The sequence below is a fragment of the Epinephelus lanceolatus genome, chromosome 7 (assembly GCF_041903045.1).
Source record: "Epinephelus lanceolatus isolate andai-2023 chromosome 7, ASM4190304v1, whole genome shotgun sequence".
In the NCBI taxonomy this organism is placed as follows: domain Eukaryota; kingdom Metazoa; phylum Chordata; class Actinopteri; order Perciformes; family Serranidae; genus Epinephelus; species Epinephelus lanceolatus.
Genome location: NC_135740.1, coordinates 14,149,945 through 14,208,790, shown reverse-complemented (window position 1 = coordinate 14,208,790; position 58,846 = coordinate 14,149,945). Strand labels below are relative to the sequence as shown.

General features: G+C 40.5%; 7 protein-coding genes and 1 non-coding gene across 11 annotated transcripts; 3 read left to right on the top strand and 5 right to left on the bottom strand.

Annotated features, from left to right (window-relative positions):
- Positions 1-339: 339 nt before the first annotated feature.
- her5 (hairy-related 5) lies at positions 340-1,647 on the top strand. Its single transcript, XM_033633842.1, has 3 exons — positions 340-476; positions 583-678; positions 768-1,647. Exons 1-3 carry the CDS (start codon positions 426-428, stop codon positions 1,245-1,247), a joined length of 627 nt encoding a protein of 208 aa, XP_033489733.1. The 5' UTR covers positions 340-425; the 3' UTR covers positions 1,248-1,647.
- Positions 1,648-8,867: 7,220 nt separating this feature from the next.
- On the bottom strand, positions 8,868-11,380 carry pfdn6 (prefoldin subunit 6). Its single transcript, XM_033632819.2, has 4 exons — positions 11,181-11,380; positions 10,904-10,974; positions 10,651-10,775; positions 8,868-9,168 (listed from the first exon to the last, which is right to left on the bottom strand). The coding sequence occupies exons 1-4, from the start codon at positions 11,242-11,244 to the stop codon at positions 9,048-9,050; spliced, it is 381 nt and encodes a 126-aa protein (XP_033488710.1). The 5' UTR covers positions 11,245-11,380; the 3' UTR covers positions 8,868-9,047.
- Positions 11,381-12,460: 1,080 nt separating this feature from the next.
- Positions 12,461-15,650, top strand: mmgt1 (membrane magnesium transporter 1). The gene is made up of 4 exons (XM_033632662.2): positions 12,461-12,593; positions 12,930-12,982; positions 13,098-13,201; positions 14,774-15,650. The coding sequence occupies exons 1-4, from the start codon at positions 12,515-12,517 to the stop codon at positions 14,928-14,930; spliced, it is 393 nt and encodes a 130-aa protein (XP_033488553.1). The 5' UTR covers positions 12,461-12,514; the 3' UTR covers positions 14,931-15,650.
- A 1,224-nt stretch (positions 15,651-16,874) lies between these two features.
- On the bottom strand, positions 16,875-32,663 carry ints6l (integrator complex subunit 6 like). The gene is made up of 18 exons (XM_033632465.2): positions 32,363-32,663; positions 32,163-32,240; positions 28,813-28,962; positions 27,199-27,288; positions 26,865-27,048; positions 26,143-26,271; positions 25,368-25,531; positions 24,919-25,071; positions 24,512-24,644; positions 24,029-24,123; positions 23,816-23,926; positions 22,649-22,864; positions 22,405-22,531; positions 20,787-20,929; positions 20,422-20,653; positions 19,915-20,295; positions 19,707-19,800; positions 16,875-18,642 (listed from the first exon to the last, which is right to left on the bottom strand). Exons 1-18 carry the CDS (start codon positions 32,471-32,473, stop codon positions 18,540-18,542), a joined length of 2,694 nt encoding a protein of 897 aa, XP_033488356.1. The 5' UTR covers positions 32,474-32,663; the 3' UTR covers positions 16,875-18,539.
- Positions 32,664-34,715: 2,052 nt separating this feature from the next.
- On the top strand, positions 34,716-40,385 carry mospd1 (motile sperm domain containing 1). Its single transcript, XM_033633928.2, has 6 exons — positions 34,716-34,857; positions 37,246-37,545; positions 37,665-37,740; positions 37,974-38,206; positions 39,394-39,555; positions 39,668-40,385. Exons 2-6 carry the CDS (start codon positions 37,392-37,394, stop codon positions 39,697-39,699), a joined length of 657 nt encoding a protein of 218 aa, XP_033489819.1. The 5' UTR covers positions 34,716-34,857; positions 37,246-37,391; the 3' UTR covers positions 39,700-40,385.
- Positions 40,386-42,322: 1,937 nt separating this feature from the next.
- pabir2 (PABIR family member 2) lies at positions 42,323-49,245 on the bottom strand. 4 transcript variants are annotated; one of them, XM_033633025.2, is made up of 10 exons: positions 49,114-49,245; positions 47,617-47,695; positions 47,468-47,521; positions 46,985-47,028; positions 46,811-46,865; positions 46,358-46,459; positions 45,762-45,850; positions 45,367-45,431; positions 44,863-44,959; positions 42,323-43,706 (listed from the first exon to the last, which is right to left on the bottom strand). In XM_033633025.2, exons 2-10 carry the CDS (start codon positions 47,617-47,619, stop codon positions 43,568-43,570), a joined length of 648 nt encoding a protein of 215 aa, XP_033488916.1. In that variant the 5' UTR covers positions 47,620-47,695; positions 49,114-49,245; the 3' UTR covers positions 42,323-43,567. The 4 variants fall into 4 exon arrangements, with proteins under 4 accessions (XP_033488916.1, XP_033488914.1, XP_033488913.1 ...); XM_033633023.2 differs by lacking the exon at positions 49,114-49,245 and adding an exon at positions 47,840-48,933 and having other exon boundaries at positions 45,762-45,847; XM_033633022.2 differs by lacking the exon at positions 49,114-49,245 and adding an exon at positions 47,840-48,908.
- Positions 46,557-46,707, bottom strand: LOC117261519 (small nucleolar RNA U109). Its single transcript, XR_004502052.2, has one exon. It is a non-coding gene; the product is annotated as a small nucleolar RNA U109 (small nucleolar RNA).
- Positions 49,246-50,076: 831 nt separating the features above from the next.
- On the bottom strand, positions 50,077-58,353 carry hprt1 (hypoxanthine phosphoribosyltransferase 1). The gene is made up of 9 exons (XM_033633026.2): positions 58,184-58,353; positions 55,649-55,755; positions 55,159-55,342; positions 52,942-53,007; positions 52,603-52,620; positions 52,433-52,515; positions 52,198-52,244; positions 51,949-52,025; positions 50,077-50,668 (listed from the first exon to the last, which is right to left on the bottom strand). The coding sequence occupies exons 1-9, from the start codon at positions 58,208-58,210 to the stop codon at positions 50,621-50,623; spliced, it is 657 nt and encodes a 218-aa protein (XP_033488917.1). The 5' UTR covers positions 58,211-58,353; the 3' UTR covers positions 50,077-50,620.
- Between the last annotated feature and the right edge of the window lie 493 nt (positions 58,354-58,846).

The window sequence follows — 58,846 nt, the reverse complement described above, 5'->3', positions numbered from 1 at the left end:
TGCAGTATAAAGTAGTTCCAGTGAGACTGAGATCTTCACCTGTCAGACTGAAGCTATACTTCTTCAAACCACTAACTTTAAGTCAGGCAGGCTGTGCTTTATGATTTGGGTGAATTTGCCCTTTAACAGACTTAGAAACCACATTATATCCGCTGACAGACCACATGGCACACCCCCTTTATTTTATACTACACTTTAATTTTGTGTGAATGTGAAAAGAAGTGAAAAGAGGAGGATCAGTTTAAATACATCCAAATGTTCTCCATTGTCAAGGCCGCGTGCTGCTCGCTGAATGAAAGGCGTGTGACGCAGCAGGGGCGTGGCTATCTGCAGGGGTATCAACAAAGTTGGAAGGAGGCCACGAGCGTGCCATTTTCAGTTTTGGATTCACGGCAAGGACAGACTGACACGAGTCCACTTTCAGCATGAAGTCTTTTTCTTCCCCCGAGTCTCCCAGACAGAGGACCGTGAGAAGGGTAAACTGCTGTTTTATGACTCCTGTAACCAATCTCTAAAGTAAAAGTTGTCTTAAATGCGGTTCATGGTATTAACTATGAGAATATTGTACCCTTTAACCCCAAGGTCTCCAAGCCTGTGATGGAGAAACGCAGACGGGAGCGGATCAACCACAGTCTGGAGACAATACGACTCCTGATGCTGGATAACACTCACTATGAGGTATGATCATGCGCCATGCTTTTATTTGAGTTTGATTGTTGTAATATATCAGGCTGGTTTAGTGAGTGACTCTCCATTTCTCAATTTAGAATCTGAAGAATCCAAAGGTGGAGAAGGCAGAGATCCTAGAGAGTGTGGTCCATTTCCTTAAGACAGAGAAGGAGGTGGAGAAGGGTCACCGGGCCGTGAGGAGAGTCCTGTCCAGGGAGCAGAGACCAGCCTCCGCCCGCCAGCACAACTACCATGACGGCATGAGGTCCTGTCTGCTGAGGGTCAGCCACTTCATAGCCAGCAAGAGCCAGGGGTCAGAGGAGGCCGGTGGGGACACAGTTCAGGCTTCTCTTGCGCTTCCTGGGCCCCAGACACACCCTTCATCTCCCGGACACATCCACAGGGCACAGGTTGCTCTGTCTCCCCAGCATCTGTCCCACCGTCATCGCCAGCACGGGATCTCTCACCCATACCTCACCCAGAGGACTGGCCTTCACTGTGACACCAGGGAGCTGCTCTCCTCTACGGCAGCCTGCACGCACATCACTGATCCAGTGTGGAGGCCCTGGCCGCAGTGACTGACTCTTGGACACAGATGTTTATTTTAGATTTTAGCTGTGTAAATATGTATTTTGTTGTACAGCTTGGATTCATGTGTACAGTGAAGATATTTTCATGCCCCATGAGGCGTTTTTCCTTTAAGATTTGCTGTTTTGCACGCTTTTTTTATTTTTTGATCTTAGTTATACTTATGAAAGATTTTTTTAGCTGTAACTTAAAAAAATAAAATGCATTTTACGCGTGCGTAAAATTCGCGTCATCTGTTTTGGCTGGTGACCACTCCAGCAGATGTGCTTTTCATTTTTGCTTTGCTCTGAGTACATATTGTACATAATAGAGATATGATGAATTGTTTTCCTGATTGTGCTTGATGAATTCTCTTGTTTCCATTTCCAATAAAGCACAACTTCCTGATCATTCCAGATCATTGGAGTGGCCCATTCACTGTGTGAATAGCTTAATAGCTTGTACTTGGCTAGAGAAGAGGAACATCCACAGGACAGTTAGCACATACTTTATCCGGGTTGGACAACAGTTATGAAACAGCGGTCTATTGACATGTTGATGGTGGAGAGCATGTTGCTGCTATGATCTTAAGTACAGTTTTTCAAATGTAGAGAAGTACAGTAGAGTGGCCATTCACACACTGTCCAGCAGCAGACTGCTTCAAGTGTGGGAGCATGCAATTTGCACACGTTCAAGCCCTGCTGGAAATGTGTCCAGACCCAACTCAGTCCAGAGTTTCTATTTCTATTAAATTAATATGAATTATTTAATCAATAAGGTGTGCAATCAAAACAATTTTGACTGTTAGACTGTTAGAAGTTTTTTGTTAATTATAAAGGGTTTAAATGTATTACACAGTAGGCATATTCAGAACACATATTTTAAGTTCCCTTCTGACTGACCGGTGTTAACTTGTTTTTCGCCACGTACACAAAATCTCCAGATACAGATCACACTGCTGGAAGAGTCGCTAAAAGTGCAAAGACTACATGCAGCAGTTTCTCTGGTGATGGAGGAGGCTGGACCAATGCGTGATAAACACAGGATCATAACAAAACACACACACAGATCCTGGTGGTGTTATAGTTCGCGAGAATATGTTGTAACTGATCTGATTAGTCTGATAAATAAATATGTGAAAAGACCCGAATCTAGATTTCAGTGGGAGGTTTAAACAGGTTATTTCAATGAGCTGGGTCGGGTCTGATAACAACATAATTCGAGGCTCTGAAGTGATTTTGTGGATTGGATCAAAGTGTCTGACGGCTGCAGAGTGTGGACAGTGTTAATGGCCACTGTCGTGTGTTTTTCTACATATGAAAGACCACAGTAAAAGCTACAGGCTCCCGCACATAAACACATGAATGGACACTTGGAGGACTCATAATTGTTCACCATCGTGGGTTAAGTAGCCTGTGTGCCAGAGATCCCACGGACCAGAGTGCAAGCAGGCAGTTCATGTTATACGCCTACTTATTTTAAGTTTATTATTATTGATTGTTGATAAGGTCTATAGTCTTAGGAATTATAGTGCACTTATACCCAAACAAATTTTTGCTCCACAGTGCATATAAACAGATAAGATTAGATAAGAAAATATGTGGAATATTCATTTGTTGCAGCAGCTCAAGAGCCCAGAGCAAAGGAAAAATGAGACTGAGTGATAAATAGAAATAAATTTACAGATAGGCTACACGATAGTTAATTGCACAGGATAATATTACACACATGGTGTGTATCATTGCGGATGATTTAACATTATTGCGAAAGATATGGGTCGGAAATTAGGAAACAAAGTACCTTTAATTATTGCACATCTGTAAATATTTCAATGGAATATTTTCTTGACTATGTGGGACTATATTTATTTAATTAATTAAATTAATTTTAATCCCATTCGCTTATCATCCTTTAACTCTTTAGTGGTGGATACACACATTCACTCAGAGCCTGCGAGAAAACATCCTTTAGCCTATCAAAGCAGGTGTTAGTCCCGCAGGGCTGATCTCTGGACAGGATGCTCTTTTGTGCGCCTTTAAGCTTAAACCCCCCTGAAGAGAAAAGACCACGGGACTAAGTAAATCAATTAAAGTTGGAATCAGATTAGTTTCATCTGCAGGCATCTGTCTAAATGATTAAATGACTAAAGGATTAGTCCAATGCGGATGTATCTGTGCTGGATTAGTGTCATGGCACACTGATTAATGTGGGACATCTATAAGCTCCACTGCATATATGTCTCCCTCTGCAACATTAAAGTGAACATGATTGCTGTTGCATCCAAGCAAGGGTGTCATGTCATTAAATCACATGATTTTGCGGATGTAATGTCACAAATGGGGGCGTCAAGTCCACTCAAAGGTCAATGACAGAATTTGGGCAACATCAGTGTTAAGGATATACATCTGTCATAAGTAAAACAACGTTCCTAACTGTGATTAAATAATGTTTGTGATGTTTTGTGTATCAAATTTTGCATTGGGGTTCTGAAATTGTATTTGTTATTATTATTTCAAGCAATCATTAGTCGCCCCACTTTAGGAAAGGTTTTAAGTGGGACAGCAGGTTTTGACGAATGTGGGACAGTCATAAAAATACATCATTTAATTTGAGAAAATACGCATTCGGGAAATTAAAGGAGCAGTGTGCAGGATTTAGTGGCATCTACCAGTTTAGGATGGTAGATTTCAGCCAGCTGAAACTTAACTTTTCCAGGTTAGGTTAGGAGGTTTTTACTGTATAAACAGACCAGGTGATTGAAATCGGTAAAAACACAGGGAAAAAATGTAGTTTTAAATATAACATGCAATAAACAAAGCTCAAAGTTAAGTAAAAGTATGGCCTTCATTTATTTATTTATTTTCTATTTATCCTGTAAAGTTGGTCAAATGTTACTTACGCCCTTCTGGTTCTCCTCGTTCAGTATAAGTTGTATATGTCATTTTCCCTTTGAGTACAATATCCCAAATATATCCTTTATAATTTAAGAAGAAAATACCTCAGGGATTTCATAATGATATAAGGTGATGATCTAATGTATTGGCTTCATGTGGAAATACAGTACATGAGTAGGACTTGCCCTAATCCACCCTATACGTAAAGGTCACCACCTTGTTTACTTAATGTATGACTTGCACTGGCAAGGAAGTGAGGAAGTGTGGCCTCAGAAACCACCACACTGCTGAACATTTCAATCAGCAGCTGCTCTGTAACTGTTGGTTTTTACCACATCAGCACAAACACAATAAAGGCAAAGTGATGAATCACCTTTTGGCCTCGACAACATACCAATGATGACTGCGGTTAACGTAACGACACCTCAGTTAAGTTCACTCTGACATTTTTTTAAAACTTTATTTCCACATTTTTTAACAAATGACAGAACATAAAACACAAAAGGCAGAGCCCCCACCACTACAATATAAGCCCAACTGAAAAAGGAAAAGGAAACAAAGAGTGAAACACAGAGAGAAAGTACACGACACCAACACTGTGATATCCTTCAAAGAGGTCTCTTGCTGAATGATGACATCCCTATGGCAGTGTCAGTGATGCAGCTATGTATTTTAGATAAGGCTGCCAAAGTTTGAGAAAGGTGTTAGACTATATGTGATCTTTTCCAGTGGGAGTACAATTGTTCATTTCCAAAGAGGAGGAGAGGTGAATCAGATTTCCATGTCACTGCTTTGCATTTCCTGACCACACAGAAAGCTATTTCCATAAATTTAATTTGGGTCTTGGTTAAAGATCTGCTGACACTTGTGAAGGTCCCCAGAAAGCAGTGCTCATGGGAAGGCAACTTCTCACAAAAGTTGTTCCAAAAGGGCCTCAGCTTTATCCAAAGCCAGGCGCAGTGCCTCTATACCACACCTGAAGCACAGTTCTGACAGATTAAGTTTAAATTAATGGAATTTCTGTGGGGTGAGGTTCAGCTGATGAAGGAGATTATCGTGAACCAGTGTGTACCAGGCATTAATAGTAGCTAACAAACTGTTTTGTATCTGACCAGGGCTGTTCATCAGTTCTTATGTTCAGATCTGATCCCCATCTCACTCTAGATTTGTGCAAACTTGGCTTTGGGCCCTCAAGTAGCAGCAAAGAGTACATTGAAGAAATACGTTTGTATACATTTCCCTCAAGAAACAGTATTTTCCACATCAGTAAATATGTGTAAAGTCACTCCAGGGTCCAGGCTGGTTCTAAGAGAAGATCTTAACTGAAGATAGCAGAAGAAGGTCCTGCTGGGCAACACATATTTCCTCTTCAGTTGCTCAAAAGACAGGGCAAGTACTTTGTCACAACAGTCTCCCAAGTGCTGGATCCATGTATGATGCCAAATCTTATCATTTAGGGTCATGTATGAGTTCATTTTGTCTCAGAGGTGTTTTTAGTGACAGTCCCATTTTCAGTCAGACTTCTATGAGTGCCACACCATATTTTAATCAAATGCTGCAAATAATTTTGGAGTTGCATTATAAATAAAATCACTTAATATTTTTTCTGTCAGGGAGTGCAATCCAATTTGTGTCCAGGAGGTGGCGCTATCATAACCCCCATAACCCCATTTATACCATTTGTAAGCCACTTAAATGTTTGTTGATGCTTGGTCAAAACGTGTTAGTGGGATAATTTCACTTTTTCCCCTATTGACCTTATGACCTGAAATAACACCATGAGCACCTAGCAGATTCTATTTGAAATTATTGTTGTAGGCTACACTCATAAACCCTCTGGAGTCATTTAAAGTTGAGTTAATGATAAACCAAACAATTTGACTTTGACTTTATAGATTGTAATAGCCTATATTTTTGAAAATGTGCAGTTAAAGTTCAAGTTAACGACGTAGGTTTCGTTTTATTGTGTCAACATAAGGTTGGGACACATATGACATGGTAGCTTGGGGGTCCCCTCCAAAACATTTTGGTGAATTACAATGCACCAATTTCTACATCCATTATATCAAACGTATTATTTTTCAAAATAAAAGTCCTGTGCTACCCTCGTGTTTTTATTGGGAGGGGACAATGCATGTGCGCTATATTCTGAAGGGGACGTGTCCCCTGTGTTCCCCCCTACATCTACCAGTGGCCAGGTGTTACAGCCGAGGACTGGGTATTATAAAAGCGCCACACCTAAAGGTGTTAATGGGTCTGCTGCCACCCACGTGCCAAATGTTACAGGCTCGTGCACGAAAACAGCCATTTGTGACGCAGTGTTATTACTGCCCATGTGTCCGGAATTTAAAGCCCAAATTCAACCCAGGCTATAAAATATGATATAATCTTGTATGATGTAAAGGTAAGCAAAGATGCCTAGAGATACAGTACAGGCCAAAAGTTTGGACACACCTTCTCATTCAATGCGTTTTCTTTATTTTCATGACTATTTACATTGTAGATTCTCACTGAAGGCATCAAAACTATGAATGAACACATGTGGAGTTATGTACTTAACAAAAAAAGGTGAAATAACTGAAAACATGTTTTATATTCTAGTTTCTTCAAAATAGCCACCCTTTGCTCTGATTACTGCTTTGCACACTCTTGGCATTCTCTCGATGAGCTTCAAGAGGTAGTCACCTGAAATGGTTTCCACTTCACAGGTGTGTCTTATCAGGGTTAATTAGTGGAATTTCTTGCTTTATCAATAGGGTTGGGACCATCAGTTGTGTTGTGCAGAAGTCAGGTTAATACACAGCCGACAGCCCTATTGGACAACTGTTAAAATTCATATTATGGCAAGAACCAATCAGCTAACTAAAGAAAAACGAGTGGCCATCATTACTTTAAGAAATGAAGGTCAGTCAGTCCGGAAAATTGCAAAAACTTTAAATGTGTCCCCAAGTGGAGTCGCAAAAACCATCAAGCGCTACAACGAAACTGGCACACATGAGGACCGACCCAGGAAAGGAAGACCAAGAGTCACCTCTGCTTCTGAGGATAAGTTCATCCGAGTCACCAGCCTCAGAAATCGCAAGTTAACAGCAGCTCAGATCAGAGACCAGATGAATGCCACACAGAGTTCTAGCAGCAGACCCATCTCTAGAACAACTGTTAAGAGGAGACTGCGCCAATCAGGCCTTCATGGTCAAATAGCTGCTAGGAAACCACTGCTAAGGAGAGGCAACAAGCAGAAGAGATTTGTTTGGGCCAAGAAACACAAGGAATGGACATTAGACCAGTGGAAATCTGTGCTTTGGTCTGATGAGTCCAAATTTGAGATCTTTGGTTCCAACCGCCGTGTCTTTGTGAGACGCAGAAAAGGTGAACGGATGGATTCCACATGCCTGGTTCCCACTGTGAAGCATGGAGGAGGAGGTGTGATGGTGTGGGGGTGTTTTGCTGGTGACACTGTTGGGGATTTACTCAAAATTGAAGGCACACTGAACCAGCATGGCTACCACAGCATCCTGCAGCGACATGCCATCCCATCCGGTTTGCGTTTAGTTGGACGATCATTTATTTTTCAACAGGACAATGACCCCAAACACCTCCAGGCTGTGTAAGGGCTATTTGACCAAGAAGGAGAGTGATGGAGTGCTGCGGCAGATGACCTGGCCTCCACAGTCACCGGACCTGAACCCAAACGAGATGGTTTGGGGTGAGCTGGACCGCAGAGTGAAGGCAAAGGGGCCAACAAGTGCTTAACACCTCTGGGAACTCCTTCAAGACTGTTGGAAAACCATTTCAGGTGACTACCTCTTGAAGCTCATGGAGAGAATGCCAAGAGTGTGCAAAGCAGTAATCAGAGCAAAGGGTGGCTATTTTGAAGAAACTAGAATATAAAACATGTTTTCAGTTATTTCACCTTTTTTTGTTAAGTACATAACTCCACATGTGTTCATTCATAGTTTTGATGCCTTCAGTGAGAATCTACAATGTAAATAGTCATGAAAATAAAGAAAACGCATTGAATGAGAAGGTGTGTCCAAACTTTTGGCCTGTACTATATATTACCGTTATACAAAAAAATAGTTTTAAATTTTGAATAGCCATATATTAGTTTTAAGCAGGTTAACACTGGATCAGAACAACAGCTTCTTTTAAGCAGGTTAAATGAAGCTGTTGTTCTGATCCAGTGTTGTCTTGTAGGCTTGCATGCTGCTGTGTAGGCTAATCTCCATAATTAGGCCAAAATGTCACCCAAATGTCACACTGTCATTTTCTTTTTTAAATATATTAATATATTTGCCTACTGGTGTATTAAAACCTGTAATGGCTTTGTCAGTCAGCAAAGGTTTATTAAAAAACAGGCTACCTCCGACCATAAATGTAAAGCCAGACTAGGTATCTCAGCTGGAATTTACTTTTACTTTAAAATTTAGTCTCCTGAGACCAAAGACGACTTTGTATTTTATTATTCATGTTGCTTAAATCCTCTGCTGGTGGTGGTGGGAGGGACAAAGCACATTCATTAATGTGAACAATGCTGCACCGCTGTGCTTTCTCCACCGGTGCAGCTGTGGGCGGGTCAGTGACTGCACAACATCTGCTCTGGTGGCCACCGGCCTGCCCCAGTAATTACAGCAAGTGTTCAACAGACACAAGCACACAGTGAGCCTGCTCGGTGGGATCTATCAGTCACAGAGAGGCTCTGCTCACACAATTAAAACTCAAAGACAAAATGAGGCCTTTCATGGAAAAACATGTTTATTATTAACAAGGGAAACGTCAGTGTAATAACAAATTAATGGCAAGATACAAGCAGAATTTACTCAGCCTATGTTGACGGTTTACATTATATCATGACTAACCCATTCTACTTATGTCTATGTGTGTCTGTGTGTGTCAGCATGCAGCTGAGTCACTTGGTCAGACTTTCCCAACAGCCAGGCCCTGAGCTCTCTGAAACTCCTGCTGTAGACTGGACAAGACTTCTCGATGCTGTTCAGATTTCTTTTCCATGTCTTTCAGGAGTGTCTCGTACCTTTGACTGTGAACAGGACAAAACAAACGAAGGGAAAAATGGAAGATTAATTTTACAAAATTAAAGAAATACCAGAATTAATACAAATAACCAAATTGTGTGTACACATTTTTACATACAATCATTGATATTATTCAATAAATTTAACTGAGTTTTATTTATAAAGCCCAAAGGAGGGATCACTCTTCCAGGACGGACAGATGTGCAATAGATGTCATGAGTACATAACAGATCAACGTCATAAATGTGCACTGATCCATGACAAAATGATACATATAGACAGATGTTTTTCAGTAACAGCAGTGATATTTAACCATGATAATAATTACTCTCACAGTTTTAAAGTCACAGCCAATAAAGTGTGAATACCACTGGGTGCATCACACCATGATAGTCAAGTTTGGTGTCCAATTTGTGAGTTTTTGCTTAAAAACATGATGGATGACTTGCAAAAAGTCTATTACGTTATTGGTAAACATAAACAAATTAAATTTCCATTAAATGCTCAGTAACAGGGAAACTGGATGACTGTCCTCAACATTTAGGCAAAAGTTAGCTGCATTCGTCAGCCACATCTGGAGGAGCGTCTGAAATGGGACAGGCCTGACTGGGCTATAATACAGAAACGTGAACTCTGGAAGACAGAGCCCTGGATTTAGGACATAATACCTGAAGCTGTATGAAGCAGGTTTGCATTAATCGTAGGATAAGTGCATACAGCATGTGGGCATTTTTCACGACTGGGAGACTCTTTTCTGCTTACCTGGTGGCATGGGAAGAAGCCTAATGATGACTCATAGCAGCTGAATATTTGCATGATAGGTTGTGTTGAAGGCTGTTTCCCTGTCTAATGAGTTTTCCCCTACCTACACCTAAACCTAACCCTAACCACTGAGGGGGGGTGCTATGCATTAACAGGCGGGGAAACAGTATTTGACAGGGGAGCACATTATGCTACAACACTAGCATCTCCTTCGGGAATTATAAAGTAACTTATTTAATAGTCCAATTGTCATGGGTCAGTTAGGACAACTGCTGCAGTGCCAGATTAAATGTCACAGTCAGGGAATAATATGCTGCTACTACAGCTCAATGCAGTTTAATTTAACCATTTACTTGTCACATGGAATTATACAAAGTACAACTCCAGTGAAATGTGATCCCATCAGCTCCTTTAACTTGTGCACTGTAATTTGGTCTTTTTTGCATCTTCTCACACATCAACATTCAATCAGTGACTACTATCAGCTGTGATGAGCCCTGACTACACTGAATTACAGAGAAAAATCTTTTCTCTTCTCCTCCATCATTATCAAAGCATGTGCACTCTGTCAACACGCAAACTGAGGGTGTCTGATCATAAGTGACCCGCATCAACTGAAACCACACTGACTTATAGATTAATTACACTTGTCTAGTCAAACCTATGTAGGAGGTAGCACTACTGGCATTGCCACTATAAGGTATTCCTCAGTGTTAGTGACTTACATCTCTCCGTTGATGTACTCCAGCCTTTTTGTGACCGTGGCTTTGGCCTCATCAAGGTCTTGCTTCACTAATACTGGGCCAATAAGCTTATAAACTGTGTTTGTGCTGTCCAGCAGATCAAGCTCCTGGAGAGACAGAGAGAGAGAGAAATCATATATTTAATACTGCAAACTCCTATATAGAAAATTAAAGTGTTGACACTAGCAGAGAAAATAGGTTTTATAAAGGAGAATGTGATGTTAGTTAACGTTACCTCCTTGACAATGTTGTTCTCTGTCAGCTGCGTCTCCAGCTTCTGTCTGGCTGACATGCTCTTGCTAACATCTAAACACAAGACAGGTATTAGTGAGTGGAGGCATTAATCTGTGTATTAAATAATTTGACAGCAGTATTGTTGCAACCACAGTCTAAACATACAGGAAATATCTAACGAGTTAATTTAACACACAGCTAGCTGTCCTAATATGGTCAGTTAGCTCGCCACAACATGGCACCATATGAGAAAGCATGCTATGCTAGCTAACACTCACCTTTCTGCATCTGTGAATATTTTTCTAATTCCGCTTTCAATTTCTTTTGAATGGCCTCTGCCATGTTAGCAGTCGACAAAGTGCTGTAGACTGAGAAAATATATCAAAGAGATAACGTTAGGTAGCTGAACGTGGTGTGAGATGAGAGCTGTGTGTTAGCTAACAGGAAAGGGCTGCGGCTCGAGCGGATGTTAGCTGACCCCTTCAAAGTAAGAGCACGTCAGAGTTGTATTCATGATAAATGAATTAGCACATATACATTACTCATAAATAAACATTAAAACCACCCCGTAGTGTGTATATTCATATGCAATATAATTTCTATATGTTTCATATAGCTTTTTAATGTATTTTTAACACAATGAAATATACAGAAAAAGTCGAGGAATAGATGTAAAAAAAAAAACAAAAGATGAAATTTAGCAGAAATGGTGTATATGATGCTACAACATAAATACAAAAAAAAGAAACGGAAAAACAATACGTGTGACATAATGAAAACAAACAAACGAAAACCAGGTAAACAAATAAGGAGCACATATAAGCAAAGTAGGAGACATTGACAGAGCAAGGACCTATATGTTTTCCATTTATTTTAGTCTTAAATTAGTTGGCAAAGCTATATGTAAACACAGTGAAAGATGGAGTACATCTTTTCCACCCACAATTATGAATGTAATATTTATCCAGAATAATCACAAGATGATCAGTATCTGAAATGTTTGTGGTTTGTCTATAAAATAAATGATATCAGTGGAACTAAATGATGGTTATGATGGATATAATCCATTTTTAATGACAGCCAATTGGGAATATCAGACCAAAACAAATCTGTATATGGACATTTAAAAAATAGATGGTCAATTGTTTCATCTTCTGAGGAACAAAAGGTGCAAGGGTCTACTTCAAATTGCATTTTTTAAAGGGTATATTGCTAACAGTATTTTAAAGTGGTTTTCTTTTGCTTTAGGAGCAACTGGACATGCTGGAAAATACATTTAAACGATTGTTTCCTTCAAGGGACCTCTTTATTATCCTGTACAGAGCACTAGTTAAATCGTTTTGTTTAAAAAAAACATACCAATAATTCTTTATCACGTTTTTATCCATCGAGTTATCATCACTAACTTTTAGAGAGGGCAAGCAATGTGTAAGCAGAGACAGTATGGGAATTGCTCTGCAGGTTTGGTCATACCCTTTTGTTGAAACAGTAGAAATCATACATCTTGGTTGGGGATTTATTTTGACCCCGCCATGGTTGCGGCTGTTTACGACACCGTTTTACAACACTGCTTTACGACACTGCTCACAGTTCCTCATCGCTCTGGATCAAGATGGCTTCGTCGTTTTGGAAAGGTGTTGTCGGCGTCGGACTGTTTGCCTTAGCTCATGCAGCTTTTTCAGCAGCACAGCGTAAGTTTCAGTACAGAGGAATAAAACATGTGTCTCGGTATATTTATATATTACCGGAGGGCTCCGGTGTCACCGGGCAGAGAGGTAAAACAGCGGGTTGGGCCTTTCGGTCCAGCAGCGGGCTAACTAGAAGCTAGCGCAGCTCAGCTCCGCTCACAGTCACTGACAGGGGTGGAAGACTGAAATCTGCATCTGTAGATAATTTGTAATCATATATTTTATCGCGACTTGTATATTAAATATAAGCTCTTGTTTATCAGTCGGTCTTAGCTGCTTGTCGCCACAGTGTCGTGGTGTTCGTGTGAATTGCAGCCTAACATATATTTCTCACCACAGATCGATCATACCTGAGACTCACAGAGAAGGAAAACGAGACACTACCAATTGATGTGAGTGCCTTTCATCCTATTGCAGTCCATTTTAAACTCCGCCGGCCTTTCACATCTAACCCCCAACTATGTGTCAAAGCCATTTTTATCAGTATGTTTATTTTTATGTCCGCAGATTGTATTACAGACCTTGTTATCGTTCGTGATGACCTGTTATGGTATTGTCCACATCGCCGGGGAGTTCAAAGACATGGACGCCTCCTCAGAGCTCAAAAACAAGTACGTTGAGTTGCAGCACCTTTGTCCCTTGGTAATGTGGTTGTTAGTCTCCTCTGCCACAGGGGAGACATGCTCACCACCTCACCTGCATTTATAGTAACTGCACTTGGAATCAATTCCCACAGACACACACTGAACCTCCCTGAGTTCATGTGTTGTTGTTTGTGACCTATATGTTGTAAAGGCCAGAGGTATCTTTATATTGAACACCATTAAGAGTGTTTGTGAAGATCTTCAACCACAATCTCAATAGCAGACACTAATATGTAATAATATAATATAATGGGGACACTGAAAAAACAGTCCAACACATGGCAGTAAAACATTTAGGTATTTAGAAAGTATGTGCATAATCTTTTCTCTAGGTAAGACCAAATGGTTAAACAACAGATTTTCAGATTTCATCATCTTTTCTGTCTGTCAAAATCATGTACATTTCCAGTTTGTTTTTTATATGTGTCCCGTGCCAAATCGTTCAGAGGAAGGCCTACGGTAGATGTAAGGGAAAGGATTGCTGAGCTAACTATTTATCTGTGTAATAACTGCATCAATACATTACGTGATGGTAGTTGAGGCACTTTGGTCTGCCTATCATGAGTCCAGTTGTAAAAAAAAAAAAAAAAAAATTGAATGGAAATAAAAGAAAATTTCTGTCTTTCTTTTCAAGAAGTGTTTATCCTGCAAAATATCAGGAAATAGCGATAAATGTCAAACACAGTTTTCCAGAGTTTTAGGTAGCAAAGTCACAAAGAAAGGAAAGCAGACATATTTTTTTTATTGTTAAAATTGTTATCCAATAAATTAGCTAAGCACTGGGTCTTATGCAACATTGTGCTAATGTTTGGTCTAGAACAGTGCTTTATTGTTTATATTTATCTATCGGAGCTGCAACAATTAATCAGTTAATCAGTTTGAGTGAATCATTAAGAAAAGTCAAAAATTCTCTGATTCCAGCTTCTTAAATGTGAATATTTTCTCGTGTCTGTACTCATCTCTGACGGTCACTGAATATCTTTGGGTTGTTGACAAAACAAGACATTTGAGGATGTTATCTTGGCCTTTAGTAATCACTCATTGTCATTTTTCACCATTTTCTGACATTTTATGGATCTAAACAACCAGTGGTAAAGTGGTAGTCAATGAAGTGGGTGTACTACAAGGTAGATGGGTAACCGAGGAGGAAGTGGGTGTATTTTCCTATATATTCCTGTCTTTTTGGCAGATAGATGGGTATACTGTAAATGGCCAGAAAAAGAGGTGGGTTTACCCTGTATACCTGCGTATACCCTCCACTACACTGCAAACAACCAGTTAACAGAGATCCACAGATGAATCGACAATGAAAAAACTGCTCTGAATTAGACTTTTATAGAGAGGAGATAAAATGTATTACAGTGTGCAGAGATGTGATCTGCCATTGTAAGAGCTGTCCCACATGACATATGCACCACAGTGCAGGCAGCTGCTGCAGTAGGAGTCCAATATGTGCATAACTTCCTGTTTGTCTCTTTGAAAGCAGAACAATATTTGTACAGTGCCAGTCTTTTCATAACATTATCATTTTTTCCCCAGAACATTTGATACACTGAGGAACCACCCATCCTTTTACCTTTTCAATCACCGGGGTCGGGTGCTATTCCGCACGCCAGAGGAGGAGCCCTCCTCCGTACGCAACCAGCAAGCTCTTCCCAACCCCATACGGCTACGCAAGCTGGAGCATTTGCACTGAGACTGGCCTTTCCTGCCTGTAACATTATCAACATCAGATAAGATTTGTTTTTGTTAGACAGAGGAGGCAGAGTGAGCATACACCTTCCTCTACTTTAATTTGTATTTGTACATAAACTAATATGCTGTTCAAACTTGCATCTCTGTCCATAACAGTGGTCACCACCATATTCAACACTGACTGTGCCAACCCTTCGATTTTTCAAGCAGACTTGTTTGTATATACAGTATGTGATTGCTTTGGAGTCTTAAGATACAGAGACATCTGCACTTTGTGTCCCTTCTGAACTGAACTGGGATAATGCTGTCCTTTGTATATCCTTCATACAAGGGGCATTTAAACGCCTGTTTCATTTCTGTTCCATTTCGACCACACATCAGTCTTCAGAAATTGTCTGGGCAGAATTTTGTGAACTGAGATGAGTTTTGTTTGTATGAACTGAGGACCTTTTATTTACTTGATTTCCTGGAAGCATAAAGCCTCATCTGTACTTCCTGTATGTATTAAAGAGGTTTGCTTTATGCAACAGGAAATCAAGTCGAGGTGAGATGTGAAAGCAGAAAACGTTAGGCAGCCGTTCCACTGATACTGTGAACACTAAGGCGAACTAGAAAGCAATGGTACATTCATTTGGGTGGAGTTTGTTTTTCCTTCATTTTCCATTTTGTTAAGATTCAACAGATGTTTTTAATTTAATAAAAGGCATACTGATTTTACAAAGTGTCTGAATCCATTCTTTTGTCTTTTATCCCTTATTCAGACTAGACAAGAAGGCTCAAATCTCTCTACTTCAATCTGTAGGGGCTGTTAAAAGACAAACAACCAGAAGGAATCTGTTTGCTACCCTGCTTAATCGGTGTGGAAAAAAATTGGTAACAAGTGCTGATGGTGTCACAGATTAACCTCCTTTATCAATAGGAGGGGAAGTTCTTAAAGTAATAATGACAATGCAGAAATGTGCCTGTGACCTTGTTGTTGGCTGCTGCATCACAGAAAATTTCCACCTAATCAGTTGTTCATGTCGCCTCTGGGTGGCAGTAGAAGAGCTTTTAGTCTTAAGTTGTCAAGGAGGCTGCACCAAATCAAGAAATTACTACTGTTGCAGCACCAAGTGTCTTATGTCTACTTCTCATGTTTGAGATGAGATTAGCTCCAAATAAAATTATTTAGGCTGTTTCTGTTGGGATTTATTGACTCATCTGATGTAATACATGCAAGATCACAGCTGAAGATTTGCTTTCATTTAAGGGAATTTTTTTTAGTGTGTTCTGTATTTGATGCAGAATACTGTGGAAAACCAAGGTTGAAAATTAGCACCACTCACCAGCCAAATACTGGTGAACTATGCAAGTGGCTGCTAGTTTTGCTTTGCTCACCTGCCAAAAAAAAACCAAAAACAATGGTAATGTATTGAGTGGCTGGTAGATTTTGGAAACCACCAGCCACAGTGACAGTTGGACAAAAATTTCATTTCCATCCCTGTGGAAAACCCCTTTTTTTCTTTTTGTTGCTTAAAATATGCCCCAACCAGGGCGTCAGCTCCCCTCTCAGGGTCTCAAGATGATTTAAAAAAACCCATTTCTACTGCACAAAATGTTTATTACACTTAAATCTGTACCTTTCCCCCCCTCTCAGTTACTGAATGATCTATTCAGAAAATATTCAGATAAAAGGACAACAGCCATTCTTTAGTTGGACTGGTCACCACCAGTGAGGACTGGTCCCATGGAGACACTGCTTTGCTCAGAAAAGGTTGGAGACAGCTGGAGTTAAAGGGGAACACCACCCAAATTAAGAAATGCAATATGGTACAAGCTGTACCAGACATTTGCATCTCTGAAACAGACACTTTTCATAATGCAAAAATATAAAATTGTTTTGGCATTGCGGGATAATAAACATCACTGAAAGGTAGAAAGACACACACTGACACACAGCAGGAGATACCATTCTAACTGTGGTTTATTTTTTGTTTTGTATAAAAAAGGAGTAGGTTCATAAAACTTTCCGTTTTATATATGTATTTAACCTGTTTTACAAAATTGGCTTTAAACATTTTGTTCAAAATATTTCTTATACTCTGAAATAAACAAATTCACAAAAATAATCTATATTCCTTATGAACATTAAAAAGTAGTGTACATCATCATAGAAACAAGGGAAACAAAAGGAGGAGCGCTAACATGGGTTTATGGAAAAAAGCAGCAGAGGGCAGATAACCAGCTGTTAAAATCCACAACAGGTGACTGTCGACCGAGCCCAGACAGATGCAGAAAGTCCTCCCAATAAAGTTGTGATTCTGGGAATCAATGGAGTGTTTGTGGGGGGAGATTTATTGGACTGTGTATGTTTGCAATGTGTGTGTGTGTGTGTGTGTGTGTGTGTGTGTGTGTGTGTGTTACAGCATCGGAGGAGTAAACTCTAAATGGATCCAAGCAGCTGCATTCACTGAACTTATGTTGTATTGCTGTCATGGCAGGTAGGAGGATAATAACGCTCTATTGATAAACCAAAGAACACAACTGTCTCGTTGTTTATCATGGACATAGTCCACATCCATCTCAAAACACTGATACGTCTATATACTGTCCTTTTCCTTCAGCTTTAAAAAGCACTGGTGTGTGATTTGTTTTCAAGAGCACATTAATTCAAACTGTCAAAATAGTAACAAAATGGACCCAATTTTAAAAGTCAGTTAGGTTAAGATGTGTGCAGGCTAACCTTATTTGGACTGCTTTTGGCTGAAAAATGCCAATTAGGGTTGGACGATATGACAAAATATAGCATCAGGTATTTTAGTGACTATATTCGCAAAAAAAATCCATCTGGGTTTTTTATTTTTCTCAATTAAACCTCCAGAAATTGATGATATGTCAGAATATACAGTGCAGTGCAACTGCAACATTAAACTACATCTGTGCTCATACATTTTGTCCATATCGCCCACACCTAATGCAAATGCATATCAGTATTAGCTGATATGGTGAGTAAAATATTAGAAAACAACAGAATCAGTTTGGTTATAAAACAAATAAAAACATCAGTGCATCCTTTCTGCAGAACATGAGGTGGACCTGGGTGCTAGACATAAATCTACGTGGATGCACAACATATTATTACTCGTAGAAAAAACGTGGTTCAGTCTTACAAACACTTTTCAGACCAGCTGAAGAAAGGTCTGTCAAAGAATAACAACAACAGGAATGTACCTGTCCATCCCTTGCTTTGCCACTGAGGCTCTGATGGCGTTTTGTGTGTGTCTGTCTGACGGAGTGCGTATGTGTGTCTGCTGAACAATGTGCGAACACAGACAAAAGCCATATGGATGTTTAAGGCATCTGTCAATATGAAGAGGATTATACTTTAAACCTCGTTCCTCATCTGTCCTTCAGTTAAACCCCTTACCCTCTGCCTCTAACAGGATGTGATGTAACAGCACAGGAACAATGGGAGCATCAGCTATCAGTGCATTTCTCCTTCACCCCCCCCCACAGTTCGTCAATTTGTCTCTTTGAGGCTAACCAACAAGCACGTCTCTTTGATGGTGGTGAAACTGTTGACAAAACAGGAGCTTTATTCCCTTTTCTAGTAACAGATGTGGCTTCATCACTAACTGCCGTGATCATTGGAGAGCTGTGAGGTTGTCGCTTCCCTCGCCTCCAACTCAGCGAGGGACGCCTCCAGCTGCTGGATCAGTACCCGCTTCTTGAACCTGCCAGGAGAGGTAAAGGGAAGTCAGAAGGATGAGCGGACATAAAGGAAGCAAGCTTACAGAAAACAAGCAGAGGGGATTCATGTAGGTAAACCTGCTTTAATATAATGTCAGTGCAGTGACACAGGTCTTAAGACTGAACAGGCATGTTCTGTGTCAGAGACAGGGTTATTGTGAGGCTTTAATCCCTTCACTTAAAGGAATACGTCACCCACAATATGATCACTTGTATATCGGTTACTCACCCTGTTACATTTAATTCATGAAGAAAATCTTGTTTATCTCGCATGCCTTCACAGTGAGCCAAGAATCCAGAGAAAATTCATGATGAATTCAAGTAAGAGGAGGCTGTGTTTAACATCAGCAAAACTATATCAAACAAACACATTAACACGCATATGAGCAGCACGCCTTCGCAAGTGCAGAGTTTAAACACTACTCGTCCATGTGTGAGACTGTTAATGCTGAAGTGTTTTAAATAGAAAGGTTCTCGCATTTGTTTGGGAAGAACTGAACATACGACCGGATCAGTGAGACCTGGATTATACTGCAAGAGTTGTGTGAGAGTTTCTACACTAATGTTCTGATATAGTTTTGCTGTTGTTAACACAACACAGCCACATTTTACTCCGATTCATCAAGAATTTTTTCCCTTTTCGTCTGCCCGGTGAGCATGAGCTAACACAGCAGCAGCTTATATGATGATATTTGATGCGGAGCTCATACTCCTGTAGCAGCAACAACTACAGCCCATACAGTCTGTGTGGTGTGGTGAGGTCGAGTGTGGTGTATAAATAGAGTTGGCAGTTCGGTATAACAAGATGTCACCAAAATGTTTGAAAGTATGGCTACACTACACACCACTTCATTCATGTTATGGGTATTGAATAAAGTACTTTTTTAGTATTGGTATCACTATATGGGTGCCGTTATTGGTGCTGGTATCATAATTTTTTAAATGTTACCCAGCCCTACTGTGGAGGCATGCGAGAAAAACATTTTGAGGGTGAAGTACTCCTTCAACACTGTATGTAAAAACATTAAAATGAGTCGCTGTTTCTTACCTGACGGCCTCTCTGATGGCATGTTGGATGAAGTACCTTTGCACATTAACTGATCCCTTCACCTGCTGCAGTAGACCAAGTATTGCCTCATAGTCTGACGAAGAACACACACACAGCAATGATTCAAATGTTTACAATATGACACCAGCTTTATCTGATTAGAATAACAATGAGCGTAATGTGATATGCTGCACTGGCTCATACTCACTTCGCCCAGGCTTGCGGACCTCCTTGATGACCTGACTTCTCAACTCTGCTTGGCTGCCATCTAGTGGGGCTATGAATATGGTCTCAAGCACTGCAGGGTCAGACTCAGTGTCCTCTAGCTGGCTCTGTGGACTCAGTCGGTCACAGTTGTGTTTGTCCTCCAGCTGCTGCTCATCTAGACGATCTTCCACAAGTCTCTCCTCCGTCACGTCGATGTCCTCTCCCCGATCTGTTGCTCCCAGTCCGGCCTTCTCCTCTAGGCTCAGTGTAGACGGGTTCTCTGCTACAGTGTCCATCTCAGCTGTCCAGATCTCCCCTGACTCAGGCTCAAGAATCCCGTCTCCGTTACTCTCAGTGACCACCGCGTTGTTGCCATCCACTCCTGTGGGTGCAACAAATAACAATTTAAAACTACTAAACAGTGCCAATTGTGCAACATTTTACAATCAATTCCTCATAGATACACACACAATATATGTTTCATGTTCTATAGGCATCTGAATCTTACCTTTGTGCTGTGGGATGGGTTTGAGGAGGTTCTGCTGCCCCTGAACCCCTCCAAGACTCTTTCCCGCCACCACATGGTTGGTGCTCGCTGGTGGAGTCTGTGGCCGCCGCAGTAACGGGGACATGCTCCGCCTTCTCTTCATAGTAGTACTCGAATTGGAATCCCCAGAGTTTCCTCGTTTCTTATTTTGAGGCCCTGCTACAAACTCATCTGCCTCATCGATCATCATCCCCTGAGATGAACATACAGCAAAACAAATCATTAAAGAATGGAGAGACTAAATATTGAATGAAGACATCTCTTAAAAGCCACATTGTGAATAGATAAAGTGCATTGACCAGTATTATGTGTTAATGTATATTTACCTTCTTATCCTGCTTGAAAGGATTTCCAAACGTGTGCAGGCGTTTGGGTTGGTCAGGGTCAATTTCTCTCAAAGGAGACGGCATCATTTTGAGGTACTCCTGATAGTTTCCCATCTGGGCCACCGGGATGCTGTGCAGATAGTCTAACAACCACAGGAAAGATTATTAGTATTAAATAAATACTTTAATAATAACAAAGGAATTCCATAGATGTTTCATACTGGTTTTGTGGGGATATTTGGTGATTTAGGTTCATATCATTGAAGTTCCTGCACACTGGTCCTTGCCAATGTGTAGGATTAAGTATCTATTAGTGAGGTTGCAGATGAGAATACCCCTTTGCTCACCACTCTCTTTCCAAGTGTGTAGAGAATCTATGATGGCCTTTGGGTAACTTAAAAACGCAAAGGGCCTTATCTAGAGCCAGTGGGGGATTTTTGTCTTTTCTGGGCTGTTCTGGGCTCCTGTAGAAACATGGTGGGCTCCATGGACAAGGACCCACTCCTCATTCTAAGCTAATAAAAACACAACAATTCTTAGTTTCAGGTGATTGTACGCAAACGAAAACACAGTTATGAGTATTGTATTCCATTTCTGCCAATATATCAACCTAAATCCTACACACTGGACCTTTCAATGGGCAGTGCAACCTTTGGAAAAAACATTAAAGGCAGCTCCATTATTTTTATTTTATTTTATTTTTTCTATCATTCTGTAGCTTCTCATCAGTGTCCTCAAATCCAAACATTTAAATTTTGGTCAGCGTATGTATGTCTTGCATCAAAATGCCATTTTCCCAAGCCCTTCCAAAAACGTTTTCCCACGTGACCTGACGTAAGTTTCTGCATCATGTTGTTGCTACATATAAAGCCATGTACTTCTGTGGATGCCACACGAGTTGGCTCCGGAAGCCACAGAATAACACAAACAAACCAACCAGTCGAGGCAGCAGTAGACCAGCAACTCCTGTGTGCTGCAAGATAAGGTTAATGTTTCTGTCAATGGAGTTTGGTGGCTTTGAAGAGAGTATAGATAACTGATTTAGTTCCCCATTAGTAAGGGCTCTCTGATGGTAAGATAGAGCAGCAAACATATTCTAAATCTCATGTACACTGATGCTGATTTTGATTGAGGATTATTTTAGGTGAGTCTTTTTTTGCAGGTGGCTGGACTCCTTTTGCTGCCGCCCCTGTCGACAGTCACCAGACTCCTTTGACAGAAACAGTAATATTACCTCGCTGAACAAGGGAGTTGCCGGTCTACTGCGGCCTCCATCGGTTAATTTGTGTTATTGTGTGACTCTCAGATCCACACTAAGGTGGCCTCCACAGCAGCACACTGCTTAGCATCTATGCCCAAATACTCCTGTCTGCCTCTCCAAACATGAAATGTGCCAACCGCCATCTACTGTGGGTAATACACTGACTGTGGTTCTATTAACGTGTTTATACAGTACAAATGCAGTATTATATTATGCTGAATCTCAGCGTGTCTTCACCTGGTTAAATAAAGATTTAACAATTTCATCGGGATAGGGGGCAGGACAAAATGATTCAATTAAAACTAATTTCAACATTTCATTTTTTTTAGATTTCCATCTAACAGTGGGATTTTATACCTTCATCTTGCCCTCGAATGTGTTTTTGTGAAGTCCGCAGCAAATTGGAGCGCATCCGGGTGAGCTGATCCAGGAGGTTGCGTCTTGGGATGTCGTATGCGTTTCGATAAGCTTGAGGTTTCACATCCTGCAAACACATCAGCATCTCCAGTCAGAGAAAACCCACCAAACGCTGCACTTGTCCTGTTTTTTTCCCTGTAACTTCTCGCCCACACAAAGTTTTTTATGCTTCTCAGAAATCTACCTTGTTGAGCAGGGCGATCTGGAAGCCAGCAAACTCTTTGAAGTTGACTTCCCCCAGGCGAAGGGGCCCCTCCCCGGTGATTCCCTGTAGCAACTGCTTGAAGTCCCGCCGGTGGGCCAGGGAGAGGGAGCTGGAGTGGTTCTTCACCTTTATGCCAGTTTCTTGGGGAGCCTTCTTCCCCACCGACACGATTAGACGATCTGATTCCATCTTTGCCTTTATACCAACAGAACAGGAAACAAGGAACACTTTATTTAACAACTTCATGGTCAGACGTTCAGTCGGAAATTAGATTTTGGTTTTCTCATGTTTGAGTAACAATATCTAAGATAAATTGCCTACTTTCATTTCATGAACATTCCTCACAGTACCAGTGCTGATTATCTATTGAGCAAACACAGAGCAGACATGATTTTTGTTTCAGTCTAAATTTAAGGTTCAACTTATAATTTGACCTGTTGAGTTTAAGATGAGAATACAATATAATACACAAATACAGTAGTTTAACAACTATATTCCAAATTACCAGTGTCAGGCGTACCTTTGACAGCATTAGAAATATTCAGTAATTTTCATTTAGTTATCACCTTAATCAATTCGGAGTTTCCATCTCATGTTTTGATTGCTGGAAGAAGACACACATCTATTTTTTTGCTCTGAAACTAACTGGCGCTCTGTCTCATGCTCAAAGACCCTTTAAAGGTGTAGTGTATAAGATTAAGTGGCATCTAGCAGCCAAGGTTTTAGATTGCAACCAACTGAAACGTCTCCCATGTGCCAGGCGTGTAGGGGAAATACGGCGGCCAACATAAATACACGAATGGCCTGATCTAGAGCCAGTGTTTGGTTTGTCTGCTCTGTGCTACTGTAGAAACATGGCAGTGCAACATGGTGAACTCCGTGGAAGAGGACCCGCACCATATATAGACAAATTCAGATCATTATAAGGCAATAATTACACAACAAATCTTATTTTCAGATGATTCTAAACTAAGGAAACCTCACCTTCTTCTTATATTCAATTTCTGCCAATATATCCTCCTAGATCTTACACACTGGACCTTCAACTACCGATGCAGTGTCTCAGCACCAGGCCATCATGCCTACTACACCTATCACATTGCTTGGAAATGATGTTAAGGGAACCTGTGTGCAGTGAGTCCATACCTGCTGGCTGAGCTTCTTCAGGTAAGAGATAACACTGTAACTGAGGCCACAGTCCATTGTGTCCGCAATAAGATTGGGTGCACCCATCATCCTCAATGCCTTTTTTAAGGGCTGCCAGAAGAAATTGTGGATGTTAGTTACATGCAGAACAAATACATAGCCATGTCTTAAACTTTTACGACAGGCAGCATAAGTGACACAGCGTTAGTTTACCAAGAGGTAGTATGGAGGCATTGTCTTCAGGTACATCTCAAAAGCCTGTCGCCACTTGAGGTTTGGTTTTAGTTTGTGCACTTTAAACAAATCATCTGTAAGGAGACAAAGAAAGGAGGAGAATAACATTTTAGCATTCTGGATCAGTGACCGCTCAGCCATCAACCTTCACCTCCTGCTGCTGAGGGCCGACTGCCGACACTACTCAGGACTACATACTACTTATCCTTTTAAATACCCCACACAACCCAAAATATTTTTTTTGAATAGTGTTATTATATATTAACTGTTAAGAAGTTGCTCTGTCATGAGCATGTTATTTGTGATTATGATTATAGCTGAAGATGTTTGTGGGTAAAAAGATTGCAGATGATGAAATGACCCAGAAAAGGACAGCTTTTTAAATTTAATATCAGCTGAGACCTACTGACCCAGAAGTTTTGAGGCCACTTCAAAGGAAATATTTGGTGCCATATGTCTTACCGAGGAGTGGGAGAAGGACAGGGTAGTTGTAAGGCATGACAAACAGGTTGACACAGGTGAGAGTGGTGCTGGCTTTAAGGTAGCCAAACGGCTGTCCCAGGTCACTTTGTTTCCCGCTGCTGTTAACAAACGCCTGAGGACAACAAGGAAAATTAGAGAGTTAAATATCATTTTGGTTATTAAGTTAAAAAAAAAACATAACTGAAAACATCTGCAGATCTGTGCCTAGCAACCAAGCTTCTCAAGCGAGGCTCATTGCTAATTCTCAACTATGAAAAGGTGAAAAGATTTTTTGACTTCAGCTAGCAACCTCATTATTTCTGGTTTTCAGAAAAGTCCCAGAGGCAACACCAGACACAGTGGAAACAAGCCAACAGAGATGATGGGTGTGTGAATATCGACCATACCTGCCAGCACATGTGTGGAGACTTCCTTTCCAAAACGAACTGGGTGAGTGGAGATGGCTCCAGTTCGTACTTGTCAAAGGGAAGCTTGTCAATCACCATGGGCTCACAGTCCACGCAAGAGAAACGCACCATGGGGTGTGCAGAGCGAGGTGGCTGGGTGCAGGACAGGGAGATAATTGAGGAAGCCGTTAGACAATTTTATCTGTGGTACAGACCCATGTGGTGTGTTTGCAAATGAAACTGATAATGGAGATCACAGGATGAGTTTGCAGAGTTGGACACTTGTTTATATTGGCTGTAAGTCAAAGTTAGACTCATGTTAGACCGAGAAAAAGAGGACTGCCAATAAAAGAGAGAAACATGAGAGAAAGTTTGTGTAAAACATAGCTCCACAACCTGCAGAATGACACACTAAAGGTGCTGCTGTGATATTTCAAGCCTCTGCTCACCAGGGTGGGAGAATTCTGGTCCGGCCAGAAGGACTCTGGTATAGGCCAATGCCCAACTGGGACCCCCGTCTTTGGGTTCGGTCGCACGTAGATGAGTTTGTGGCAACTGTGCCACGGCTGTGGGCCGAAGGATGACACAGAACGAACTGACTCCACTGAGTTGTCTGCAAAACAAACAAAGATAAGATGTAAGGGAGAACACATTTCTCAACCACTATCAAAGCCTGAGTCATGGATATGACTAAGCTTTCATCATCTTCTGAAATAGTGTTACACTCTCTCAAGTGCCTGAAATTGTCTGTTTAAAACCTTTGATGTTTCTAAACACATACATATAACTTTGAATCTCTTTGTGTGAGTGTGAGTCAAATTATCTTTACACAGCAACAATTTTTATATTCCTCCATGTTTGGCTGATCTAGTCAATGCACTCACTTCTCCTTTTAGTGCACTGTGGTGATCCAAGATAAGAAGATTCTCTTCTGCTTTCACCTGTTTCACTGCCCACAGTATCTTTGCTCTAACTTGCTTTATGAAATGTGATGAGATTATGTGCTCAGAAACTCAATAAAATATACTTCTTTCAGAGGGCGTCGGCCATTTGATTCATGTTTTATGAACTGGACCGGGCTCTTGAGTAGTGAAACATTTTGCGCATACCAAAATGTAATGACGGCAGTGTTGTTACTGGTGTTCATACATGATCCATTACAAAAGTTTGAAGGCAGAAGAAAGGTTAAGTTGTAGCCTTGTGTCCACTCAGTGTGCTGCTCACCTTCCCCGATGAGAGGCGGATCTGGCCCCGTCTTCTCGAAATTAATGACGACACCACTTTGAACCTTTTGGACCAGAGACTCCAGACACTGGTTCAACATCCTCTGTGTCCGCACACAGTACGATCGCCCTGAGAGAAAAACAGGAAGCACAGTTATTAGGGATGGAAGAAAATATTGATACACTTGAGTATGGCAACATTAGACCTTTGAATGTGTCCACTCCACCAAGTTCAAGTTGACTGATTTATCTGGCATTGTGACATGAAACAATGTTTTCTTCATTAAAATAAAAAATGACCACTGAGTGCCACAGGGGGACTTGATTAGCAAATCAGTACTACAGGCAGGACTAACACTGTTATCAAGATGTTGTCAAGTGGTGCACCTGAACCAGTGAGGGGTTATAACATTTATGGCGAGTGTTACAGACAAGGTAGAAGCTGCTATCAAGGGTGTTCTACATTGGCGTGTCTTCTCAATATCGTCCAACGTCGTATATTGTTTTACTTCACTATGCTCCATTCTTTGTTGGAGTGACTTCACATCACTGTGGACTTTATATGACATTAGATTCAAGCAGTTACGTTGGTTTCCAGTGATTAGTTAGAAAAAAAATCACACGGGAAATCATTCAGAGTGGACTCAATGTCAGAGTAAAGATGGAAACAGAGTGTGACAAGTTGACAATTCTGTCTGATATCAAGCAAGGAAAATGCCAAACCTCCAGTGACTTCACACATCTGGGTGATGGCAGACTCATCTGTGGGGACGCTACCGAGTTGCTCGGTGTCTGGTGTGGCTGCTCCTGGCAGCCTCAGCACCAGCGCGAATAGACGCTGGTCCCAGCGGAAGGGCTCCTTGGTCAGCTCGCTGCCTGCCAATGGAGAGTTCAGAGGCAGGTGGAGCTACACAACAAGACAAAGAAAGAAAAGGATAATGTGAAAACTGCCGCAGGCCACCATTTGCACAGTTTTACAAACATTAGCATTCGTGTTATTATACAGTCCAAACAAATCAGTACATAGCAGCACTACTGCGTTTGTTTGTGCTCTCACCTCATCTGGCACGCCAGAGCTGTGTGTAAGCTTGTTCCCATCAGTGATAGTGATGATCACAGATGGCTCCAAGAAGAAGGGGTTACGGCCCTGAGATGGAAAGTGTAACATTCAGCAATTAAATCCAAGTTCAAGCAAACACTGACCCCATTTATTCTCTGCTACACTGTTCACAGCTCTGCGTATCAAAAAGATTCCCATCTCCATAAACATCAAATGGAGCTGGTTTCCCATGCTTACGGTAATGGCAAAATGCAGGAACACTATTAAAACAGAGGTCCACTTAAACACAGTATTTAATAAGATATTAGCTTCAGACCTCTGTTATTAACCTCCTGAATACTAACATGAACTGTGTGTTGCAGCTTGTAATCTTTGCCTTGTGTCAGAATGCATCTGTAAGCTGCACAGTGTCCTTGTGTTACTCATTAAGGACAGAGGCCTCCACCACTGTGCTGTAGGGGTCAGCCTTGTCTAATTCAAACACACACACAGACTGCCTAAGTAGATTCACACACACATGCCAATGCACAGAACTTGTGTCACTACTTGAGCGTAGTAATCTCTCTCTGTGCCGTCCAGCTGAGGTTTGCAGAAACAATGTGTGTGAGGAACTGATGCTAACTGAGGAAGACTGAGTGGATTAAGCTGCAATTGAAAGTCAATATTCAACTCTTTGTTCCCGGGTAAAGGAGGGAAGAAGTGCCAGCTGAAAGCTTTGCGACAATCATTATCAAACCTTCATTTATCCAGGGAAAACACACACATATATAGTAGGGACTGGCTCTATCAGAAACGCTTGTTACACACGGTTACTAGCTTGCATGTCAGAATTAATTTTATCTTGTGAAATCAGCTTTAAGATGTTTCGCTCACGGACAGTTATCTTCCTCCACTTGTATTATTTTCAGCTTTTCTTTCTTGGACTAAAATCAGCATCTCTCTGTTTCTACATCCCATTATCTGTTCTACTAATTTTTACTGCTATGTTATGCTGATTATTTGAAATGTTAGTCTGAATTTTCAACATATCTTCACCCACATTTTCCTCAGATAAAAAGGCTGTCACAGGGTCTAAGTCTGCAGTTCACCTGACTCTCATTGGCCTGTTTATGCTTATAAGCCCCAGTTTGAAAAATCACACAAGGCAAAAGAAATGCCAATACATATCACAATAAAAACTCTTGATGATTACTGCGCTGTAATTACCGATATTATAATATAGATTACCAATCCACAACTAAATATGGCACGCCACTTTCTCATAATAATTTCAATTAGGGCTGCAACTAACATTTTTTCATTATTGATAAATCTGCCAAGTATTTTCTTAATTGTCCACCTGCCCAGGGACAACAGATGCAACTGTGCAGCTATCTAACTCCGGGGCAATTACTTTTAACTGTGTGCTGTCCCTGCAAAAATAAACATTAAATTAATTAGTCTATTAATTCTTGGTCTATAAAATGCCAGGGAATTGTAAAAAAAGCGAAACATTTGGTATCTTTGCTCGAAAAAGCAACAAAAAAACAAGCGCAGTTTTGGCTCTAGTTAAAATGAAACAGATGAAACTGCTGCCAATAAATGCATGATAGGACGTTGGTGCCAAAATACCTGTCCGTAGTTGTCGATGCCCGAGACGAGGCGGTTGAGGTTAAGCAGGTCGAAGGCTGTGCGGAGAGCGTTGCCTAATGTAGTCAGCCCAGATGCCTGCAGGTTCTTCAGCTCGCACATGAAGGTGGCATGGTTCTCCTTCCAGCCTGCCTGAAATACACACACGTTGACAGCGTGTTGAATGAACTGCACGGCAAACAGCTGTACAACTGAGCAGCAGAGGAGGCCTGAGGTCATAGTGCATGGTGAACAGCCACAAACCAAAATAGATCCACACCCACAGATACCCATACTATGTAATTACAAAGAAAAACAGAACGAGTTTTGTTCACTGGCAACCACAAACTGATTCATGTCGAGCATGTGACTGCCACCTTTGGTAAAAGGAGTTGATATCTTAGCAACACATTGATTCTGTGCAACATGACATAACAGCAAGCATAAAATGAGATCAGCTTGTGTCAAGCTCTGGGAACAGAAGATAATATTGTTGAAATTCAGGCCCACATTTGAGCTGGGAAATGCTGTTTAAGAAAGAGTCTAATTTCATACATGACAAGCATCCAGAAATACACTTCCTACTGCCGCCTGTCCTCTGTGACAGAGATACACTCCCACAGGAGAGGGTGTGGGTGTGTAGCTGCTCTTGGACTTTTCTCCAGCAGGGTCAAGTACCTTACTGCTGCGGCCTCGCTTAATCTAAGGATGACCTGCAAGCTTACCACTTCCTTTATCAGGAGAGGGAGGGGGGAAGAGGCTGAAGACACAGAGAGAGAGAGATGAAAAAACTTGAAGCGCCAATGTCTGCTCTCTGAATCAGGCCAGTGAATCTAGATTTTTGGATTATCATGGGATATCATTCCAAAGCCATGATTTGGGTGGAATTTCTAGGAAAGCTCAGAGGGTTACATGACGTTAGATAAATATTGTAGAGTCATACGAGCAACATCACTGAGCAGCTGAGGCAGAACTGAAGGGGGAAACACATTCACAGGGCTGGTAATAGACCCAGACATAAACCCTTGCGTAGGCCCGTAGAAATGTAAGGCTTAGCTTGCACTCAATAATTCAGACTACAGAATATTTCTATTTTCCTCTCACCCAACCTCCTCTCTCTCCCTCTACATCAACAATTTATTGCCTCTGTAACTGTGCAATCAGAGTAGCCCCATTCAGTATAACCTTGTCCTTTCATCATAATCCTCAGTGCACAAAGCAGGCAGAGACAACAAAGGAGAAGGCAATGAAGACAAAGAGAGGAAGAGCAGGAGGGAGACGAGTTGAGAACACACTTTACAACGGGGGAATAGCACTTCTTGGATTATTTGGCTAAACACAAGACTTATTTCAGTGGGACGAGAGAAGCAATGATCTGGACTGGGCAAATACTGCAAGGTCAATAGCTGAATGAAGTAGGCATCAATGACAACATCCACTCAAAGTATTTCATCATGACCCAGTCCTACAGTAGCAGAATAAAAAGTATGCAATAATGTTTTAAGTGCTGGGGCACTGAGCTCAAATTGGTTCTTTTGGAGGTCAATAAAAGAGCCACACATAAACCCACAGTTACTTTGCTTCTTGCACTGCTTTAAATATTTACACTAAGCAAGGCTGCACATTAATTAATTAAAAAAAAACAACCTTAAAAGCTGTGTTGAAAGTACACCAAATATTCTGCAACAGAAGTACTACTATTAATGTTGTGTTTAAAAATGTTACTTGAGAAAAGGGAAGTGGCTACTCTTAAAAATAGCACTGCTCATCTGTCAAAAGTTTGGATATATACTAAAATCATTATGCAAAAAAAAAAAAAAAATTAATTTCATTTTTTATCCAGCGTGGGTTAAGAAAAATATAATCAAAATAAAAATGTAACAAGCCCTAGAAGACTACTCAAAAGTAAGACTGAATAAATAAATGATAGTGAGCTAAATATTTAATTGATTGTACGAGACAAAATGTTTTTTTATATCTCTGATCAGCTTATGAAAAAAAAAGAATTCATTTTACGCCCTGAAGCTTAATTTTTCCACTCATTTCTCCTATATTCTCACCACTGGCACCTGTTTAATTATTCAAACATTTCCCATTCTCTTTCTTGCTAGCATCATAATTACAAGTGCATCCATAATGCCTGCGCATATAAATGAAGAGTGTAAAATATCATACTATATGATTATATAGTTTGTATCTAATTATCATGAGACAGAGTGTAATATTGTGGCCTCTGGTCTTGTGCTATTTAAAAAATTAAGCTGTTGGAATGCTAAATACACTGAAATTTTCAGGAGTATTATCAAAAAACAAGAATTGTTGAATTAGCTGGTTATTACAGGTATCTTATCACTTGCACTGTACTCCATCTGTCTTTTAAACCGCATACCAGCTACTGCTATTAAAGATGAAGTAATCAGTTACCTTCCAGCTCTGGCATTTTGTAATTTGGTCATGAGGCATGCAAACACAGAATAAGACTTTACAAGGAAAGAAAACTATTCTACGTGTTGTGAAGCATTAATGATATGGGATAGACTGAGTACTGCAATGCATATTGTGCAGGGAGTAGTAACAGTGTTGTTTATGGACAGAGTTAGACAAGCCAGGAGATCCCTAATACAGACCAGCCACTAAAGCAGATCAGGGACCTCAGGGGTTCCTGTGGGTACTAAGGATTGTATTTTATTGGGCATAAAAAGCTCAGAGAGGGAGATGTGTGCCAGGTCGTAAAACAAATCAATTGATTACTGGGAGGATAGCTTTGCTGACATGAAACCCCTGAAATTATTGCAGTGATTCACAGGTTGTGTGTTTGGTGTTTTCTTGCCTGTGTGTGCATATATGAAAACTAGAGAGTGTTTGTATGCGGGGCCATTATGCTCATAGTATCGCTATGTCAAATAATTATCATATGAATAATGATTATTTTCTTCCAGCGAACTCACATAAAAAAAATCTCATGATGAAGAGGGCTTATCAACTTTCAGCCTAGACTGGCCAATGGTAATGCGTGGATGGTGCAGGGGGAGGAGTATATGATGATTGGCGGGCTCTTTGACCAATCAGGACACTGTACTTTTAAAAAAAGAGCGACGTCATAGGCGATAATAAATCTCTCCGCCTCCATCTCAACGCCCGAGACTTTTCTCAACACAAAAGCAAAATGTCCGCTGGATGGTCGAAGGCAGTGCAGCTCCGGGTCTGCGGTTATTTGGAGCAAAAAAAGGCCGTTTTTTCGCCACCGGGAAGCCGCCCAACACTGACTACAAACCAGAAGGACAATAAAGTCTGACTGACAGAAAAATACGTTGGACTTGTCAAATGTAAACAGTGTATCAGTTGCTAATTACCTTCACTCCGTATGGTGGATCATCGAATGTAACTAGCATGTACCTGTCGCCTCTACTAGCCGGGTCTCGGGCACGCAGCTGTCAAAAAAAGAAAACCAAAAACAACATATATTAATTTCGACCGACCTTGCCCAAGGAACCCTAAGCTCAACAAAGGTGCATACTTGCTGGAAAAAAGTCGGGGTAAAATCATTCGTTACCTTCATAAAGACCTCAACCGCGCCTTTAGCAACGTCCAGATACGTCGTACCCAAATAAGTGCGCTGATTCATAGAGGCGGACGTGTCTAACAGGAAAAGTAAAATAGGCATTTTAAATGTAAAGCCGCGGCTGTATGCTTTTCTAAAATTACTGTTATACACATGTGACCTATCGTGCGGCCAAACAGTTCACACATGTGTGTATATATATTTGTTATAATAAGCCCCCCCCTCCAGAAGAGGGCCGTTGCCTCTGCTCTCTCTCTATCTGCCTTTCTAGAGCTCTGTCTCGGCTCGCGCTGTTCAACTTCTGCTCCTAACCGAATGGAACGCCCCGCTCCCTCCACTGCGACGCCATTGGCCGAGCCCGATTCCACTGACCACGCCCCCAATAATATATAAATATATAACGAGGTCGCGATGGCGTGTGTGTATACAGTACATCCGCCTGCCGTTTCTGTTGTATGTATGCTAAAGGGGTGGGTATTCAAAAGTGTTGTCCATGGCGCTGTGATCCTCACCACAGAGTAGCATATGTGTCCGGACTGCATCAGACAACTGATAATACGCTAGCTGTATAGATCATATTAATAGACATGAATTGTCTTGCCAATTCCCTCGCATCCCGCCCCCCTCACACACACACACACACACACACACACAGCCTCTCTCTTTCTCAAATCCAATCTCTCTCTCTTTCTCCCTCCTGTCACTCTCATGCTGCGTTCAAGGCACCTCATAAGGTTCGTCCTTCCGCCTCTCCAACACAACATAACAAGACCACGTGCAGTTCCATGGCCTAACCAAGACAACAAAATATTCTGGGACTGTTCTTTCTGTTCTGTACTTGTCAGAGGAAAGGGGGTGGGAAGTTGAGGGTGACTTCCTGTTTTTTTTTTGTTTTTTTTTTTTGGTTTTTTTTTTTTATCTTCCCTAAAGCTGCAAATATTTGAGCCTCCCTGAGTAACTGGCGGAAAATGTCTGACCCTCCCTCCACCATAAATTAGTTATTAGATTTTTAAGTATCGTTTGATGTTTGAAAGTTAAAATGTTATTGATGATGAAATCCTGGAATTAAACTCATCAGGCATGCTGATTAGTTAGTGCAAATGGGTTATTTTGGGCCAAATATTAAATGAGATGTAGAATAAAGGAATTTTAATAATCACTATTTTAAGCTGATTTTTTTGTTTGTTTGACAGAAGCATTCATGGCACGTGATGTGTCCAGGGACCATCCCTTAAAAAAAATATCTGTGGTAATATAAATACCAAATGCAACCATTTACCTTTGTAAGCCCCTCCCCTAAGCCAAAATATAAAAAGATAAGTCCCTCCCCAGTGCTAAAAAAAAAAAAAATTCACATCCCCCCCCTCCCTCACAACTAACGAACAGTCTCTTATTTGGACTGTTTAGTGCCATACTTACAATATATATTAATGGGGTACTGTAACAGCAAAATTAAGGAATAATTCACATTAAGGTTTAAAACTGTGCAGAGACAGAACGAATGCAAATAGAAATATTCAAACAGACCCCAAAAACATGTTATGATGGAAATATAACAGCGAAAAGGTCAGCTTTCACAATCAAGCCTCTTACACCATCAAATGATCGCAATAAATCCGACAGCATTTGAGGGCAGCATCACTTGCAATATGGGCATTCTTGATCCGTCTTTTTAACACTTAATCAAACGCCCTATCATTAAATTACAAATGGCCACAAGCTTGTGTTTATTATAGACTCAGACTTTATATCAAAAGAGATTAGAATAAATTATCTCTTGGATTTAAAGGTTAGTGGAAGGTCACAGTGGCCAGCCACAGACACAATGCCTACCTGCAGATGAAGGCCTTATCGCTCCTGGACAGGTTTGTCCACAGTATGCTGCATGTTTTGTGTAACACTTGCATTTGTTTTTCTGTGTTTGCTGCGAATGAAAAGTAGGTTGCATGGAGGGGAAATCTAGTTTTTCGGATTCAACATCAACCTGACTCTGAATGTAGAGTTGAGGCTTTTTTTATGCCTAGCTTGGTAGACAATTATATTCTTTAAGGATACTCGTGGTGAAACACTTCGAAAATCAATTCGCTTCAGTCCATAGTGGAAGTAGCTGTCTGTCACAATGTTTAGCTTCTTTGTACTTTAACAGGCTTATTATTCTAGTTCAGTTAATATCTCACAGTATTCCGCAGATATAACTGATTTGTTGTGCTTTAGGGCCTTTATAACACGCCTACATGCTTTACACAAGCAACGTTTTGAAGTTATTACCACACATCTCACTCCTTGCTTGGAGCTTTTTACGTCGGCTTTGTTGACGTCTTGCACGCACTCTCTCGCCCTCCGCCGTCCCGGCATGCACCGCGAGGTCTGCAGTATATTATTGACAAAGAAAAAAGGGCTGAAGAGAAACAACAACGGGGTGGGATCAGAGGCACAAACCGAGGTGATAGCACCGACGTTACACGGACCTGTGTGCTGACAACAAGGTAAAGTCTCACTCTGTGTGTTGTCTTCAAATAAAACGGCTCTATGTTTTATTTCCTGTAATGACACTGCGCGTAGACGGCGATAAGTGGCTATCAGCTAACATCTGGGGGTTTCCTAGCCGGCTAACGCTAACACTATTGTACAGCGTTAGCATTACACCATAACGATGTGTTATTACAGTGTTACAGCGTGTTAATGCGGTCATACTGTGGGGTTCAGTTAGAGAGTAGCCACAAATATGGTTGAATTTTCTTTAAATGTCACTGTTGCCTAATATACAACCAACATATTGGCACAAATATCTAATTTCTTGTGTCTGTTTACGTTGTCACCGACCATTACAGTGCACTTTAAAGGTAGCTTACATTTTAAGCTTACACGACACCGACACACAAAGATGGCACGATACTTAATCATAAAATATATATCTCAGTAATAAAAACCCAACTAAAAAGCTTCGCTGCTGGCGTTATATTAAACCAATCGTGATGTTTATGGGTACATGGAGAGCAAAGTGTTGCGACACAACGAGTGGTTCCTTGTAACCATGTAAACACTCAAGGGCACGTGACCAGCCACATGGCGTGTACCTAACACTGTTTGCTTTGTTGAACTTAAGTTATTTAAACTTGAACTAAATTGCCCCGACCCTCTGTTATTGCCCTGCTCTGCCTTCATCCCTTTATCTCCCCATGAAATCCTGCATTTAAAGTTAGTTTTTAGCGTACAGCTTTGTAAGTGGTCCCTCTCAGATCAAAGTATATATGTATATATGCAGTATACACTGCCTGGCCAAAAAAAAGGTCATACACTCTAATATTTCATTGGACCGCCTTTAGCTTTGATTACGGCACGCATTCGCTGTGGCATTGTTTCGATAAGCTTCTGCAATGTCACAAGATTTATTTCCATCCAGTGTTGCATTAATTTTTCACCAAGATCTTGCATTGATGATGGTAGAGTCTGACCGCTGCGCAAAGCATTCTCCAGCACATCCCAAAGATTCTCAATGGGGTTAAGGTCTGGACTCTGTGGTGGCCAATCCATGTGTGAAAATGATGTCTCATGCTCCCTGAACCAGTCTTTCACAATTTGAGCCCGATGAATCCTGGCATTGTCATCTTGGAATATGCCCGTGCCATCAGGGAAGAAAAAATCCATTGATGGAATAACCTGGTCATTCAGTATATTCAGGTAGTCAGCTGACCTCATTCTTTGAGCACATACTGTTGCTGAACCTAGAGCTGACCAACTGCAGCAACCCCAGATCATAACACTGCCCCCACAGGCTTGTACAGTAGGCACTAGGCATGATGGGTGCATCACTTCATCTGCCTCTCTTCTTACCCTGATGCGCCCATCACTCTGGAACAGGGTAAATCTGGACTCATCAGACCACATGACCTTCTTCCATTGCTCCAGAGTCCAATCTTTATGCTCCCTAGCAAATTGAAGCCTTTTTTTCCGGTTAGCCTCACTGATTAGTGGTTTTCTTAAGGCTACACAGCTGTTCAGTCCCAATCCCTTGAGTTCCCTTCGCATTGTGCGTGTGGAAATGCTCTTACTTTCACTATTAAACATAGCCCTGAGTTCTACTGTTGTTTTTCTTCGATTTGATCTCACCAAACGTTTAAGTGATCGCCGATCACGATCATTGAGGATTTTTTTCCGGCCACATTTCTTCCTTGAAGACGATGGGTCCCCACTATCCTTCCAGTTTTTAATAATGCGTTGGACAGTTCTTAACCCAGTTTTAGTAGTTTCTGCAATCTCCTTAGATGTTTTCTCTGCTTGATGCATGCCAATGATTTGACCCTTCTCAAACAGACTAACATCTTTTCCATGACCACGGGATGTGTCTTTCGACATGGTTGTTTAGGAAATGAGAAGCAACTCATTGCACCAGTTGGGGTTAAATAACTTGTTGCCAGCTGAAAGATAATCGCCCATGCAGTAATTATCCAATAGGAGGCTCGTACCTATTTGCTTAGTTAAATCCAGGTGGCGACTTTTTTTTTTGGCCAGGCAGTGTATATGCCTGTAAGTCTCAAGAAATTGCATTAGTGAAATGATGACGTATTTTGTTTATGGTCATTAGCATAATCAATATACTGTTATTTGATTTTTATTAACTCTCAATTATTGACGTTGGCCTTGGCCTCAAAAGTCCAGTATCAGTTGTGCTGTGGTTGAATTTTTGGTAGTGCACCATATGAGCTTTATTGTATTTATCACATGCACAATGTTTAAGTACAAAGTAATGAAAAACAACAGATTTTGGACTCATAAATGCAACATTTTCTCATGACATGTAGTGTAATAAAAAATGAGTGTCTTAAAATGTATTTAAGTATTATACCACTGCCTCTTATTGTGTCTCTTCACAGTCCCAAGTCATGGCCCTGAGGCGATGAGAGTGGGAAGTGCCGTTTCCACCTGAAGGGATTCTACACAGCTCGAGAGTTTGTGGAGAGAAGGGTGGGGGGCCCAGGCAGACCGTGGACGGGGAAGGAGAAGAGCTCAGCTGGAGCCAATGCAGCAGCAGCATCGACAGCCTGAGCTGGTGGAAGGAAGCCTTCCCGTGTTCGTGTTCCCCACTGAGCTCGTCTTCTATGCAGATGAGCAGACGTCTCACAAGCAGGTGCTCACCCTCTACAACCCCTATGAGTTCGCCCTCAAGTTTAAAGGTCAGTCGGCAGAGTCGGTCCAAACCAAAACAATCCATTTGGGATTCTGTGTATGATGTATTATTTGTGTCACACACTCCAGGTTATTTAGATAAACTTTTCTTTTTTCTTGTTATCAGTGCTGTGCACAGCGCCAAACAAGTACACTGTGGTGGATGCCACCGGAGCTGTTAAGCCACAGTGTTGTGTTGACATGTGAGTCTGTCTTTTTTCATGTAGTGATAAAACAATAAAGGGACTACATTCCTTATCTACAAGCTTGTTGTTCCCTGTGGTTTTCCATCTGTGTTATCATTGTTTACTAAACATTAACTTTTATGTTTGTTGGGCAGTGTTGACTGTATGTTTTGAGCCAGATGGTTGTTTATACAACTGACCTGCCCATCTGGTGAAGTAAGTAGCCTGTCTTAATTTCTGTGCCCACACAGAGTAATCAGACACCGGGATGTGCGTGCATGCCATTATGGGGTGTACGACAAGTTCCGACTGCAGGTGTCGGAGCAGAGTCAGCGGAAAGCTCTGGGTCGCAAAGAGGTGACGGCCACGCTCCGTCCCTCTGCCTCACAGGAGCCGCCCAGCCCCCGGCCCCAAGATGAGGAACGCAGAATCAAAGAGCAGTTCGCAGACAGCGAGTTTTTTGAACAGACTGCATTTCAGACAGGTAGGATGAAGGACTGCTCTGTGGTCTCACCACTAGATGGAGCCAAATGCTCATAAACTCAAATTCAGGAACTTATTACCATTTACTGGGGCTATGTTTAGTAGCTATCTGCCTATCTGTCTTATCTAGTTTAAAAAAGATATTGGTCTCACAGACATAGTATGACAAGAATAACATACAGGTTGTAATTTTGGCATTTGATCTTGCAGCAAGGTAGGTGTCTGTCCTGTATTGCTGATACCATGTTAACCTGCTTCCTGTTCAGACTATCGCACACATAGTTACATCTTTTCACACAATCATAGCTTAATTTTTCTGCATTCAAACCAGTAGTACAAATCAAAGCCTTAATGTGTTCAAGATAAGATGAATCTTCATTTTATGCATGTGCTGCTGTAACTGCTTTAACAAACACACAAATGCTGAGGTGGCAGAGTAGTCACTTGTACCAGCACCTGCAGAAAATGTGTTAAAGGATAAAAACCTACATACACCTACAATGAATTGATCCTACCAACAAGTACTGTCTGTGTATCCAAAGCCTGATAGATATTATTCCCCTCAGCCTCCTCATCAGTGAACCACACCTTCGCACTGGGTAACATCTTCCTGCATTACCATGAACCCACACTAAAGTTTATTTTGAGTCATTCCCGCATACACCATCCTGCTGCTGTAAATACTAAGTAGAGCACCAAATCTGCGCTATAAAATAGTCTCCAACAGATACTCTATTTATTCCAGGTTGAGTAATGCTTGCTAAAAACTACAGTGCCCTGCTGTTTTAAAAAAAAGACTCAATAAGTATTTGTTTGTAACCAAATCAGCTATTAAAGCTGGTTGCACCATGACTACTTGGGGCATAAGTTCTTTCGTCATGGTTACCATGCACATTAGCTCTCTGGCTGACAGGAGCCACTTGTCTCCATGGTGCAACTGCTTTGATTTTTAGTAATGCATAAATAACAACTTAGTAACTGGTAAATCAGGCTGTTGACCCATTATTACAGATTAATGTATTTATTAATAAGCCAGAGACAGACTGGCGAGTATTGAAAGACAATCTAATGCATTGTTGGTTTTGCTTTTTTCATGGGCTTTGTTCACATCCTTTAAAATATATTACTTGTCAGCCATTCTGAGTGATGCATCTGATGGCAGTGTGTGCATCTGTGTGCACCTGACAGAGAGCCGTCCTGTTGCTGGAGGCCCCAGTCTGCTGACGGTGCTGCTTGGGCTGGTGTGTATGGCCGCCCTGATGCTCCCGACCCTGGGGGAGCAAGAATCTACTGTGCCTGTCTACCTCCACTTAAGTGTTAACAAGAAACTTGTAGCTGCTTATGTTCTCGGTAAGTAACACAAACCTGTCTAATAGGCAAAGACAGAATGTATGTTGAAAAACTAAATGTGAACTACACCGCTGTTGTTCAATATCCTGTTCTGTGTCTTGTTGTATTTTAGGTCTTCTTACGATGGTCATACTGCGCACATGAAGTGCCGTGAGCTGAGAGGAGGAGGGGAAATGACCTAAAGGACGACGAGAACATCCTCACACCAGAGGCACTGCGACACTTAAATGAGTACAGCTGACAGCAGAGGAACGTGGTACTTACTCAGTTCACCTCGTCCCCCTGAAAAATACATTTTAGGATACTTGTTTTCAAATCCACACGTTTGTGTTAATACGTAAACTGACACAATACTGAACTGACGCAAACAGCGGAGACCTCGGGCGCATAGGTCAAAGGAATGGTAGTGTGAGAAGAGCTGTCCCTGAGCAGGGCCTGTGAAGAAACATGAGGCCATTTATAAAGTGTTTGACCTCATATTTCCTGTGTCTGTATTTTTATTGCCATTATGTAACAGAATATGGTTAACTTGAGTGTAAAGGAATCGACATGCAAACATTACACATGTATATAAAGCCATTAAAGTTTTGTTATGGTATTCACCTGTAACCATCATTATATTGATGTTTCAAAGCATTTTTAGTGTAGGCTCTGAGGACTAAATGCAGTTTTTTGCATGTGTGGATACCTTATCTGGAGGAGTATTTGTTTTTTCCAGCAGTAAGGTATTTTTACATGTCACCAAAGGAAAGATCTTCTTTTGAAGACAATGGTTTGTTCGCAGTACTATATCAATGCTCCATCAAATGTTTAATAAAAGACTCAATACAGATGTCTGGTATGATGTTTATAGATTAGGTTATTTAATGTACGTAACACGCTGGGTCAGTGAGGTTTAGCGCACATTACTTGGTCATAAGGCCTCTGTTAGCTTTGTATTGATGACAATAACTGTTCATTAACAGAGGCCTGTACCATGAAGCAGCTTCATCTTACCCAGGCTATCTTTCTGTTATCTGGTTTGACTAACCTTGACACTGGCCGTCTGGATAACCTGTACTACAAAGCTGGTTATCAACCAGTTCAGTCAAAGTGTTAACGACTACAGTCAAATGTCAATGGCGTGGGATGTAGAGGATATTCTACAATCCCATTTTATAACAGAAATGTAGAAATATAAAAAATACTATCCATAAAGTTATTGTCAGCCGAGACTTAAATTATGTTTAGGTATCACTAGGCCTATATGGGACATTAGTTCAGAGTGTTTTTTGTTATTTAGTTATCTGATGATGAAACTACTTCAAGTATGTCACATAAAACACTTCAAAGTTATGTCAGACTGTTACTGCTGCTGAAGTAATGGGTGGGAAAGTAGTTAATGACTGATGATGTCTGTTTGACCAAAATGTTGCATTTGTAATAACTGGAGACATTTTAAAATGTATGGATTTTTTTTACTAGTTCTAGTCACACAGGTATCTCATGCTATTTTGAGCTGTAGTCATGTTATCAGTGTAAAACAGCAACGCTATCGCTGCAGACTCAAATAAAATTCTGCTAAAATCATGTCCTCAGTGTTGTAAACTAACAATGGTTTTAAAACCAGTGGTAATAGACCTCTGAAACAATGAAATGACCTACTATTACTACTGGCTTCTAACAATATACAGTTTACCCTTTTTTTTTTTTTACCTGAGACTCCGGACTTTCGTTCATGGTTCCTTTTTTCTTTAGTGATCTAATTGGTCAGAGGTCGGGGTATTGAAAGGCTGTGATCTGATACTCTGAAGTGAAGTTAACTTTCTCCACAGCAGGTTAGCTGTTAAACAACACGTTACCACAAAGCTTTATCCTAGTAAAGTAAGTAGTAAGAACCAGCTTCATAGCACAGAAAATCCAGAGTTGCTATTTATCAGTCTAGATTGTTTTGGTGTGAGTCGCTGAGTGTTTGAGGTATCAGCTGCAGAGATGTCTGCCTTCTCTCCAATATAATGAACTAGATGGCACTTGGCTTGCTGTGCTCAAAGTGCCAAATGTCTCTTTCCAGAACTCATGACCTGGTTACTCAAGATAATCCACAGACTTTGTTGTGAGCAGTTTCATGTAGGAACTATTTTCGCTCCACCAAACTACACCTGTCAACCACAAGCTGAGTGCCATATCATCCTTACTTAACCTTTTTTCCACCAAAAATAGAGAGTAACTCATGAAGGATGATCATAATGATATGATCTTGACATATTTAAAACAGCTATACACACATAATAAAGAAATAATTTATTTAGTCCTGATGTTCGCTACGATTGCAATCACAAAAGACACAAGCATAGGCAAGGTGTGAGCCAGCTTGGCAGATTACAGCCTTTTCATTGCAGTCTTACAATGGTATAAGATTATTTGCCAAAATCATGCCCTGAACACTTCATTAGATGACTGAGAAAAAAAATCTTGGAAAAATATCTTGTTAACAGCAGGGCAAGCTGACTGCTTTTTCCATTGTCTTATCTGTATAAAAGGAAAAAGACATTCAGTCAAAAAACTGCACCCACTCTCTTCTATAAATTAAAGGGCACACTTCCATAAAATGATTTACAATCACTTTCTTTTGTACATACACATTAAAGGTTACAGAGTTAGCCTTTAACTCATACAGCATAACCCTCTTCAGATGTTTACGTTACACAGGAGCTATGGACACTAAGAGCCAGGACATTTGAGAGCAAATTTAGATGCAAAAAAAAAAAAAAAAAATCACAGTACAGGCAAACCTCTACATGCTGTATTTCATGAATGTTGTCTGAAGAAAACATCAAGTTTCACTTCTTCTCTGCTTTACACACAGGCTGAAACATCACAGGACTGAGCATCCTGTGCAAAAAGCTATTTTAAAAAAGTAACCACAGCAGAAACAGCAGTCTCTTTACTCACAATGTGACGGTGCCATTTTGTTTTCGCTGCACGTTCCAGCAGTCAGTTGATTTGGTGTGAATGACAATATGAACGGTTTTACTGGGGATAGAAACCTATCACCATCCAATTCTTATAATAAACTTTTTTTTTTTTTTAACATCATAAATAACACCATTTCCCCTTTAGAAAGAAAACGGAATAATTTCTGCGTATCTACAAAAACATCCTGACAAAAACACAGGATACAGAAGAACATTAGTGTTCAACACCCAACAGTGATGACCATCTCACTTCATCCAGTTAACTGCTAGGTGCATTAATTGCTCACACTAGGCAATTAAAGATGCAGCAAGTCATGGGGAATGGGGCATAAACGCCAAACTTGGAAAAAAAAAGAATCACCACAGTTCAAAGCCCATAGCATAAAAATATTAAGAAAATCTCCATAGGTGTAACCCACAAGTAGTTTATGTTCCTTTACAAAGAAAACATATGCTGTTGAAGACCTGTGCCCACATTCACCTCACAGCCAAAACTTAAAACTATGTACGACATCTGACAAGGTTACTATGTACATAAATACAAACAAAGCCGGAAAACAATAAGTTAAATATTTTCTTACAAAATCTGCAGATTGTGTACATACAAAGGCATGTGGACAGAAGTTTTCCAGCACGAAAACAGGGAAAATGTACACATCCAAATAGTCATTTCTTTGTCCAGTGCTCAATGTCTCTCTCCAGTGAGGGGAACTGGTAGGACAGAAGCATAGCCACTTATGAACACAATATCACTATGAAGCCAAGCACCATCCAAATCCTCTACTAGCAGCTGGTGCTCACAGTGTCTTCAGTCATTCCTAGTTTCACTAGGCTTACTCCTTCTATGCTAAAACTCATCCATGGCTTTAGTTTCCTTACGTCAAACACATCTAGACCCTCCACAGTGTAGCCATGACTGCTGCTCGAAAACATAAGTGGAAAATTCCACTTGGACTAAATCTAGGCAATGGTGAGATGGAGGGTCTGAGAAGGAAACTTGTTCCCTGGAGAGATGCTTTTGGCGCCAGTCCGTTACAGTGTCTCTTGCTATCCCGTGCTTACTTTGGGGACAAATCCTGGAGGGAAGCGAAGGGCGAGTTGCTAGACGACGAGGGCGACACTCCCTCCATTTTGCCTGGCGAGTCTGTGGAGGAGCCGATGCTGCTGAGGCTGCCATCCAACAAATCTGGAGAGTGACTGAAAGAAAAAGGCAAGCTCAGCAAGACAGCAGGCTAACTGTGGCAAACATGTTGTATTACAGTCTAAACTTTTACTGTGAGGGAAGGAGCTAATGAAAAACTCAGAGCCCATTTACTGTAATTTTTTTTCCTTTTTGATACGAGAACATTACCCTGTAAAACAAAAAAAATATGCTTAACAGTCACAGAGTCCTGACATTCAATGGCAGTGGCTGATGTTTTCCTGTTGTGTCACATAAATTCTGCTTGGGCAGAAAAAGCAGGGCTTGAGACTAAAGCTGTGTGTTAAGTGCTTGTTAATGTTAGTTGTTTGGTCACCAGCTGCTAGGTTGCAGAGAGTTAAACTCTGATGCATTCAAGCTATATTCAGTAAAAATTATCATTGGATGAAGGCAAATACTAAATTATCATGACTTGTTCAAATGTAATTTTGTAAAATGTAGTTTTGGTGAGAACCTCAATCAAATACAGCTGTTTGAAGGAGAAATGTGTTGATGTTTTAACAGCAATATAAAACAGATTTTAGAGAGGGAATTAAGGTGTATTATATACTTTGAAAAACTTTTCAAGCGGTTCTTTACAAAAAAAAAATCATCTTTTAAAGTTGTATTATTGAATTTGTGCTCATTCAAAAATAGCATTGAGACTGAATGACTTAAAAACAGTTTTTTTTTTTTTTTAAATAATGAAGATTTCTTTGTTTCCCTGGCAAAAAAGGGGGACTAAAAAACAACAACAAACCTTTAAAACAACAATAAAAACAAAATTAACAAAAACAAAATAATAAATTGGTATCGGTCAAATTGTTACCTTAAACATTGGTATCTGTATCGGCCCAGAATTTCATAATTGGTTTATCCCAATCATTCAGTGATGCAGTTTTGTCTGAGCACATGTCATGCCTGTATATGAAATACTGTGTGCTGATGTTTATTACTGGGTGAAAATACAAAGCATTTTGAACATTTTCCCACAGTTTTATATCTCCAATTTGAGTCAATAACTTGAACACTATGCAAATGTTTTTAACAGATCATGATAAACCACTGCTCACTGCCCTCACAATCTCACCTTGCTTCAGTTGACTGAATAATCTCAACTGTGTAATTTTGATCAGTTGTTCTGATATTTTTTGTTGATCCACAAAGTCTTACCAGGAACTGAGGTCTGACAGGTTGGAGACATCAGAGGACAGCATGGTGGTGGTACCCTGGAAGAGCCTCTTGGGCTGACTCTCTGTCTCCATCTCACCTGCAGAAAAGGGAACCTGACATCTATAAATCTCAATACACACGTGTTGTTGCTCTAAAAGGGACAGTTGGATGAGTGTGTTTTATTTCATCATTTTAATTTCAGATCTCATTAGCTTATTACCAGAGCCAGTGCAGGCAGTTGTTAAATCTTTAAAGTACAATGTGAATGCAACAAAATCAAAAAGAGAATTGTGTGAACTTATTAGCAGAGTCCAAGAAAAGCACTTGACTAGAATAAAAAACCTGAATCATAAAACTGTTCAACAAGAGACATCTAAAGAGATTTAAACAGGTTTAATGTTTGAAGAGGATCCCTAAAAATAACTTAAGCTTTAGACAATATGAGAATACTTTCAAAGCATTCAGTGAAGCATTTAGAATTTCAAGACGAGTCGGGTACCTCACCTTTGCGTTTCATCGGCCCAAGTATGCTGGCTCTGATGCAGTTGATTGGGCTTTGACTCCGTCGGCTGAGGAGCAAAGAAAACAAACTTTGTCAAACCAGTATATTTTGAAACTCAGCCACATTCAGCAACCATCAGCAGTTACACCTGTCATCTGTAGACTTCTCAGACTAAATGATGAAAGTTTGATGAAACTGTTGCAAAGTGCATTACGGAAACTCTTCCTAACTACTATTTTCTACCATGTCTGGCAAAGAGAAATTACAGTGAAACAGGAGACAAATGGTGTTACTGAGAAGGTAATCAAACTGACTTTGATTCAGCACAGGAGTAAAGTAACACTAGTAGATTACAGGGTTATTAACTGCAGTTACTAATTACAGGCTTGTTGCTCACCTGAAACGTCGTGTTGGGCTGGGTATTGGGCTGGGTGTTAGGCCATTACTGCTTACAAGTATTTGTAGTGAAGGAGAGAAACACTGCTTCTTGAAAGAAAGAGAAAGATGCACAAGATTAAAACAGATTAAGGCAATACTCTAATTATCTTCCCTATTGTGTTAGAATATTTCATAAGTTACCTTAGAAAAATTAAGGTTAAAATGACGCAGGCAAAACCCACTTCACAACTTTCTGATTAACTGTGGCATACATAAACTTTTTTTTTTTTTTTTAAATCCAAAAAAGTACGGAGCTAAAAAGGAATGGATCACTGGAAACACTGATGTGGCTTGACTTACAATAAGTACAGTCTTTTTTTTCAAGCTGCAGGAAAACAAATTTACAAAAACAGGAAAAAAAGGTTTTGTTGTTCTGCTGCTACTAAATTGCTTCCTGCAGAATGCCACACAGACCTCCATTAATTAATCTGATTTCAAGTAGTTAGGAAGATCAGGTTACCGCAAACCATTAAAATGCTTTAACTACTACTTTAATGTGCTTATACACAGTATAATCAGGTTATGGGCATGTAAACACACTGAGGTCAGATGTACCTTTTTTCCTATCCCTCTGGTCGGGGATGGGGCAGGCGACACAGGCACAAAGTCGATGCGCTTTGGAGACGAAGATGCAGACTTCTCCAGGTCATTGTCACTCTAAGAACACATAATTACCAAACACATTAGCTACCGTGGTATCTTACATCATATTTCTACAGTACAATGCAGTGAAGTAGTAAAAACCATTCAAATAGAGTGTCGGAGTATTATACTACCAACTCAGCCTGACCTTCAAAGACTGGTGGCCCTGTTAACTCCAAATGTTTTGTTAATCTAGCATGTTTGTACTTGTCCACTCTACAGAAATAGAGAGGCCAACAGTGGCCCAGGGCCAAAACATGCGGTGGGAAGGCAAAATAAAGTTGACTTTTAAAGGATTCAGGCAACAGAACATGTCATGGGCAGTGACAGGGGTTGGATAAGCTGTAATGAAGAGTCACTCTTTACCAGACTAAGGCTTTCTTCCCAGGACTGGCTCATTTGCATGGCAGCTTGAACCTCCCTGTGTGTACAAAAAACAAAGAACAAGGAATTATTTTAATGGCTTTAGCGTTTAACCAACAACAAAGCATCAAACAGATCTCTTTACCCACCAATCCCATTCATAAATACACAGCTTACCGCTCATGGGCAGTCTCCCTGTTCATCACATCTACTCCCTCCTCCTGCAAGAGCACACAAGATGGTTAATGGTTAGAAAGTCTTAGTTTAAGTCATTTTAGCTTTTATGCATTGCATATATTCTTAACAGATTTCAAATGTAATATCAAGACATTATTCTATCTCATGCCTTTGCAGTAAATCTTAATTCTGACTCAAATGTACACCCTTAATCTAATCTTAAAAGCTAAAAATGTTAGTGTTATTCATTTCACTTATGGAAATCAAATTCAACCACTGGACACCTCAGAGTAACTACTTCCTCTGTTGGAGTCTGATACTACCAATGGATCAATTCTGTAAGATCGATGGCCCTGTAGACTCCCCACAAAGTGTTACTCTCGCATGTTTTTTAGACACCATCACTCCCTATGGCTTGAGAGGGAAACAGTGGTCTGACATGCTCCTCTTCAACATTTCCAAAACAACACTTCTTGTTCTTACTTGTTTTATTTGGTGAAGTCTGGTGCTGGGGACGCGAATAGGTGATGAAGGGACCTGTAAAGAAGGACGCATGTGGAGAAGACAACATTCAACATGGAAGGATTCAGACACATGACTCAAGTAGACATGTCTAATGTAAAGTATGGTACCATGTTGGGCCTGTTGACAACTGTAGTGCTATTTCTCCGGCTGCGCAGGACCTCTCTCTGGAACACTTGGGAGTTATCACTGGAATGACAAATTCACATGTCATGTGTCTCCTACCCATGAGGTCAGAGTAATGCAGTTACATCAGTGTGTATGAAACAGGGCAAAAACATGAACTGAAACACACTGCAGTAAATGAGTGTAACTATGACATGTTGTAGAAACCTTAAGCCATTTATCATGGGTGCACTGTTGGATCGTCTCAAGTGTCCATCGGTCTGAACTAACGAAGATGGGATCTCCAGATCCAGCTCCATCTTTTCTTGTGGCAGGACTCCTGAATTGTTCATTTTGCTAGCTAACGCTGCCCGCCACCAATTCATGAACTTAAAATGGCTAACGTTAACGTGCTCAGTGGTGTTACATTGTTGCTCTCCAAACTTCACTAACTTACATGATCTGCAACAAACATCATCAATCAGGCAACTGGGCTGACGTGAGACAAACTAGCTTAACGCAATGTAGTTGACCCACTGCAATCTGCAAGGCCCTGTCGACTATGTAACTCCGGTGTTGAAGCAAATTAACACTGGCTATCACTCATAACAACAGTATCTCTATAATCCTTCATATCACGACTGTATTATCAGCCTGAACTGGCCTGTGCTAACGTTGTCTGTAACGTTATGACCAGTCACAAACTTTCCTGATGGATGGTGTTAGCATGCCATGGCTACATACCGCACAATGCCCGGTAACTGATAGCTACCGCCCCGTTAGTCTGCTGGTGCACGGCAGCAGTGGGTGACGACTGAAAGGCTACTGAGCCCACCTACCACTGCATGTTAGCGCGCTAAATTAGCTACCGTTAGCCAAACTGACCAGCTGCTTACTTTGAGTGCAAAATAAAATGTTCGTCTCGAGTCTAACGTAGGTGACGTTTGCGTTTATCTAACGACGCTGCTGTTTAGATTCTCATGACGCGAGTTTACCTTCTAGCTAATACAAGCTAGTGTTGTGTAGCTTGTTTTAGCCACTGCTAACAGCGCAGCTACATAGCCTGCTAGGCTAACTAGCTAAGTTAGCATTTGCGCCGATAGCCACAATGCCATGTCCACAGAGAGGCCGGGTAAACATTACACCAACTAACTGTTCCTGTCCGTCAGCCTGATAGTTTCCACGGCGTACAGAAGTAAACTAAACCGTGTGTGCTGGAAATATTATTCGCTCTGCTATTTCGTATTTCGTTTCTGCGGGGCGCCGCCAAGAATGAAGCAGATCTCTGTTGGTCTCACAGGAGCTAGGTTAGCCGCTAGCTGAAAACTTCACGCCCCTTTTAACGTTAGCAGCCCTGTCCAATGAAACCGCCTTATTTGCCGGCATGCTCAGGCGGAATGGGGCGACCTGCATACCTTGGTTCATGGATAAACTCTTACACCACCTGAAATGTAAAATGTGTCATCACAGTTTAATATGACAAATCCAGTTATTGTTTTTACCTTGTCCCCTGGCATCTTGCTTGCAGGAGGCCCTGTGCAGATACTCCGGGAGGCTTTAAGTATGGTTTATCTGGCACATATACTGTTTCCCCAAATCATTTACAGCAGCCAGTCACTCCACTGCTCATATGAGGGTGTATTTCCCCAGTAAAATCAACTCAGAGTATTTACAGTGTTTGGTTTAATCTTACAATCCCAGAGCTTTGTGCCAAAAACCAAAGCACTGATTCAATATTAATCAGATTAAAACAAGTAAATATAAGTATTTATAAATATTTGAATAGACATAAGATGATAAATCATTTACATGTATTTAAATTATTCAAGGTTTCTTGCTTTCGAATAAGCTCATATAATAATTGGATACATTAAAGTGTGAGAAAAATATGTTTTGCATTACCATTTGTTGTGTAAGAATGATAGCCTTCAGCAAGTATTTATTTCAGTCAAGTGTGTAAGCTTTTCTTACTAGGAAACTGGGAATGATGTTAGCTCCCAGATGTGACACTTATTAAATCACCAAATACTTTTTTTTATCTTATCTGCATCACCACTGCATTTCCCAGTATTTTCACTATCTATAAGCCAGAGATGATTTCAACGATCCAAGTTTTTGATGTTATATTGTATACAAAGCTTTGTAGTGAAGTCCACTAGTCTCAGGATGGGTGTGAACATTTAATAGCTGGATTGTCAAATTCAATTGACACTGATTTACAGTGATGGCACCACTGAATGGGAGCATTTTATATAGTAGAAATGTAAAAAACAAATAAGATGGTTAAATTATGTCTGACAGGTAAATACAGATTAATTATTTAAAACATAATTGGATAACACATCTGTAAACTGCACATATTTTTTTCCAGCATGAGCAAGATCTCTGAACATAGCACCATGCAGCCATTGTCTTTGTGTACCATAAAACATCATTAACACTCATAAATAAAAGGATATTTCATCTTCAGCATATCCATGTGTTTAATTAAGGACATTTGTGTTACTGTTCTCAACAATGTATCTGAAGAAACTCTGATCACACACCAAAGTAAAACAGAAATGTGTTTTGTCCCAAAATATATATACAGATTAAAAGAAAATTTGACATCCTCTTTAAGAGTGCCCATAGGAGAGCTGTGATAGCTCAAGGTAAAAGTAGAATTACAATAAAAGAGATATTGTGGCACCACAGTTGTGATATTCTACTTAAAGCTAGCAGCATTGCTCTGAATAAATTACAACATTGCTTTAAAAAATTAATCAGTGTGGGGGCACAAAAACATTATGCTTATTTCAGGTGAAGCTGTTCAACCCAGACATTGTTCAATCTAAGGCTTCTCAAAAGCTGAACTGAGTGTGTGTCAGGATTATCACTCCAACAGTGAATCCCCTGGGACCCTGAGCAGGCTGAGTATTTTTACGACACAAATATGAAGTAATAAAATATAAAATGGACCGCAAAAGTAAAAGATATAACCATACATTAAAAATTGTTTCGAGGTGCTCTTCATGCCTTGTACTTCTCCTTCCCTGTTTCACTAATGACGCAGATATGCTGAAACAGAAAAAGGATCGATGAGTGTTGCAGCATGTTATTGATTCATATGTTTGTTGTCCTGGTTAGATAAAAACACACAGGTACAAACTGTTATACAAAGTCTAATGAGCATGAGACATAAGATACTTTACATACAATGTTCAGGGTTCCCACACATTTTCATTTCAAAATTACTTACTTTTCCAGACTGAAATTTCCAGACTCCCCAGTAGATTTTACAGACTGTACTTGACATCCCATTACAAATAGCTACATATTCATTAACCTTGCCAAGGGGATGTCTTTGGTTAGGCTACTGGCCTGATTTTCATGAAACTTGGTGGAAGGGTGTAGCATGGATCAAGGAAGAACCATTCAATTTCAGAGTGGATCCGAATCACAGGGTGGACAAATAATTTTTCACTTTTGTTAACACTGTGAGATTTGGCAGAGGTCTGTACTCTCTGAGTGATCTTCTAGTTAAGTAAATAAATTGTTTAAAAATACACCTGTTAACATGTACGTTACAGTCTGACTACGTATGCTATGTTGCCAAATAATTACCTTCAGATTGTAGCTAGCTACTTTAGCTCATAAAAACAATTAACACTGTTTGGTCCACACCTCTACGCAGAAAGTTGGACAACATTTCAATGTCAAAACGTCTCTGCCCTTAGACAAAGTAAACTAACCTGTGTGACATATATTCATTTCATTTTCCTTAACATATTGAAAAAATATTTCATTACTGTTTCCCCCACATTTTCTTTAGTTTCTTTTATATATAAGAACCAAAAATCAGTTGAAAAAGGTGAAATAATGTAATTTCGACAGCATCTGTGCCGCCTTGCTCTTTCACTGTGTCCATGGAAACGATAGAGAACACAGATATAATGGTTTCCTTGAGCAGAAAAGACAGTCCATTTCATTTCCTGATAACTATATGGCTGCATAATTCGTGCATGTTTAGACAAGCTTAATATTTGGTCATTTGTGATGCTATGTTTATATGCAATTCAAAGTTAACGCTGCATTTTCTTTCAAACTAATTTGGGTGTGGATGTCTGGATTTGGTTCAGTTATAAGGCACTTGGGGTAGAGCTGTTTTGCAGGCTCTGACGTACGGGCGTAGATGCAGCTCTGCGCAGTTGCAAGCCATATTTCTCTTTTTACTCTGGACGACATCAAGCTCGCTCTGACCTGCATACTTATCCTGGAAATTACTAAAATCGAATTCCATATTTTTCCCATACTGTGTAGGAACCCTGAACGTTTCTTTATCTATCTAAAATACTTACATTTAGATCTCTAAAGTATTCATTGTAGTCTAGCGCGTATCCCACCACAAATTTGTCAGGCACCTCGAATCCTACAACTAAAACAAACAGGCAAATAAATCAATTACTTATCTTTGTAGGGATACACTAATTACACTTAAATGAAGGTATTCAAAAAGTACACTTTGTAGCAGCTATATTGTGTAACATACATTATACTCACTATACACTTCACAAATAGTCTACAAACATTTATTATCTCAAACTTACAATCTGGTCGATAGCCAACACTTCTTGGTGTTCTCTTCACCAACAAACTAAGGACAGAAACCAAGTTGATCATCAATCATAATACTGCTAGCAGCACAAAAGACTGATAAGAAACAGTCTGAGATAGCTTGTCAGTGAAGACCACCACTGTTATGAAACAGTCAGAAAAACAAGATCATAATTCCACTAGACAAAGTAGATTGTGCTCAGAAAGCTTATGAAGGGATCAAATTACCTTGCTACTTTAACCATTTTGGGATTGTACTGTTTGAGGAGTTGCAATAATGTCTTCATCGTCTTCCCTGTGTCGATGATATCCTTGAAACAGCATGGGAGAAGCTCGTATTAGCGGTCTTGAAATAAAAAGTGGTCTGCTTTACTATAGAAGCAAACATCAGTACATACCTCGACGATCAAGACATTCTGTGTAAAAAGAAAACAATCATATTAGCTTAAAACATATGTGAAAGCACTGGGTTTGCACAGTCATGATTATTATTATTTTAATAACCTAATCAACAAACTTGTTTAAAAAAAATACTCTGATTATCAATTAATTTAAAATGCCTGCTCATGTTGAAAATAGTGGCAACTTACAGTAAGATATGGATAACAAGAGCAGTGAAATTTGTGTCACATTTTTAAGTTCACAGAATTTTAAGTTACCATTATTAATACTAATGTTGATCACGGTGTCAACATAGATTGTTTAGTCACAATCATGCTGCCCTCATTTCTTCTCACCTTGCCTGTCAGTGTAGACAGGTCATCTCCTCCAATGACTTTGATTTCACCTGTCGACTGGTCATTCTGTGGGGATAAGAGTGAAGTGGGCGTGTTACAGACCTCACGTTATATGTTTTACAGGTGCAGAATGTGTATCAAGGACCAAAACTAGAAAACAAGGTGGTTAACTTAAAAACATCACAAACTAAACTTGTTGCACATTAAATTATACATGATGTTATCCATCAAAATGTACAAATCCAGTAAAGTTATCTTGACTGTCGGTGTTTTCATTGAAACACATTTTGTGTTTCCATTCACTCAAAAAAAGCTTTCGGGCTTGGCGGAGGTGGAAAAGTGGTTGTACCACTAAAACTAAAATGCGAAAAATTAGGATGGAAACAGACTAATAGAATAAATCTCAATGCACATGAAGCATGTGACTTATCTGTCACTTAAAGTTTCCGCTCCACTGGAGAAACAAAAATAGCGACACACAAAGCAGCACATCTGTGTGGACCAATGAGGAGAATTATCCTGAAATTAAACACGTTTCTACATGGTTTTCCACCATTTCAGATTTGACTGCCACACTTAATTACACCATCTCTTTATGCTTTCTTTCCCTGCATAGTTCAGTGACCAAAATTGCACTATAATCCTACTAGTGGTAAAAAGAAAAACTCAACATGGTGTCTTAAAGGAATACTTCACCCACCAAATGACCATTTGAATATCAATTAGTCACCCTGTGTTACCTTGGATTTGTGAATAACACTGTTTTTCTCACATGCCTCCACAAATATCCAACAAATATCCAAAAACAGTGAAAATTCTTGATGAATTGCATCATAGGGGTCCACATTTAACAAAAGCAAAACAATATAAGAACATCTGTTTACAAACTCTCACACAAGTTGTGCAGTATCATCCAAGTCTCATGTATCAAGTCGTATGCTCAGTACTTCCAAAACAGACAGTCCTTTGCAAGGGGGAACTGAACTGAGTTTATCTATGCTCTCTTCAAAGCCAGACTCCATTGAAAACTAGAATACTGTATGCCTCTGCGCACCAGTCAAGTTTTTTTTATAAAGTTACACCCATGTCTGTGAAAACATGGAGGCTTCACACACATCTTTCTTCTGGCAGTACAGAAGATCTATACAATCAGCACTGTTTCAAGGTGGACACCCAATATTAGTGTCAGCAATTCAGTATCTGACCAAATGTCTACCCTTCTGTTCCTGAGATATGACGTTGAGTAATGGTCAGATAAATATTCTTGTAAACATTATGATGTCACAGTGAAGCTGATCTTTGACCTTTTGGATGTAAAATGTCACTTCATTATTTTATCCTATTAGACATCTGTGTGAAGTTTTGTCATAATTAGAGTAAGAATTCTTGAGTTTTGTCCAAAAACATGTTTTGTGAGGCCACACTGACCTTGACTTTTGACCTATGACCACCAACTTCTCATCAGTTTATTCTCAAGTCCAAGTGGACATTCATGTCATATTTGGAAAAAATTCCCTCAAGGTGTGTGGGAAATATCACATTCACGAGAATGAGACAGATACAAGGTCACAGTGACCTTGACCTCTGACCATAAAAAACTGTCCAGTTTATCACTGAGTTCAAGTAAACATTTCTGCCAAATCTGAAGAAATTCTCCACAGGCGTTCTTAAGGTATCGCGTTCACAAGAATGGCACAGACAGATGGACGGAAGGACAACCCAAAAACATTATGCCCCCAGCTACAGCTATCGCCAGTGTGGATGCATATAAACAGCAATCTTACCACAATGAACACGGGAACTGCTGGTCTACCACTGCCTTGATTGGTACTTTGTATTACTGTGAATCTGAAAGAATCCTTTAAAACACCAATAAACACTAACTAACTAACTGACTGACTAAGACAGTGGTAGATCAGCAACTCACTTGTTCTGCGGGGTGAAAATACTGTTTTTGTTAATGGAGTCTGTCCTTGAACAGAGTATAGTATAAGTTTCTCATTCAGTTTAGTTCCCCGTCACAAAGGGCTGTCTGTGAATGGATGCTGTTTCTAAACAAGGATCCCTATGACTTCAATTTATCAAGAATTTTCCATGTTATTGTATTCTTTGTTTAGCAGGCGCTAACAAAATGTAATACAAAGTGACTGTTTTTTTAAAATGTGCAGTACATCTCAGCTGACACACAAAAACAAAAAACAAAAACTGATAAATTACACAGTAGCTCTTGAGGCGAATGAAGTCCACTGTCATTGGGATGGAACGGTCACTGTTCCTGTTCAGAGCCTTGATGTAGTCCAGCAGGTCCGCAAAGAACTTGTAACCCCCTTTGAGCACGCAGAGGGCCACGATGTGGTGCCCCCCCATTTCCTTCATGATCTCTCTGGCCAGTCTCTCTGTCCTGAGGTCACGTGGGAGCCAGAGAGAGAAAGAGAGAGAGAGGACAGTCGGCTCAGTTTTCTGCTTCAGTCAGCAGTAGTTCCCATTTCCTTTCTGTTAGTGTCAGCAGGCACAGATGTCATTTCTAAAGCACTCCCAACGATAAGAATGAAATACTCCGACTGAAGTACAAGTTCTTGACAATTAAAAGGAACAGTTTAAGCTACTGGAAAAAAATACTAAATGGTGCCCAACTTTGTTATGTCGACAATTCATCACATTTTCACTATCCTACCACAAAGTGCATATAAAAAACATGGCACCCCACCTGTCCAAGATAAGTCCATGTGGGATGTAAACCCTCTCCAGGTCAGAGGCGTAGTGTTTTGGTATGCAGAAAAGGTCCAGGTCATACCCCTGCTCCTCATCGCTGATCTGAAATAAAACACGACACAATGGGGTTAAAAAAATCTCAGTGGTATTACCTAACATGGAACACGGGGCATTCATCTGATACAGGGTAGTACGAGGGGAGGGGATGAGGTCAGTGGTGGTCTACTTTCCCATAGTCTCCCTCCATATATTTTTCTGCCTGCAATTTTTTTTCTGCCACAAAACACAAACTCTGAGATCAATCATTAATTCTGCACACTTCAGAAAGCAACAGACTGATGTTAATGGTGATAGGAGCAAACCATAAATTCTCTAACTGCATGCCACATGAACCCAGACAACATAACTGGTATCATGTGACAGCTGGTGGAGAGCCGGAGGTGCTGTGGGAATAATGTGAGTGACCAAAAGCATACTCAAAAGTATTTTTACTGGTGCAGAGTTTAGATCCTCCAAAGTCAACAAATTGTGATAGCTTTACTAAATACTGGATTGCAAAGTGCCTGTCCTCACATATGTGGTTGAACTAGAACAAAGCATTTCCACTTACGCCCGTTAAAATGGAAAAACATGCCCATCTGTTTAGGCGACACCCATTCAACTCCAAATAATAATGACTGATACTGAGCAGATGTCCTCATGTTTTCATTATCCGAAGGAGCATTTTCCAGTATTAGACATGGTCCTGTTGTCTGTTATTTGAGAAACAAAGTGTAAAGCAGAACACGAAAAACAACTCAATGAAGTTATCTAAGGTCAACAGAGGGGCAACCTTTAATTTCTAGTCCACATCTGACAATGCTGCACTATCCAGATAATTTCATTTCAAATGTGACACACCTCCAAATCCAGGTCAGAACTCGTAGAACAACTTTGAGACAAAAATGTGATACAGTGGGTCAAAACTCCAGTTACACTCGTAGAACGGCTTTGTGACATTAATGTGAGACGGAATCTTCCACTTTGGGAGTATCTGTTTTTTACTTGAGTTTTTAAAGTTCTGTCAACCTTCACTTTTACTCTGAAACATTTTACCTAAGCATCTTTCTAACTTACTAAAAAAAAAAAGGGAAGTAATAGAGGAAGGAAGGCGGGAGGAAGTAACAGACAGAAACTGAAGGGAAGGAAAAACTGAATGTTGTTCTTTAAAACTTTTAAGTTGTTAAATAAAACCTTGCTTTTCTTCAAGTGTAATGTAGGCTCCATTTTTAAGGTGTTACACATCTTGCAATGGAATAAACTTGATAACCCTCAGTTCTGAGATTCTGGTCGCTTGCTTTTTTAACTAACAGCATTTACTTGTACTTTTACTTTCAATACTAATGTACTTAAGTACAGTAAATATCAAATACTTTATCTCAAGTAACATGCTGATGGGTGCCTTTATTTACTGATAAGAAATCTGTACTTTTACTCAAGTGAGGATTTCAGGCACTTCATCCACCACTGCTTTCAATTTTTGCAAAATACGCCTGTAGCTTCATTTTACTGTCAGCAAAATAGAGTCAACACTGGCTTCCTGGGAGTGACCTGGAAAATAGAGCACATTGGTTATCTATTTACTTATTCTAGTATAGAGGTCATCAGTGGCTGGCTGTCAATATCTGTAAGACGTGTTACACAAATGCACACAGACCCCACAGAGAGGACTCTGAGCTGTAACTCAAACTGTTATAAAATGCATGCGAAGAAAAATTATTACTGGAGAAAATCTTTCCAGAAAGAAAAAGCACAAACAAACAGCTAAGCACTGCAGAGATCACACATTTTTTTTTGCTCCCAGTGAGGTTTAAAAACACCAAACTGTGCGTTTTGTTTGTCCTTTCTTGCACTTTGGGGCAAATTTAAACTCTATCTGTGTGTTCATCTTGTCCTGTAAATAACATTACAGTCATGACCGTAGACATAACGCCTTAAACTGATTTAATGTCATGTTTGGACACACTTGTAGAGCCAATCAGCTGTATTTTATGCCAATTACACCAGTAACATAATACCTTACACACAAGACACATAATTATGACGCGCGAGCTCAAACACACCCCCTTACTTGCGGCTCGTGCGTTTCTTGCTGTCTGCTTGCTGTTGCTTACACTTGTATATTACACAAATAAAGCCCCTCGACTGCTTTAGGACAGAAACCCGCACATTAGGTTTGAACTTTGCACCCAAAAGCGTTTCCTGCGTCACGTACGCCAAACGTGAAGAGCGCGTGTCTGACTGTCTCCATGGCCGCGGCCCACGCTACATAGAAAATACCGTTATGCTGGTTACACAAAAACGTGTTACCACGGTGAGCATACAGGTAACACAGAGGGGTAATTTACAGCTAACGACCTGCAGTAGGTGTTACATTTTCAGCAGACGCAGCGGGGCCCGTACACAGCGTGTTGGTCCAGTGGGCATGACGAGGTACGACCTACGACCACCTTCTAGCGCTTGCACATTTTGGTTAATGGGGAGATCTTACCACAACACAGGGGCTGGATGTCGCCATGTCCGTGTCAGTCCCTGTCGCTTCGGTTTACGTAGCCTATCGTGGCCTTCAAAGAGAGAGGACAAAAACGCGTTTTTCGGTTAGTTTTGTGGGCACTTCACCCTTGTGACAGCACACACGGAGGTAGCTAGCTCCGCTGCTACAAGAGGCTCCTGTCTTTTTCCGGGATGCAGCTCTACTGTAGCTCTGCTGCTGTTGTGGATATGATGACGCAAGAGCGCGGCGGGCAAATCCATATCCGCCCCTCTGAGGGGGGGAGGGGGGTTGAGGGAGGTGCTCGAGCTGTGCGTGGAGCCGTGAAGAGGAGAGGAGTGCTGCCAACTTCTAACCAACAAAACTCATGACTTTATTTTTTATGATAATACACCACATTATTGTCATTAACTCCCGTCTTTGTATATAATGAGAGTATTAATATATTTATAAGTACCACCCGACTCTTAACTTGAAGTCTGCGTTTGGTGACCGAACATGACCCCGGACTGCTGAATACAACTACTGTTTGCCTTTTTAGGGCAAGATGAGCATTATGCGTAACGTCAGTCGCAATGTATTGGTGGGTAAAGAGACTATTTGTGAATTACCACCTTGTGGTTGTAGGCCTCCATGAACCAGTCAAATTCCACTCACAGTTTA

What these genes read in the sequence shown, in the direction of transcription:
- her5 (XM_033633842.1), top strand. Translation starts at nt 426, where the DNA reads ATGAAGTCTTTTTCTTCCCCCGAGTCTCCCAGACAGAGGACCGTGAGA. An exon ending in GACAGAGGACCGTGAGAAGG is followed by an intron (nt 477 to 582) that starts GTAAACTGCTGT and finishes TTTAACCCCAAG; the next exon opens with GTCTCCAAGCCTGTGATGGA. An exon ending in TGGATAACACTCACTATGAG is followed by an intron (nt 679 to 767) that starts GTATGATCATGC and finishes TTCTCAATTTAG; the next exon opens with AATCTGAAGAATCCAAAGGT.
- pfdn6 (XM_033632819.2), bottom strand. Translation starts at nt 11,244, where the DNA reads ATGGCAGAGGCCATTCAAAAGAAATTGAAAGCGGAATTAGAAAAATAT. An exon ending in ATATTCACAGATGCAGAAAG is followed by an intron (nt 10,975 to 11,180) that starts GTGAGTGTTAGC and finishes TCTTGTGTTTAG; the next exon opens with ATGTTAGCAAGAGCATGTCA. An exon ending in AGAACAACATTGTCAAGGAG is followed by an intron (nt 10,776 to 10,903) that starts GTAACGTTAACT and finishes CTGTCTCTCCAG; the next exon opens with GAGCTTGATCTGCTGGACAG.
- mmgt1 (XM_033632662.2), top strand. Translation starts at nt 12,515, where the DNA reads ATGGCTTCGTCGTTTTGGAAAGGTGTTGTCGGCGTCGGACTGTTTGCC. An exon ending in AGCTTTTTCAGCAGCACAGC is followed by an intron (nt 12,594 to 12,929) that starts GTAAGTTTCAGT and finishes TTCTCACCACAG; the next exon opens with ATCGATCATACCTGAGACTC. An exon ending in TCCTCAGAGCTCAAAAACAA is followed by an intron (nt 13,202 to 14,773) that starts GTACGTTGAGTT and finishes TTTTTTCCCCAG; the next exon opens with AACATTTGATACACTGAGGA.
- ints6l (XM_033632465.2), bottom strand. Translation starts at nt 32,473, where the DNA reads ATGCCTATTTTACTTTTCCTGTTAGACACGTCCGCCTCTATGAATCAG. An exon ending in GCATCGACAACTACGGACAG is followed by an intron (nt 27,289 to 28,812) that starts GTATTTTGGCAC and finishes TTTCCATCTCAG; the next exon opens with GGCCGTAACCCCTTCTTCTT. An exon ending in GCTCTGGCGTGCCAGATGAG is followed by an intron (nt 27,049 to 27,198) that starts GTGAGAGCACAA and finishes CTTGTTGTGTAG; the next exon opens with CTCCACCTGCCTCTGAACTC.
- mospd1 (XM_033633928.2), top strand. Translation starts at nt 37,392, where the DNA reads ATGCAGCAGCAGCATCGACAGCCTGAGCTGGTGGAAGGAAGCCTTCCC. An exon ending in GTTCGCCCTCAAGTTTAAAG is followed by an intron (nt 37,546 to 37,664) that starts GTCAGTCGGCAG and finishes TCTTGTTATCAG; the next exon opens with TGCTGTGCACAGCGCCAAAC. An exon ending in TGTAGCTGCTTATGTTCTCG is followed by an intron (nt 39,556 to 39,667) that starts GTAAGTAACACA and finishes GTTGTATTTTAG; the next exon opens with GTCTTCTTACGATGGTCATA.
- pabir2 (XM_033633022.2), bottom strand. Translation starts at nt 47,997, where the DNA reads ATGAATTGGTGGCGGGCAGCGTTAGCTAGCAAAATGAACAATTCAGGA. An exon ending in TTGTCAACAGGCCCAACATG is followed by an intron (nt 47,522 to 47,616) that starts GTACCATACTTT and finishes CCTTCTTTACAG; the next exon opens with GTCCCTTCATCACCTATTCG. An exon ending in GGGAAGAAAGCCTTAGTCTG is followed by an intron (nt 46,460 to 46,810) that starts GTAAAGAGTGAC and finishes ATGTGTTCTTAG; the next exon opens with AGTGACAATGACCTGGAGAA.
- hprt1 (XM_033633026.2), bottom strand. Translation starts at nt 58,210, where the DNA reads ATGGCGACATCCAGCCCCTGTGTTGTG. An exon ending in CATCCAGCCCCTGTGTTGTG is followed by an intron (nt 55,756 to 58,183) that starts GTAAGATCTCCC and finishes GTTTTATTTCAG; the next exon opens with ATCAGCGATGAGGAGCAGGG. An exon ending in AATACTTTAGAGATCTAAAT is followed by an intron (nt 50,669 to 51,948) that starts GTAAGTATTTTA and finishes TTTCTGTTTCAG; the next exon opens with CATATCTGCGTCATTAGTGA.